Raw genomic sequence first — 72,089 nt, 5'->3', positions numbered from 1 at the left:
GCATTGGCAAGGTTTTTGATAATACACCATGGCTACAATCACGTGGTGCTTACAGTGCCCCATCGTCTCCATCTCTCTTGCATACCTCTTGTGACGGAAACTTGCGTAACTGTATTCCTAAACAAGCAACTCGTTTTCATACCTCTGTGGAAGAATTAAATCGACCTTGGTTGGATAAAGTCAATCCAGAATGCAATACTTGGAATACGGATTTATCAAATCCGATGCTTTGTTCAAACTCGATCCAACAGAATATGGATAATACTATCTTAAATGACAAAATTTTAACTCTTGAAAACACTCAACCAAACGAAGATCAGAGTTCTTCTCTTATAACTGCGCCGTGGTCTGCAGAACGTCTTCAAAATATACATTCTTTAAATGAGTTGTTAATTCATCTTTCTCTAGAAAAATATACGACAAAATTTGAGGTATGCAATTTTTCTACTTTAAATTTTAAATTTGGAAAAAAGTTTTATTAATATTTATAATTTTATTTCAATTTTTTAATTTGAAATTCAAATTTTTACTCAAGTCTCATGGCATCACATTTGAAACGCTTTTAACGCTATCTGAAAAAGAATTGGCAAATTTATCGGTACCAAAAGTGAGTTTTTAAAACATTTGAATTTTAAGTTTTCAATTATTCTTTTATGTATTTCAATATTATTTAATTATTTTTTATTTAGGGCCCAAGGTTGAAAATTCTAAAAGCTCGAAATGTGATACAAGGTTAGTTTTTAAAATTTGTTTTTTTTGATTATTTGTTTGTTGTTTATTTTAAACCAAGTTAAGTTCTGTGGATAAGGTAAGAAAGTTAAACATTAATGCTGTATCGACATTTACATATATATATATAACGTTTAAACATATTATAAGTTTATTATTAAACGAAATAAAATTGAAATTCTTTTTCTTGCTCTTTTTTTAAAAAATCATATCGTTTTTTTAAAAAAAGAACAAGAAAAAATGTCTTATCTTTATTGGTGCAGACCTAACGTGAACGGTCTATTATAAACACTATTATTTCTTCTTACATTTGTTGTCGAATTTCATAATTAGTTTTTATTTCATAGTTTAATTATACATTTATACATTCTTAAATGATTTTTTTTTTTTTTTTTAATAGATCAAAGGCGCTTGACTAGTGGTGTTTCCCCGATGATTACACCAAGTATCGCTTCGTTTCAGTCTTCTTATACCCCGAACACAATCGTGAAATCCCAATATAGCCAACAGCTTCCCGAGAAAAGTGACATGAAACCGTATCAACCAATTTATACGAATGGCAATTTTCAATACCCTGAGTTCTTACCTTACGGTCCAACCTTCCCGCCACAAATCCCACCAGGATATAATACAATGCTACCTTCAAATCAGCATTTTATGCACCCTACTCACACCCAAAATCTGCCGGTTTATACAGCTACAGGCGAAGAATTTTCACCACAAATAAGTTTAGAACACTCGCCACACCACAATATGCAATTCATTTCACAAGGTTATATGTATCCCAACCATGCTTTTTATTTTTATTCGCCGCAAACGTAACGCGCTCAAAACCTTCAATTTTTGAAGCTACGATGTGTGCAATGTATTTTTGATTTTCGTTCTAAAGAAATAATTTAAAACAAAGATTCTTATTCTCTATAATTTTACTTATTTTTCAGATTTTTTTTTTTTTTTTTTTTTTGTATTTAGCCGTTTTCTATTAACTCTCTAGGCGAAAGCCTGACTTTTAAACAAAAAGTTATCTTGATTATTATTTTATGAATAATCTTACCAAACTCCCAGTTTCCCAGTTAACCTGATCTTATGAACCTGAGTTTATCTGAAAGGATTTTTTGTTTCCAAGCCAAACATTTTGCATTATGCGTTAAGGTAAAACTTTGAAAGTTTTATGCTTTGGATTCTTTAATATATATATAGTTATTTTTTAAATAATACCAAAAATTTTACCTTCAGAGTTGCGCAGCATTCTCTACTTTATCAAATAGTTTTTTTTTTTAATTAAAATTTAGCTATAATTTGCAGAAACTTGTTTTTTTATATAAAACTTAAGTATATAGAGTAGGGATGTAAAAGAGGTGTAACGAAAGTTTTAAATTTACTTTGTCGGAATCGAATTATTATATGAAAAAATGCGTATATTAAAAAAATGCTGCGGAGCTTTTACTTCCTGCTTCGATAGGTCGAAAATTTCGATTAAGTTTTTTCATGTTCTGATAATTCAAATTGAAGGTTAATATAACGAAGATCAAACGTGAAAACGCAGCTAATTCTATCAAAGTTGAGAGTTCTTATTCAAGATAACTTTGTTTTGATAATAGTTAGTTAAACTAAAACATTAAAAGTTGTTTACAAACTGTGACTTGAAAGTCTTAATCTGACCTCTTAACCAAGCTCTGACTCTAGTAAGACTCCGACATCGGATACACCTAATATGGAGAGAAACAGCGTATAAAAATTATACGCTGTTTTTAAAAAAATGTTACCATTCTGATTTTTTTTTAGTAATTTCCGCGGGGAAAAGTTTTTCAAGCATGTCCAAACAGTGTTAAGGTGGCTCATAGGTTAAAAAATCAAAGTTTTGTTTTTATCTTATTTGAGAATACATACCTTTATATACATTTAAACTCAATATTTTAAGTAAAGTTTTTTGTTTTTTTAAAGGTACAGTCTTCTATAGAAACGGCAAATATCTGTCTTTATAGTAAATCATATTTCATTAGTACCTAATCCCTTTTGCAACCTGAAAATTTGATAGTGTAAAATACCTTTATGAGATTTTCAGCTTATATGTATATTGTTATGTTTTTTTAATGTGTTTTTTATAGAAATATTTATTAATAACGAAATAAATTTTTATAGAAAATTTATTTCGTTATTGCACAAAACTTAAAAAGGACTTTCTTAAAAACTCCTTAACAATTACTTGAAAGACTGTAGCAGAATTACATAAACCTCATAATAATATTTTAAGTTTTGAATAATTATCTAGAATAAAAAGTGGATTTTTATTTTGCTTCCATTGTTTTCATCCGCTATTTTTGATAGAAAAATTTTTATCATAATGTCTACTGCAATCCTTTTGTGTTGGCAACATAAAGATATTCTTTATGTTGCCAACATCAAAATTTAAATTTTTCATTGGAATTATATTTTAGGAGCTTCAGCATTTTTAAAAGTGTGTATATATTTTGCTTATCTTTTGGTGACTCAGCAAAAAAAAAATTGTAATTTTTTTTGAGTGTGTTTGCGGGTAAAAGCAATAATTCTTTTCTTTTAAAGTTATTTAGAAACATTTATCAATGAAAGAAGTGATTTTTTTAACCTATGAGCCACCTGAAATAAAAAACTAGCGGAAAAATATAAAAGCTCAACAATGTTCAAATTCTATACTTTTTTAATTTGCATTTTCGGCGTAATTATCGAAATTTTCAGCTGACTTTTTATTGATGTTTTCGCATGCTTGAATAAATTTTCACACTAAAACCTCCTAGCAAAATCATGAAAAGAGAGTCGGCTTTATTTTAACTTCTATAGCAACGCTTCTAGCAACGGCTTTATTGAGCTGGAACTTGGTACGCATATCTTTATAAGCACATTTTCCTAAAAGTATACAATAACTCTAACCACTGCGGCGCGGCTGCACTAAATTTAGAATTTATTAGAACTTGTAATAACAGATATCCTATAAATAAATCTAGTTTTTACTTTTTCAAATAGAAGATGAGGATTTTGATTCTCAATCAAAATTCTTTGCATTTCGACATTTACATCAAAATATAACAAGAGCTACTAATATACTATTTCTCAACATACTGAGTATATATTTCGTATATCTCTAAAATTTAAAAAACAAAATTTTAAATATGAGAAGACTATTTTTATAATTAAGAGAGTGCCTGTCAAACCAAAATCTCTAATTAATGTAAGTGGACTCATAATGTTTATATAGCTACACCACGCTGTACTCCGTGTGTACGTTCCGTTGTACTGTAAACTCCGTAAATAGAAATGTCATAAAATAATATTCGAAAATAAAAAAACTAACGGTTGAAAATAATTTTGATCTCATTAGAAAATCTGAAATTATTTCCATTATTTAGTCGATGATCTTATTTTAGATCATCTGTTTTTTAAAGCAACGTTTTAAAATAATGCTAAATTGGACGCTAGATCATCATAAAATAACGCCAGATTAGACTCGAGATCGTAAAATAACGCTAGACTAGACGAGATCATCATAAAATAACGCTAGACTAGACGAGATCATCATAAAATAACGCTAGATTAGACGAGATTATCGTAAAATAACGCTAGATTAGACGAAATCATCATAAAATAACGCTAGATTAGACGAGATTATCGTAAAATAACGCTAGACTAGACGAGATCATCATAAAATAACGCTAGATTAGACGAGATTATCGTAAAATAACGCTAGATTAGACAAGATCATCTTAAAATAACGCTAGATTAGACGAGATTATCGTAAAACAACGCTAGACTAGACGAGATCATCATAAAATAACGCTAGATTAGACGAGATTATCGTAAAATAAACAAACATAATAACTAGATCATCATAAATTAAAGCCTTAATAGTATTTTTAAAACAGTTTTATATTATTCATTAATAATTAACTTTTATTTTTTTTATTTTTTTTTATTGTATATACTTTATATACAACAATTATTCAAACAATTTTTTCTTTTATTTTAAAAAGGGTTTTAAACCAAACCCAATCCCTTTTACCTTCACCCAACTAAACTTCTTTTTTTATGTTTTTAATGCTTTTTATTTAAAAACGAAAATAATAATGAACTTAATTCTTTATTTTTATTATTATTATTTATTTTTTTTGAAAAAACGTGAATGACATCCTTTTATACAGAATTGAATGTTAAATAAAAAACCTACTCATCCGACTTTCTTAATTCAATATTGTCTTTATCTAAGGCTGGAACAAACTGCGGAGTTAAAAGCTGAATAGAAGACTTTGGTTTAACAACCATACCTTTAGCAGTGTTAAAAACATCAACGTGTTGTTGCCGTCCAGACGTCAATTGACGTGCAGACGGATTGCTAGGTTTTTCAGTTAGGTCATATGGTATTTGATCTTTAGCAATGAGATCAAAGTTTAACTGAAACCCATTTGGTGTATTTATAACGTTTGCTCCGGGTATTGTTTTTTTGTTTAGTTCGTTCTTGTTCTTTGAGTTAATTAATCTCTGAACAATTTCCTGCGGTGTTAAAGATAACATACCTCCTTTGTGTTTACCCTCATTGCATTTAATTGTTAGCCGAACCCCTCTTTTCTGTATATTTGAACAATTTACGGCATTGGTAATTTTTGAAAGATCTTCATTTGACTTAATTGTACCTTTGGCAGCTTCAGCACTTGCTTGTAATATTGTTTGCTTTGTATCGGCAGAGGATGTATCATTTTTATTAAGAGGCTTGATTGCTCCAGTCAAGGCTTTGATTATTTGATTTAAATCAAAGTTGCCTTGATTGTTTTCTTGAGATCCTAATGTTAAACCTTGTGAAGTCTGTCCAAGTGGCAACGATGAAGGAACAACATTAACTACTGGATCTGGAGTACTTTTATCCGCGACATGGTGCTCAATAAGTTTTTTGATTAATAAAGAAGGAGATATTGAAACAGTTTTCTTTTCCGTGTCTAACCCTTCTTTAAATGACGGTATACTATTTCCTTCGGTAACAATTTTACCAAATACACAAGGTATATCCGATCGTTTGCAAGGTAATACTAATTGTTGCATTGATATGAAATTTTGAGGCGATACTTTTGATGAATTGTTTAAGTCTTCATTTCCTGGCTGAATTAATTTATCTACACCAATTAATGTGCTATTTCCTTTAACATCTTTAACTAAAGTTGAATTTGCAGCTTCTGAATTTTTTCCTGGCAACGTAGCTGTAGAGTTAAATGGATCGTTTTTAGCTGATGTTTGATTATTATTAGTAAGCTCTGTAGTATGATTAGCGTTACTGTTATTACTTCTCTGGTTCTCTGACTTTAATTGCGAATCACTAAATGAAGCAATGCTTTTTTCTGATCTTTCTAGACCACTGGTATTCAATGCATTACGAAGTATATTAAGTAAATTAGTCGGCAAAGAAATTGGCACAAGCGCTATTTGGCTTTCGGGTACAGGGTTTGGTTTGACCTCTTGTGGAAACGCTGCAGCAATTGGGTTGGTCTTTTGTTTTTCTAAACCAGCAATAATAGGGTTATTTTTTTCCTCAGTAAGTGAAGTTGCAGTAAGTGGAAATGGAGCATCGGGTTTAATTTCTGCTGCCAAAGGTACTGTTTTATCTATACCCGCCATAGGTGCTGTTTTATCTATACCCGCCATAGGTGCTGTTTTATCTAGAGCCGCTATGGGTACTGTTTTATCTACGGCAGCTAACGGTACTGTTTTATCAACACTAGCGTTATTAAAAGCTTGTAAAGGTAGTTCAGTTTTTGAAGGAGCTTTAAAACCTGCTGATTCAGAATTTATATTTATTTCTTTGTTTTTTATTTCAGTGTTCCCCTCAGAGTTTATGGTATTCGTTTCCGATGATTTTATTGAAAATGACTTTCCTGAAGCAAGAAGCTTGCTGAGATCGAGTTGAAGATTGTTTTCAGTCACAGTTCTGCTTGGTGAGGAAGAAACTGAATCAACAGTAGTGGAGTTTTGAACTTTATTGTTGTTGTTTCCCATTAATTGTGCCAGAGAAAAAGCAGGAATATTGATTGAGAGTGAAACGTCACCACTATCTGTTTTTAAAATTCCTGACCGTTCTTGACCTAACTCATACTTTTTTGTTGTTTTTTGAAATACCTAGTGAAGCATGAGTAATAAAAATCTTTTAATTTTTGCATTTTTCGCACATAAATATTAAAAGAACGATTGTTACCTTGGTAAGTGGACTTCTTTTCCATTTAATATCGTATTTTTTTGTTTTGCGCTGCTTTTCCAGCCACGTATGCAGGGGTTTAAAATATTCAAGAATTGCATCAGGATTTAGCTCTTTTTCCCCTGTTGCTTCTTTTAAAACTTGAGGCCATGGTTTGCTTCTTCCTTTTTCTAACATTTTTCTATAAATGAAAATCAATGATTTATTTAATACAAACAGGTTTCTATTCAAAATAACTCTAAAAAATGTCTTTTACATTTAACAAATAAAGTTATTTGTTATTTTAGTATTTAGTGTTGTTTACTGAATATTGTTTTAGAAATTTGTATCAAAGAGATTTGAATATTTATTATTTTACATATGGTGCATAATGTGATTATTTTTTGCTGACCATATTTGATTACTTATTAACCTATGCAATTTATACGATTGTAACTATGAAATCAATGAACCCGCACGTTATAGTACTTATAATTAATACTTGTAATACCTGCAAATAATACCTTTAATACATTTTAGTCGATGATTGAACTTCTAATAAATACATGCATATATATGTTGTTTGTGCATAAACTAATTATATACTAGTGTTCCTCAAAATTCAATTTCAAATTTTATTTTTAAACAAAAATTTAAATTTGTATTTTGTAAAAATGTTTACAAAAACATTTACATGCTGGTATTTTACTAGATCCGTCCTTGCAAGTTTTACTTATAAAAATTAAAATTTGTATATGTTGGCAAAATGTAAGAATACTTATATGTATTACTTTAAAATGTTTCCTGCTTCTTTTTCGTTATAAATCGAACATAAGTAAAGTGGACCAGAAAATTTCGTGCTTCTGCATAGTTTTTTGTGCAATTGGAATTGAAGAATGTAGCTAAAGAAGTATCTGCAAAACAAAAAAGTACATTTTAACTCAGTAAATATTATATATATATATATATATATATATATGTATATATATATATATATATATATATATATATATATATATATATATATATATATATATATATATATATATATATATATATATATATATATATATATATATATATATATATATATATATATATATATATATAATGTTTTAGTGATAACTAACCATGTTCCGGGATAAAATGTATACATTTTATTTAGAAGTCAATGTTTTTAATAAGTTTTAAAATAATGTTTTTACTTAGACCGTAGTTTGATAGATTTGAGAAAGTTTATGCTAACACGGTTATTATATCACTAAACCTAAGAATTAACTCATAATAGCAGTGCATTACTTAAAATTGACTTGGTATTGTTAAATAAATATTAAAATTGATTTGTGGCTTGTAAAGTGAGTTATAAAAATCTTTCTTAATATGCTAAAATTACGCGCTAGTAGTTCTTGTTTTTGCACTAATTGTAATGAAAATTTATAAATGTTTATAAAGGTACAAGTTACAGTTTAGAGATTTTAAAACTAATAATGTTTTATTAATATCTTACGCTACATAAGGAACGTTTGCTCCTATATGAAACTTTGATGCTGGATCAAAAGCATTTGGTGGGCGTGAAACTGGTGGCTCTACACCTTGATACTCTACTCTAAAATCCCACCAGGCTTTGTTATAGTTGTTTTCGGTGATATTTCCTTCAAATACTCTCCATCTCCATTTATCAACAAGCAAGTTGTATGGAAGTGGAGCCAAACGTCTTAAAGCTTGGTTTAAAAGAAAACTTATTGTTTCGTCTAAACAACAAAATTAAGTTTTATTTAAAATTGAGATATTTTATTATTAAAAACATAAAAGATTTTATTCAAAATAACTTTGCAAGCTGCAAAATTTTGTTTTTACCTTTGTTCCATTTTTCTTTTTTAAGGAGGTTAACTTTTTTAAGATAAGTTAGTGTTTCTACGGAAAGTGAAATTGTATCACCAATAGCTTCGTGAAAACCAGGATTAGCACCTGCTCTGAATGTGTTCGGTTGATTTTTATATGCTAAAAAGTATTCTATGTGGCCCATTTCGTGATGGATTGTGGTTAGGTCATTTTGATTGACCTCTGCGCACATTTTAATTCTAAACATAATAAAAAGTTCAAGAAAGTTTTTAATAATTACATAATATTTGATTTTTGTCTGATCATAACTAAAATTATTAAACTGAAAATAACTTGTGATAATCTTTATCTATTTATTTATTTTTAGGTTATTTAGGTGCTCCCAGAAGTCCTTACGGTCTTATCACAGAGCACCGTGGGAGAGCATTTAACTCGAAGTTCACGCCTCCTTCCTTACCTTTTTCAATCAAATATGGCTCCAAGACCCTTGAAAAACTGTTAACAATGTTCGGAAAAGTAGACATCAATTTTAAACTTTAGATCATTAAAATCATTTTGATACCTTAGTAAATCATTTTGATACTTCAATTTTTTTTTAAACTTTTGTTGTTATAATATTTTTAGGGTTGGCATTTTTCAAAACAAATATTTTCTTTTAAAAATGAGTTTTTAATCTCATTTAAGGACACATCTCGGCTAGCACACATACGTTATAAAACGTTAAAACAATTTTTGAGCAGCAGTAGCGCAATGGTTAGTGCGCTTGCCTCAGACACTAGAGATCCGCGGTTTATGGCCAACTCTGGACGAGTTTTATAAATTGGTAAGGAAGAAGGCGTGAACTTTCTCTCAAATGCTCTTCCGCGGTGCTCTGTGATAAAACTTAAAGGACTTCTTGGAGCTCCTAAAATAAAATAAAAATGTTGCGAGTTACTTGGCACAACTTCAGTTGCCAACATTGTTTTTATATAATTTTGATTACAAATGCGACTTCACAAACAACAAAAACCCAACGTTAGCACAATGTTGTATTTTTAGTTGGTTCGACGTTGCAACTAGGATGAAGTTAGAATTTGCAAACACTGTTAAAACTTGCAATCACCCACATTTGTAAATCAAATTTAAAAATGTTTGTTTTGCTTGTACTTTGATAAATTGATATTTACGGAAATTTTTATATAAGATAATAATTTTGCACTCACAACATTAGGTTGTATACATTGTATTAACCTTGATTCATATACATTGAATCAATGTTGGGTTATATACTTTTGGTCAATCTAAATCCATATACATTAACTCAACGTTAGGTTATTTACATTGGATCAACGTTGGGTTTAAATCATAAAAACAACCAAGTTTTGCCGTCGTTTTACATATGTTGGTCTAAAGTATATTTGCTTTTTTTAGTTGCGTCGGTATTAATTCTTTTATCTATATTATTATTAAAAACATGACATTGGATCAACGTTGGATTTGTATCGGAAAAAACAGCCAACGTTTGCGATGGTTTTACATACGTTGGCTTAATGTAAGTGTGCTAGATGGGATGTGAGCTTCAACTACGGAAAACTAAAAATACTTTATAACAAACAAATTTATATTTTCAGGATTGTATTTGAAGTTAATGTTTGTAAACCTTATATACAATAAGTTTTACTTTTTATTTTCAAAATAATGCATAGAATATCTTTAAATGTCATTTAATTTTACTTATAAGTTACTTATAAATACCCAATAAAGTTTCCTAAGAATAAATATATTGCTCCAAAAATTTAAAGCAAATTTTTAAAATTTAAAGTTTAGTATCAAGAAATATTTAGTAAAGATTTTTTTTTAATGTAATATTTAATAAAAATTTTTAAAAAATTTTTTGCTCTGTACTTGATATTTAAATAAAAAAAAAGATTTTTAAATGTAAGTTTAAAAATAAGTTGTTTTAATGACACATAGAGCCACTCGTAAATTGAAATAGAGTGCTGTATGCGACATGTAGTGGCGTAAGATATAGTTGTATGTGATATGTAGAGTGCTGTATGCAACATGCATTGAAATGTAGAATGCTGTATGTGACATGCATGTGGCGTAAAATTTAGTTGAAATAGAGTGCTGTATGTGACTTGCTTGCCAACCTTAAAACTACGTCGTATCAACGAGCATGGCAACCTAGCGCTGCGTCGGACCAACAATATGCTAGTAATGGCTAAATGAAAAGTTAGCCTAATGAAAAATACATAATGCCAATGTTGAACCGATGACCAGCAATCCAAATACCAATTCGACGCTAACATACGGCTGATTATAACACTTTGTTGATCCAAAATTAACAAATGCGTTGTGACAACTTGTGCTTTTCAGGATTGATGTTTATTTTGTCATTGATAATATGTTGATGAGGATCAGATTTCGGTATTTGAAACAGTGGATTTGCTTTGCTTAACAAATTATTTTGTTTTATGTTAGAGCAGCCATGATGCCCCATCCTAAAATTTATTTAATTTAAAAAAATTAACATAAGCCGTTTGATAAAGAATTTCATCGAACCTAATGAATGCTATGAATGAATTTCATGAAACTCATAGGTAATGTCGTGATGCCTGTTATTCATTGCTAGGTTTTGATAACGTATTCAAAGAAAAACAAAATCTGCTACAACATGACTAAATAGTTTACACTACTAACTTGTTTATGTAAGTTTAATGATTGATTTGACCTAAAAATTATTGCACAACACCTTGACAAATTTATAAACATAGAAGAATAATAATACTATAATATATATTAATAAATATAATAATATGTAAAAAATGTTTATAAAAGCCTAATATAAAAAATGTAATATGAGTATAAATTTTTTTTTTTAAATAATAATAAATATATTACTTTTATATTGCACATTTGGCTTGATATGATTTAATAAAATGCTAGCCATATTCGGCCCAATATCAAAATAAAAAATATCATTTTGTTTCTTGAATTACTATTTTTTCAATTTAGAAAGTTGTTTTAAGAAAAGAAAAAGTTTAACATTTGAAAATAAGACTAAAAAGAAAAAATAGGATGATTAAGGTCTAAAGTAAAACCTATGAAATTTTTTATAAAACTTTTTTTTTTTTTTTTTAAAAAAAAAATAGTATTTGAACATTTTCTTTTTATTATTGGAAGCTTGTGTCGTTGGCCCTGGGTTCAAGCATTCTAATCAAGACCCATTTAAAAATAAATTGATAATTTTTATACGATATGTCAAATATTGAATAAAAAAATCATTTTTTAGTGTAATTTTTTTTGCTTCCTTCTTTTTAATTTTCAAAAAATCTTACCTAACATCTGTACTACTTATGTCCCACGCCGACGCATGACAAACCATGTCTTTATTTTTTGGTTTTGTAAATACTGAGTTGTTCCAAAAACTTGTTGGCATCTTATACAAGCCTAACGAAGTAAAGAAATCTTCGGCTAAAGTAAACATTTTTTGTACGGTGTAATTTTTTTCTTTTAAAGTTTTTGTTACATCAAACACTTTTGAAGTTTTACTAGGTTTTACGAGATCAAAAATGTTTTCCCAGTTCTGAGCAAACATATCTCCCAGGACGCTTGCTGGTATGCAACCGTCCTTTGCGACTTTTATTATTTTTTTCTTTGTCAACATATACCTTACGTAAGCATGTAGCTCTTCATAAAGAGGTTTTATTTTTGACCAAACCATATCAAGACTAATTTCAAAATCGTCACCCATCTCATAATCAGTTCTTAAGAAGTCGCCATAATCTATCCATCCATGCTCTCGAGCTCCAATATTTAGTAAGTCAATCATGTTAGTATATAAAGATTTAATTGGTGGACCAACCGTATCTCTCCAACTTCGCCAAGCCCAATCTAACTTTTTCTTGTTTCTTGAAGTTCGCATTATTTCAGTTAAGTTTTCTAATGAATACTCAACAGAATCTTTTTTGACTTTAGCTTTACTAAATATGCTAGTCATTTGTCCTATTGTTTCTTTAATTTCTCGTCTCATGTCTTCCGATGTCGGATCTGCGCTTCGTCTGATTAACATGATTTGACGTTGCATTTGTTGAGGCAGATCTAAAACTTTCAATTTACTTGCATTTTGACTGCTACTTAAGAAAAAATCACTCAGTTCTAAGCCAATATCAACTGTTTTTTGAAGATTGTCTTCCGTAAGGTCAGTTTCATATTGCCAGTTTGCAAGTCCATTTTTTGTTAACAGTTCATCAGCAACAACATCAAAATTTTTTAAAAATTTGCCTGCTTCAAAAATATCGTCAGTATATACACTGCCTTGATTTCCATTGCAGTAACTTATTGAAAGTGCAAATATAAATACATAGTTTGCGTATATTTTTCCGTAATATAATCCAAAAACATATAAAAAAGAAGGTAGGACCAATGACAACATAGTCAAATTGTTAGTTTCATATCATATCAATATATTAAAGTTGACTTCTATAGGTCATAGTTGAGAATACATTTATTTTCTTTTATATAATCATCTTTTTTTGTTGTATATATCTTTTTGCAACCCTCGTGAATTGATGAACTGATTTGGATTTTTTTGTTTAGATGCATGCTTGCTGAAGCATAAATGAAAAACAACTCACAAGAGCAAGTTTTACTCATACTCTGGAAATAAGCGAGTAAAATATACATGATTTCCAACAGAAAGTTTTATCGTCAGTAAAATAAAAAATGGACATCCACACTTAACTTACATTTGAATTTTATGTCCGTAATGCAATTTTTTTAATACATAAAAGCTTTTTAGTGAGGATGCATGTTTGTTTAAAATATTTTCCAAAACATTTTCATGCGTGAAGCAAACGTTAAATATTTAATAATTAAAATTCGAATGGTTTTACAAATCAATAGCTAATTTATATTTTAGTTTTTGTTTTTTGTATAAAAATTGACGATGAAATTTTAACAAATAATTAAAAATAAAAGAGTTCGAGTGAGTAACAATTACTAAAAATTCAAGTAGTTATAAACTAACCGGTTGTAAAAAAAAATTTGTTGGTTTTCTTGCAAAACTTTAAGTTTACAAATATTTAAAGGCTTTGTTTCAAACAATATATCTTCTATAAAGCTAAATACAAACATGGCTAACCTTACAAAGCGGAAAGATTCTAAGAGTATAGGGGACACCCCCTTATTCTATTGCCAAATATTCTATTTATAATAAACTTTTATTTGACTTTTAAAAGCCAAATAATGTGATTTTTTGTCATTTTTTCAAATTTTAAAAAATGACAAAAAATCACATAATAGATACGAGTCACACAAATAGAAAACACAGAATATATTTAGGGTATTTATAGGCCGTACGAGACACTTAAGGATTAAAATACAAAGGCCTGGAATAACGCAAAAAATTAAGCAAGAGTATCTTAAAGCATTTTTAGGGTTACTCTTTTCGAATAACTTGAGTAAATCATTTAAATCGTTTTTAATAGAATTTATGGAGGGTTTTAAAAATAATTTTAAAAATTAATTTTAAAAATAGTGTCATGTTTCCCACCTTTCAAGGCAAAACGAGACAGCAATGTTACGCAATTATAATAAAAAAAAAAGAGACTTAAAACAATTATTTTTAATTATAAAATATATTAAATATAATTTATAAAATATATTAAATATAATTATAAAATATATTAAATATAATTTATAAAATATATTAAATATAATTATAAAATATATTAAATATAATTTATAAAATATATTAAGTATAATTATAAAATATATTAAATATAATTTATAAAATATATTAAATATAATTATAAAATATATTAAATATAATTTATAAAATATATTAAATATAATTATAAAATATATTAAATATAATTTATAAAATATATTAAGTATAATTATAAAATATATTAAATATAATTTATAAGTAGCTTTAGCTTAATATATTTGGCTAACGCAAAGTTCAAACTTTATAAAAATTTATGTTGGTTTATAAATTTTATAAAAACTGAAAAAAGAGTTTTCTCATCTTTCCCACAAATTCATGTATTATAAAACAAAGTTTAAATTTAATAAATCAAACTAAGTTAATTTTTCTTTTTGATGAATGAATAAGAAAAAAAAAACTTTTTCAAAAAAAAAAATCATCAAAAAATTGGTACTTAAAAGTATTTATTAAGACTAAAACTTGCATCGATTATGTCTTTGCTAAGAAACGCGTTGAAAAATATAAAAGCTTCACTTCGTCACTATAAAACAAGCTATTTTGTCATCAAACAAATCAAACTTTCGAAAAAACATGTGTGCTTTCCAGTGGGCACGTGTCGTCAAGAGGACAGGAATCTATACAATTAGCGTAAATTCATTTGCAGTAATTAACGGTTATCATCTAATTAAAACGCTATTAAATATTTTGCGTTGTTAAAATAATATCATCACGCATGAATTAATCTGTGGCGCGAAATTTTGGTGCTAAAATAAAAAAAATAATTTTTTCATAAAGTAAAATATGTTAGCTAAATTACAATCCATTTTTGTTTGAAAAACAATGCATAGAAGCATTTAGTTTAGACTATATTTAGAGATGCCATTTTTGTGTAATATGAGCATGCTCAAATTACCCAGTGTTTTTCATTGAAATTACCGTGTTTAAAGTCCTAAAACAGCAGTGGTTTTAATTGCTTTCTGAATAAAAACAAAACATACTAAAAAATTTTAATATTTTAACATTACTAAATATTTTTCTGTAATTTAAATTCAAAAATTTGAGTTTTTATCGTTAAAATTTGATCTTTTAATGATAACATTTGTTAATAACTAATCATTATATTCTAAAAATTAGTCCATTATATTCTAAAAATTAATTGTCAGGTTGGTACTTGTTTACTTAAATAATGTTATTTTTTTGGAGCTATTTTAGTGTTCATATTACCAAGTGGTCTGGGTAATATGAGCACTTTTGCTACTTTTTTAAAACCTCTGTGTTTTTAAGATAAAATTTCGGGTGCCCAAATATCTAAGTGGATCACGAGTAGGGATCCCTAAAAATTGTTTATACGCAAAAATTTTGGATCCAGCATAATTATTTTTGAAAATATTCTAATTTTCGCTTAAGGTGCTAATATTACCTTAATCTACCCTATATATATATATATATATATATATATATATATATATATATATATATATATATATATATATATATATATATATATGGATATCCTCAATAATGTCATGCTACTCCATACCAATGAAGATATGCCAATAAAATAAGTCTTCCAACAAGACCTAATCACAAGGCAAAGAGTGGTTTTAGGTCAATGGATTTGAGGTTATGAAGTGACCTGCTCAGTCACTCGATTGAGCAAGTCACTCCATTATCCCCGTTATCCAAAACAACGGTTTCGTAGTTTACATAAACTCAGAGACACGTGAAAGAACAGATGGATCTTTAGGAGTTTTAGACATTAAAATGTCAAAGAAAAACTGTAAAGTACAGGTGTGTTACGTATTGCGATAAAACTTGGAACACAAGTGTAAAGAATATATAATTAGAAAGTAGAAGATATTAATAAGGGAGGTGTATGATTTTACTTTAAATATAAAAAAAGAGCTACCAAACACAGTTTGGTAGAGATAGACTGAGACGTGTCATGGAAAATTTATATTACCTAACTCGTAAAAATTATTAGATATCTGATGTTAAAATCAGTCAAACTGAGTAGGGTAAATAAACCAGCTTGATTTGATGTTTCGATTTATCAAAAATCATAAATAAAGTGATTTTAACAGTTTGCATTACTTTTAAACATGTAACACAGTATCACCTAAGAGACAATAAATTGTTTATATACCGAGAAAGTAAAAGAACTCTGAGAATAATTTAGAGTTTTCTATATTTTGCATCAGAGTGAATTATTTTTTTTTTTGCCGCATGCTTTCTTTATGAGGAGACGTGCTTTTGCGAGCGTGTTATTTTAAAGAAAATAAATTGTATTTTTTAAAATCAGAATTATTATAGAAAAAAAGAACACTGACAAAACAATATCAACAAAAATTTTTTTTTAATGGCAAACGCACGGAAAGGTGAATTCGATTAGTTTATCAAATGTTTTGAAGAGATGGAAAAGCAGCAAGTTGACAGAATAAAAGAATTTGAAGACAAAAAACTTGAAGATAAAAATCAGCAACTAAAACAACAAATTTAAACTTTGAAAAAAAGTCAACAAATGATTCGTTAAGATTATTTAGTAATTTATTCAAGATAAAAGACAGTCCAAATGTTCCAGCGATAGACGTTATAAATGCTGTATCGAACAAGAGGACATAAAAAGGAAAGAGAAAAATGTAGTAATCTTGGGTGTAGAAAAATCGAAAAAACAGACAGTAGCTGAAGAGCAAGTGGACGATAAACGTATTACAAATAAGATTTTAGTTTATTGACTACGTTATTAGAAAATTGGCTTCAACAAGTCAAGAATTTTGAAATTATTTAAACGTAAAGTAAACGTAACTCATTCTCAATCACCAAACTATTTAAACGTAATTCAATTCTCAATCATCCAGGTCCCATCTTAGTTGAATTACAACATAAGAATGACAGTTTTGCTGTAATTAAATCAGCAAAGAAACTAAGAAGCACGGAAAATTATAGAAATATTTATGTAAATTTCGATTTAACAATGAAATAACGAGAATTCTAAAAACAAATGATTGAATTAAGAAATTGACTCAACAAAGATCTAGAAATTAAGAAAATAAATGACTATCATCATTGGATTCGAAAAAAACAACATTTCGAAAGTTTTTTCTTAGCAATATTAAAAATTTAAAAACAAAAATTGAAAATAAATCAAAAACACTCAATTCAAAACACTTAATTCAAATGTCACATTAAATCGTTCACCGAAACAAAGATAAATCAAATTAGCAAATAAAAATTCAAATGGTTTAACAATTGGTAAACCAACTAATACTTCAAATGATACATCAAAAGACAGATCACACAGTTTGTAGGTTTGGGGTCCTAATATCAATGAAATACCCTATGGAAACCCTATGGATTTACATTAATGGATTACAGAGAAAAGGCATGTTCTGAAGAAAATTTTTTTTTCTAAAAAAAATTAAATTCTCTTGCTGTTGTAGTCAATGACACATTTTAAAAGATGACTGGCATAATCTGGGTGCAATGGATCTCTCTTAAATCTCTCCCAGTACGATTTGAAGTTAGAATGTAGAGCTTCTGTTGCCTGCTCACTTAAAAGGCCGAGTCCAATTTGTTTCATCTTGATGAACTGTGGCACGTGGTAAAACACGGCATGCACTTTGGGAGTCACAGAAATAGGAAGATTGGTGTAGCTAAGTTTGAACTGTTTAATCTTGGATTCATAGTCAGGGTCCAGGCTTTTTCCAAAGCACGAAGTGACCACTGTCTTGAATAGTATGAGTGTTTGAATGAAGCCAAGAGCTGGACTGAAACCTTCTTTTTCTGAAAGCTGTTGAAGCTTATCCAGACCTCTTAGAAGCTTCATGCAATCGTTCCCATTAAAATGCCCCCCATGGTAAGGCTGGATAGGAATGTGAAGTGATGGAGGCCATTCCTTGGCCCTTGGCCACAGGTCGCAAAGATTTTTAAAGATGTGGTTCACAACTCCAAGTAATAAGTGGAGCTCCATTGGTGGAATAGCCTCAAGGACAAACTTGTCATCTTGAAATTCAATCAAAGGTACATGAAGGACATTTTTGAATTCCTTCGACTTTCTTGAATCTCCTCCTGCATGGATGTATTCAGAATGCTGTCTTCTGATCTGGCCAAAAGTCCGAAGTTGTCCACAATTTTCAAGACCTGGAGATGCAGCATCACACCAACAACAAGGGTGTTTGCTACTGTGAGACTGAACGCCAAAAAGAATGTTGGCCAGCTTTAGGTCACAAGAGACAACCAAAGAACCTGTTTGGCATTTTTCTTTGAATTGAATGAGGTCGAAAATGGCCTTCACATTCTGGTAACTCTCAGGAGTGTTTTGTGACAGTGCTATCAGCATCTGCTGCTTAACACTCGTTTTTTTGGTTGATGCTGGTGCCATCAGCTTGATTGTCTTCTGTACTGAGCTGTGTGGAGGAGTCTCATCTTCTTCCAACACAATGTGAGTGAAGCTCACTTTCAGAAATGATCCACCACCATCAATCCCGAGTTTTAAAATGGAAGATTCTGATAGTTTTCATGATGCTCTGAAAACATCACTGAGATTGCTGAGGCTCTGGCAGTGCACAACTTTACAAGTTTGACCATTCTCTGCCAATCTGATGTTGCTGACCATGAACTGATCATTAAGTTTCTGGCCGGCTAGAGCAAACTTCAAAGGAAAACTTGGCTTCACCAATCTAATTGGGCTGATTTGATTTAGTGCTGAACCTAGTTTTCGCATGCCATTGTTTGAAAGTCCTGTATTTTGCTGAATTTGAACCATATTTTCTGTTGTGAGTGGTTCTTTGAATAGCTGCTGAGCCAATGACGTTACCTTTAAAAACAATAAAATAACATCCATTAGGAAAAAAAATATTTATTCCTGCAATGAGAATGATTTAAAGTAAAATTAGGTTGATGAAATAAAATTGAAGCAGGTTAATTAATTAAGAGATGAATTTTCAATAAAAGCAGTTGCAATTAGCATTTTAATTAATATAAAAGCATTCTTGTTTCTTTTTCTCATAATTATTACAGGTCATAAATTAAATGTTTGTGAATCAACATTTTAAGTGCCTTTAATTTAGCATAATGATACTATGATAATTAACTAGACAATAGCAGTAATTACCTCTCCTCAATGGCAAAAGTTTTCCACAAGGCTGACTGAGTCTAATAGTGCCATTTGGATGCGCTTTTGGATGCTAAGACTGCTGTAGCCACTTGCTCTGCACCTACGGGATCATCTGTGTCCATTCTTCTCAGGTTTTCATGGCGAGTTCCAATGGTGCAGTTGTGAAGAAGTCCTCGGCCAATAATTGACAAGCACTTTGTTCAGCGCTTTTCAGAACTCTGAGAAGTTTGCTTTGGAATTTTTTCCTCGGATTCTTTGACTTTGTCAAACGGATGCTTCTCCTTTCCTTTGATCTTGGCAGTTTGGCATAAAAGGCACTCACAAACTGACGAAACTGTGGTTGTAGGTTTGATAGAAATTGACTTGAAATCAAAAAGTTTAGGCACATGATTGATTTTTCCAGCACAAAGTTTTTCTATTTGAGATCTGCATGAAACGCAAGTAGCCAAAGGCACTCTTTCATCACTGAAATCTATGTCTGTTTGAATCAGTTGAAGAATTTTCAACTTATAGTTTTCAGTCAACTCTTGATCACCCTTTTTCATGCATATAACACAAACAAATTTTCTGCAATCTTCATGAGTTTTTGCAAATGTAGGCATTTTTAAATTTATTTAAAAAGTGCTCACTGTGTTTACATTTTGCTTTCTTCTTTGAATAATTACTGCCATTTCCCGAAAAAATTATTGGCCGGTAATTTTTTAACCGAGGGGCAAATTTCGAACTTGAGAATTTATCGGAACAGCAATAAGATGCATATTTGGATAAAAGCTTTTAAAATAATAAAGTTTTGTTTTTATGCATTACATTTTATATTATATATATTGTTTAAACAAAGCATGTCTTGTAGCATTTTAAGCACTTAAATAGATCGCATTATGGTATGCAAAAGCTTATAAACTTCTTGAATATTATGCATAATTATAATAATAGCCCAAAATAAAGGGTTTTGAAATCCCTCATTAACATCCAAAGCATAATTGAAAATTATGCTTTGGATGTTAATGAGGGATTTCAAAACCCTTTATTTTGGGTTCCTATAGGCATGCACTATCACCCCTTAAAAGGATTTTCATAGGGTATTTCATTGATATTAGGACCCCAAATCTACAAACCGTGATCAGATGAGTCCTTGGTTGTTGTTGATATGTGGGCATCTTAAATGGTATACCAGCTGATACATTAGGGAGTAAGTCTAGTGATTCGCTTCGGGAGCCACCAGTTAAATTGTCTAATGGTTTATCAATATGTTCAACGAATGACTTAATATATAATTTATCAAAATCGATACCTAGTCTCAAAAGAACACTAAAAAACGAATCACATCCAACTTTGGCACACTTAACAATAAAATACTGCAACTTAAAGCGCACTTATCCTGTGATAAACCAGATATTATATTGTGAGTGAAACGTGATTCAATGATAAATCTGTTATGAACATTGATTGGTCAGTTGCTACAACAAAAACAGAGCGTATGGTGAAAATGGTAATGGAGTAGTGACTTATGCAAAATCAAACTTAATCACAACAAGTGATTGTCATTTAACATTAAGTGACAATGAAATAGAGAAGATATGATGTAGTTTGACCACTTGACCAGAACATTCATTAATTGAATGTATTTACAGACCGCCAAGTAGTCCAGAAAGTCTAAACACTAAAATCAATTCAGTGCTTGGAACAGCCAAAAATCTAGTAGGCCAAGAAAAAGACAATGGATTAATTATAACTGTTGATTTTAATTATCCATACATAAAATGGGACGAAGACGGTGGAACAAAATTGAAACAAAATTGTGAAATTAGTATAAAATTTATTGATAATTTAAATGAAAACTATATTGAACAATGTATTTTTAAACTAACATTTCAATTAACCGACCATGAGCCAACAAACACACTTGGTTTACTTATGACAGATAACTGTAAAAAGATTAGAGAGGTTGAAATAGGCGCACCGCTTAGACCAATTGAAAAAGCACACAATGTAATTCAATTCAACTACGATATTTAAGGTTTTAACACAACAGTTACACAATTCAATAGTAAAGATATAAATTACCAAAGAGGAGACTATGAAAAAATAAATCTTGGTTTTAATTTAATTAATTGGTATGAATTGTTCAAGGATTTAAACGTGTACCATTGCTACATTGCTTTCGTAAAAATATATGAGTTAAGTGAACTAAGTATTCTAAAGAAAAAAGCAAGATACAATCTAAAAGTTAAAAAAGACCTATGCATAACAGTCGAAGTTAAAGCATTAATACGTAAAAAGAAAAATTTATGGAACCAATTAAGAGCTGGTAAATTCAAATATCTGAATATATTAAACGAATACAAAAAGGTAAAAAATTAGCCAAAAGCAAGTTAAAAGAATCCACTATTGATTATGAGAAAAAGCTTAAAAATAATGCAAAAAAATCCGAGATGATTCTACAAACATGCAAATAAGAACCAAAAAAATATCGGTAAAGTACAATCAATAAAAAACCGTGCAAAGGTACTCAAATCATAGAGCATGAAATTGTTAATGTATGAAACAAAAGTTTTCAATCGGTTTTTGTAAAAGAGCATGGTGAAATTCCGGAGTTTGAACCACGCATTAAAAATACTTTTGAATGGAATTGGATTAATGTTGTTACAAATGAGGCAGTTCAGCAAAAACAGGATTTTCTGGATGTCAACAAAGCATGCGGTAGTAATGGTATTAGTCCTTACGTACTTAAATATTGTTCAAGTAGTGTCGCAACTCCATTAGCTTTAATTTACCGAAAATCAATTGAAACAGGAGACATTCCTACCAAATGGATAGAAATAAATATCACGCCAATATTTAAGAATGGAAATACAACAGAACCGCTTAACTTTAGATCCGTATCATTAACAATTATAACATGCAAAGTTAATGAAGCATTTATAAGAGAAGCAATAATGACTTATCTCTTGGAAAATTAATTGTAGTCAAAAAATCAACATGGCTTCGTAAAAAATAAAAAAAGCTTGTGTAACAAATTTATTAGAAATATTAGACATTTTAAAAGCAAGCATGAGTGAAGGTTTAGCGGTAAATATGATTTATTTGGATTTTGCCAAAGCCTTTGATAAAATTCCACACAAACGACTGTTGAAAAAGTGCAAAGTTTATGGTATTAAGGGTGCACTACTTAACAGGATGATGCCTTTTTTAAACAAAAGAAAGCAAAGAGTTGTAATGGGTGAATACGGTTCACCGCGGCTAGAGACTTTTAATGGTGTGCCTTAGAGCTCTGTGCTTGGTCCCTTGTTTGATATTTGTAAACGATATTCCATTAATTGTTAATTTGAATTGCAAATTATGCGCAAATGACAGTAAGCTAATCAAAGTTGTAAAAAATGTTCAAGATCACAAGTCTTTACAGAATGATATCAATCAGTTTGTAAAATGGACGGATACCTGGTTGACCAAGCTGAACGTTAAAAAGCGCAAAGAGATGAATGTAGGTAAAAAGAATCCACAAACGAGTTATAGTATGACCCATGACAATGAAGAGCATAAATTAGATAGAACAGTAATTGAAAGAGATTTAGGCGTGATTATTTCATCCGATCTCAAATGGCATGATCAAGTGACTTCAGCGACGGCAAAAGCGCAGAGAACTTTGGGTCTAATTAAACGAATATTTATATACTTTGATGTGGAAAGGGTGAAATCACTATATACGACAATTTTGAGACCGCTTCTTGAGTTTGCTATACCAGCATGGAAGCCTTATTTACCACGGGATATTGATAAGTTAAAGAAAGTGCAAAAGAAGAATAACGAAGTTAGCTAGTTAAGTAGTCCCACAACTTAAAAGATTTCATATGAAAAAAGACTAAAAGCAATGGGTTTAACAACATTGGAGAAAAGAAGAGCAAGAGGAGATCTTTTGCAGTAACACAAATTTAAGCAAAATACTGACCAAATGAGTTGGTACAAAAATCCACAATCGGCATCATCCTTGACTCGTTCAGGCCAGGCTTCTTCGGTTCGGCATCAAATATAGGTTAGAAAGACCATCATGTTTAACAATTCCAACAACAACCAAGTTTGTAATAATTGGAATTTGTTACCAAGTGAAATCATAGAAGCAAGATTGAATGTTTTTAAAGCGCCGATAGATAAATATTTTTGATAACTCGTGTTTTAAATTGTGTGAGCTGTCTATAACACGATGCAAGCATCGTGTTTCACATTTTATTTTCACAATTTTGTTTAACAATTTATTTTACTTTTAAATACTTTATTATAAGTATAAAAAAAATGTAATTGTTACAGCAATAAATATTACTATTACTACTGCAGTTATTTGCGCAAGCCAATAACTGCAGTAAGTAATAGTAATAAAAAAAGTTCTAAAGCGAGAAAATTATAATTCTATATAACTTTCGTTAAGAATGTAACATTCTAAAAACAATAATGGAACTTTTCAAAATGCGGGAAGTAAAAAAATTTACATAAGGGGTCGTCCATACAGTACGTTCGCTCATAGGAGGGAGGGGGGAGATCTTCAAAAAGCCTACGAAAGCGTATGGGTAGGGGGAGGGTTCAATTCAAAAGTCCGTACTTCGATTTTCTAATTTATCACAATTAACCAGCTAATCGGTAGAAAAGTTACATTCTGACTAAAGGTTCTAGTTTGCCATCATAAAAAGATGTATGGTATATGGAGTAAAGGGTATAGTTTCCCTCTATGCACACACTGTATGAGCGCCCTCAGAATTTATTGATGTTCCAGATAGGACACTTTCACACATCGTGCAAACTCCTAACTTAAGTTTGTTTATACCTTCGCCAAATGACAAGGCCTTGCAAAATATTGCATCCCAAGATGGCGGAGGCCTGTGAACAAAAAGCCCTAAAACTCTTGCCCTCCTCTGCCCATACGTGAGGGCACTAAAAAAGGTCATAACTTTTGTAATTTACAATATTTTTCCACAAAAATTAAAATCTGTCGATAAATTTAAATAAAGTTTTAGATGCTATTTCCCTCACGTTTGGGCAGGGAAGGGGGGAGGCAAACTTTTTAGGGCTTTTTGTTCCCAGCCTCTGTCATCCTGAATTTTTGCAAGGCCACCTCATTTGGCATATAAACAAACTTAAATTTGGAGTTTGCACGATGTGTGAAGCTGTTCTATTTGGAACATCAAAAAATCCTGCGGGGGCCCATGCACACATGCCACCCCTTATATACTGGCCCTGAGTAAGGCCTATTTTTTGAGTCGACAAAAAACAGGTTTTAGCAGGGCCGTGGTTGATGGGTCGAAATCCCCCCCAAAAAACGTGTCATTGGCGTCTCAAAATCTTCCAAATTCGACCGCTAGGTTTTGCTAAATTAAAAAGCTTCTTAAATTAGCAAAAGAGCACAAAACTTGCTGTTTCCCCCTCCAATTAAGGGGTATATGTAGCCTACCCTCGGCACTGGGTTTTAGCCATTGTTTTCAATATTACTGATCTCGCGTAAGACTCGTTTTTTACTTACTAAAGAGGGGTGCATGAAAAAAAACGTTCGCCTTAAGTATAGTTAATTTTTATTTGATTCGTTATTAAAACAAAAAAAGAGTTCAGTAGGATTTCTACGGGATTCGAACTTGGGTCTCCGCCGACCGTTCCCTCCGCGTTAACCTCTCGACTAAACAAATTGTTTGGAGCTATTTCAAATTTATTAGAATTTAAATTTGCATATATATTTAAAGACGTTTAATGTATACGCGAACTTTGGGGTCGTATAAAGTATCTAAGGTACCCTCCACCATTTTTTTTTTAAATAAACTTTTTTACTGAGAAAAAAAAGTAAAGGAGGGGGGGGGGAGGGCATTTAAGAAACGTATGTACTTTTTAAGGGGGTAGGGGGTGGGGACATAAAAGTACGCATGGCAACAGGGAAGGCGGGGGGGGGGTCAAATTTCAAAATTTTTGGCGTACGTACTTTATGGACGACCCCTAACAAAAGATCCACTATAAATAATACGCATTAGATTTAAATAAATATGTTTTTTTAACCTTGTTTACAAATAATTTTTTACTTAATAAAAATATGAATATTCTTTAAAACAACTAAAAACTTTAACAATTTATATAAATATACAAATTAAATATAAAATTTAAATTAAAAGTATTTTACTTTAGATGAACTGCAACAAAACAAAAGAAAAAAAAAAGAAAAAAGAAAAAGAAGAATAGGTTTGCTTGATGCAGTTAACTTTTATTTTTATGAGAGTCTATTTTTAAGAACAAGCTATAATATATATATAAAAAAACCCAAACTAAACAAAAAAAAAAAAAAAAAAATACATCATATTATATTTGTAACAAATAAATCTATTCAGAATAAAATAATTGATCATTTTGGTTCAAACGCCGGCATTTGAAACAACTATTGCAAAGACCAAGTTAAACAGCATCTTGGAGGGATAGGTATCTTCTAATACATAAAGCTATCTTTCTTTGCACTATTTATATAACTTTATAGAATATATTTATACCACTTTACAGAAATTATTCCGTTCATAAATCAATTTCCAGAAGCTTCAAAATTATTTTCGTATAAGTGCAATTCTTTTTGCATCGCTAACATTGAATTTTCAACCTAGAAATAATAAATACATATTTGATTATAGTTAAACATGTTTAGAAGAACAAAAGACATTTTCATTTATGCAAATGAAGTTAAAGTTAAAAAGTTCAAAATCTGCACCTGTTGTACCAAACTCAATGTTTTATCGACAAAGTCGTGGAATCTAAAAAAAAAGCAAAAAACAAAACAATTAGACTAAAGTAATATGAGCTGAATACTATTATATGTATGACAGTTGTGACTATTTCGCACAATTTTCTTAAAAACTTGTAAAGATATAGGGCGTGTGTTAGGATATGAAATAAATAAAAGCATAAACAACAAGCAACAATTCCTGAAACTTGAACAAAAATAAATAAAGCTTATAAACAAAACCTTGATAACTGTGACGTCTGTAAGTTTTTTTGATATTGCAACAGTTTTTCCCAATCCTCCGGTGTAACAGGAGCTTTACTAAAAAAAAAACACATCAAAAAGCTGAAAATTAGACTAAAAGATTTTAAAGAATAAAAAAATCAGTGACCAGTCAAAACCATACAATGAAATAATTGAACAATTTGAAAAGCTGTTGGAATCTTCTATTTATTTAGAAAATTTTAAAGATATTGTTTTTTAAATCAAAAATTTCAGTTTTAAAAGTTTTGTTTATTAACTAATTGGTAAAATTAAAAAAAAAATGAAGATTTTTTTAACAAAATATTTAATAAATCTCCGGACAAGATCACCCTGCTACCAAAAAATATCCTATGAGGCCTTAGGATGTCCCAAAAAAACAACGTTTTTGAAAAATATATGATGCCACCCCTTTAATGTGTTCTATATGATAAAGAAAATACTGGATTTAAACATTTTTGAATAAAAAATATTTTTAAGGGTTCCCTCACGACCCTTGAACATTTATCGAGTTCCTAATATTATAAAAAAAAAGATTCTTCAAAAGTGTTTCAAAATGAGAATTGGAGTTCCAACTTTAAGTTTTGTAGTTCCAATTCTAATTTTTGTAGTTTAATACAAAAATTAGAATTGCAGTTACAACTTTTTGGTTATCTAATACCCTTTCATGTGTAAATACATAATTAACTGACATTTTTTTTTACTGATGGTTTATAAACTTAAACTAAGATTGTCTCTGCAAAATCATAATGATTTTAAATAAGAAATACATAGAGTGGAAAATTAGAATGTGTAAACTTATTAATAAAAACTTACCCGTCAGCAAATAGTGGTCTTTCAACAAGTATGAGATTTTCTAGACTTCGCATACGCACCAGTAAATAAATATTGAGACCAAGGATAAAAATAAAGCTAAATATCAATTTTAAAAAGCAATGATAAGGAAAAAATTTTTGTCAAAAAAAAAAAGCTTACTGTTTCTTCAGTAAAACGTTGTTTATTAACATTTAATAAACTTTTTATTTATATACATTAAAGACATTCAATGCTTACATAAATGAGTAGACAATAACGTGTCGAGGATTATTTCTAGAAATAAAAACAACAACAACACATATAGAAAATATAAATTTAAAAATTCATAAAACTCAATAGAAATATTTAAAAGCACATTATCTTCTGGAGCAATACTCTAACAGAATAAAATTTAATTGCGAGGGGAGGGAGAGATATGCTCATTATAACGCTTTATGACATATAACAAATACCTGTTGTTACTATATGTAATCAAATATATAATCATAATACTCACACAATAAGTTCTTTATGACTCAAATTAAAATCTGGTGCTTTTACCCTGGAACCTAGAGAAAGAAAAAGTATTAAGGAGTTAAATTCAAAATTATTATTTTAATTAATTTAATAAAATCAAACTTTAATAAATTTATTGAAACTAAAATTATTTTTTGAAACTAAATGTTACTTTCTTAATTGTTTATTGCTTTAAAATTTTAAAATAAAATTATAGTAAATAGACCGCCCAATATTTTCTAAAATAACACAAACCATGTTTTATATAAACACTAGGGTGACCTTAAAAAACAACTTTTCAAAAATTGTATACTGGGACCCACTAAATGAGTTTTATACAATAAAGTAACAATAAATTTAAAAAATTTTTAATTAAAAATTCTATTTAAGGGTGCTGCTAGACCATTTATTATTTAACGGGTGCCTAATATTTTGGGAAAAAAAGTCTATCAAAAGTAGTTCGACCTAGTATTTAAAAGAAGCAAAATTAAACAAAAAAATCATAAAATATGAGTATTATCAAAAAGTACATATAATTTGTGTTTTAATATTCTTGCCAATAATATTTTTTATAGATATTCTTAACATTAACTTATGTACATATATGCATAATAAAAGAAATATTTTTAATTTTAGATCATTTGAATAATTAAAGCTATAATTAGGGATTGCAATCCCGGGATCCCGTATCCCGGATGTTTTTGGGTCCCGAAAATCCCGGGATTCTAAACACAAAATCCCGGGATTTTCGGGATTATAGCAGGATTGAACTAATTAAATTATTTTGTAAAACAAAATGTTCAAAGTTGGTAACTATACTGAATTATAACGAGTTATATAATGCTGCTTTGCAGGTTTATCCTGTTTATGCTTTATCCTTACGATAAATGGAACAAATTTTTGAATAGACCATGGAGTTCGGGAGTTTATCATTGAAAAAAGTTTCAAAAACACAAATTAAGGCAGGTTTGTTTGACTATTGTATAAAAAACAATCGTTAAGTTTGTTGGCAAGACTTCTCGTGTTAAAAAGATAAATTGTAAAATTGTTGAGCGAATTTGTGGTTAAGTGATTGCTTGAGTTTATTAAGTCGCTTGAACGTTTTGAAATGATAACCTTTTTATTGCTTTCGTTGTTTACCGAAATAATGTTTACCGCAATATATGTTAATAATAATGTTTACTAATGCTTGAGGCATCATTTTTTTGCAATGACTTTGGAATAACTGAAGAAATTAATTTTAATATAATGCTGCTTTGCAGAAAGAATAAAGATGATGAAAAAGAAGTCGCTTGACCCAATAAAACAAAGAAGAAAGCTGCTTCGTGCACAACGAAAAGGTTTTACAGATATAGTAAATGAAAGTGAAGGTGCATCTTATGAAGCAGGAGTGTTTTAGATATTGGTTTTTTGTTATTTTTTAAATTAAATTTATGCTAAGGCTGTTATTGTATTTTGTAACATATGTTATTTAACGTAGTTTTGTAACGTAGTTTTGTAACATATGTTATTGTATATTACCTTTTTATATTTAAGCTTTTTTTCATTGATTGAATAATTCTATTTTGGTAAATGTTTTTCAAATATTAGAGTCTTCGCATTTTTCTTTTTTCTGTGTTTTCAATAATGCTCAAGTCGTTTTTTTCAATAATTTTTTTACCTTTTTATATACTAAAAAAAATTTTTTTTCATCAAAAATCTTTATTATTGTTTTTCTCAATATATGAGTTTTTTGCACGCTGTGATAAATATCTTGAGATTGGTTTGTCTGATTGTGTTGAAATTTTCAGGAGTTGTTTATTATATATATGCACATTCACCTTACCAAAAGAATTCATGTTAGTTAACTGGTTCTCATAATAAGGTCTAGGTTCTAAGCCTTTTCGGGGCATTTTTTTTAGGCCTTAAACCGGTTTTCTTACAAAAGCTTCAACATTTTTTTAAATTATTTGATTTTGGCAGGCTGAGTGAAATCATCTGATATTAAAAAGCTGTGAAAATATCATGATCATACCATTATTAGTTTACAGGCTGCGTAGTTCATTTTTAGTGTCCATGGACCCAAAATTTTGACCAAAAAAAAAATTAATTTTTTTTTTTTCCTTTGCTGTGCTTTAAGTATAAAATACTATTTCTTATATGAAAATCATAAAATATGAGTATATTTTAAAATTTTGATTTTATTAGTATAGGACCACCTTAAAAAAAATATCCTTCTAAACATGAATGAAAACAGTGAAAAGGGAACATCATTTTTTCTACACAAAAAAGATAAAGACCCAACTTCAGTGTGGTCACATTATTTGAAGTCTGCGGATAATTTGGCAGCAAAATGTAAGAAATGTGGTGTTATTTTGAAAACATTGGGTGGTTCTACAAAAGGCCTTCATACGCACTTATCAACTAAGCATAATTTGAAAGTAACTTCAGCCGACAAAAATTTACCTAGTTCGAGTCAACAGTTGAATGATGCCAGAACCGACGAGAAGCCTCCTACGAAACGAAGAATAACGAGTTACTTTGCATCCAAAAAAAAAAAACCTTAGACGAAACACTGGCTCGAATGACAGCTTTAGATGGGCTAACATTTAATGTATTTATAACATCAAAAGATTTAAGGCAATTACTGATTACCAGTGGTTTCAAAAATTTGCCCAAGTCAGCAAACTCAATTAAAAGGATAGTGGTGAGTTACAGCTTAAAAATTAGACAGTAAATTCCCAAAGAAATTTATCAATATAAAGCTTTGGGAACACAATTTTCTCTGAGCTTTGATGAACGGACCTCTACAACAAATAAAAGATACATGAATATTAACGTACATATCCCAAATAAGCACTGGAATTTGGGTCTTATTCGTGTATATGGGTCTATGAATGCTGAAAAATGTATTGATGTTTTAAAAACACGTCTAAAGGAGCATAATGTTAATATTGATACAGACATTGTTGCTATTGTTACGCATGGTCCAAATGTAATGGTTCGTGTGGGAAAAATTATTGAGGCTGAACACCAGTTGTGTTTAGTCCATGGAATTCACCTTGCAGTTTGTGATGTTCTTTATAAAAAAAGTTCTACGCCAATGTCCGACACCGAAGCACCATTGAAGGAAACTCAAGATATTGCTGATGAAACAGATGATCACGAAGAAGAAGAAAATATCGACGAGGAAATGGGATTAGGCTTTCTTCCCCCAACAAATGATGGGATAGCAAATATGGATTTACTCACCAAAGAACAAAATATCAATGAACTAGTGAAAAAAGCCCGTAAGGTAGTTGTTCTTTGTAAACGATCCCCAACAAAAAATGATGCAGTCTTGCAAAAATATGTCAAAGAAGAGAAAGGCAGCGAGCTTTCGCTCATTTTGGATTGCAAAACAAGATGGAACTCTCTTCTATCCATGCTAGAGCGTTTCCTTGCTTTAAAAAAATGTATACAGAAAGCTTTAACTGACTTAAACCACCCAGTTTCCTTAAACAAAAGTGATTTCGTGGTTCTTTCGGAAATAATAGAAGTACTTGCACCTGTCAAATTAGCAGTAGATGCGTTATGCAGAAGAGATGCTAATCTATGCACTGCAGATGCAGTACTTATATTTTTATTTCAGCAGATTGCTCAAAAACAATCTCCCTTTGCTAATAAAATGTTCCAAGCTATAAAACAAGAATGGAAAAAATTCGATGTGAAGAAATTTCTGGTGTTTTAAAATACCTTCAAAATCCAAAATATGATGCTGTGAATGATGAAACAAATGTCTGCAAAATTTTTGGAGTTCCTCCTAAAACCCTTATTAGGAAGCAGATAAAAAAACTTATTGAGAGACTAGCTGCTTTTAAAAATGATAATTTAGAAAAATCAAGTATTGATGTTGATGAAAATATAATGGCTGTCGTTAGAAATGAAGAATCACAAGTTCGAGCCTCCCTGTCTTTAAAAGAAAAGTTACAAGAACAAATTGCACAAAGCATGAAAGCCATTCAACCAGAAACACAAACTTGCATCTGAAATGCATCTGTTTGAAAATGGTGGAAACCGGGGGCATAATTTGGAATTAGTATACCAATATTTGTTATCTATTCCACCAACGAGCATCGAACCTGAGCGGGCATTTTCTGCAGCTGGGTATTTGGGAAGTAAAATAAGGAGTAGGCTAAATGACCAAACCTTAAATGCTCTACTATTCCTCCGGGCATATTTTCAGACAAAAAAAGAAAGTTTGTAAATAAAATATGCATTTAATATGAATTGTTTTTTTGTTTTACATTTATTATTTAGCTACCATTTATTTATAAATATAAAATAAAGATTTTCTTTAATTTTTGTCTCTCAATATTAACAAACAACTTATTATGTTATTTTTTACAAAGTAGCTTGTTGCTACAGCAGCTACATTGGTAGCCAAATTTAAGAAAATTTTTGTTTACAAATTTATTTTGAAATTTTGATTGTTTAGTTACTTTAGTCAAATACACTTTAAATGTTCAAATGTTATTTACATATCCAATTATTTAATGAAGGTTATTCTGTAAAGTCTGTAATCTTAAAACATAATATGGTACCGTATATATATTTCTGCATTATTTTAAGATCTTTATATACACCTACTGCCTGTTACACAATTAAAACAATTTAAGGCGCCATAGAAAATTAATTTAAGTCATTAAGGCATAATGAAATTAAATAAAAAACTGATAACATCAAAAAGTATATTCGTATATGCAGTATTAAGTTCTGTTTTTTAGCAAATATCTCACATTATATAAAATCCCGGGATCCAGGGATTTTATTTACTTCAATCCCGAAATCCCGGGATCGTAATTCATGCCCGGGATTGCAATCCCTAGCTATAATGCAAATTGACAAAGTTGGTATTAGATTATTAATTGAGACTTGTCATCGTAATCAGAAGTCTCCACCTGATGCTCACAAATTCATAACTACTGCCTCGGGTGAGGATGCAACTTCCATTCAAACAGTATACAAGTACTACCAAAAGTATTCTACATCAAACATAAGTGATTATAGTCATATCACTTATGTTTGATGTAGAATATTCATACAGATGAATTGAGGTCAGGTAGACCCAGTACATCAACAACTATAGACAACATTGAGATCGTTCAACAACTGCTTGATGAAGACAAATCTTTAACAATAGAGCAAATTTGTGATGTTTTAAACATTTCTTTTGGTTCAGATTATTCAATTATCACCGAAAAATTGATGAAAAGATCAATTTGTTCACATTGGATCCCATATGGCCTCACCCCAGCAAATCAACAAAATCAGGTTGAACTTGCGCATAAATTTCTGACCATCCTACAAGATGAATTGAATGTCGAACGACATCTAATTGTTGTGGATGAGAAGTGGATTTACCGCAGATCGATCGGGTGCAAACGCAGCAATCGCGCTTGGATTTCAAAGGGTAAAGAAGCTCCGAAACGGATCAGGAGATCATAACTTGATGCAAAAAGTATGGTGATTTGCGGTATCTCATTTGATGGCAAGGCCTATGTTGAGGTACTTCCATTTGGACAATCGGTCAATTCAACAGTGTACATGCTTTTCCTATCAAATATCCATTTTAATTTTGTCAACAAAGGCTTGAAAAGAGTAACATGGAACACAATGCTTCTTCAGCATGATAATGCCAGGCCACATGTGTCTGCCGCAGTCAGAGACTTTCTTGCTGAGAAAAAAGTCACCCTTGTCATTCAACCTCCATATAGCCTCCAACTTTAACTTGTTGGACAGACATTTCTCTTCATTTGAACTTTATCACAAGGATTTGGATTTTCAGACAAAAGAAGAGGTTCAAGAAGCCATGTAGACAAATTTAAGGTCACATTCACATGATAATATGCAACGGCAACTGGAAAAACTGAAAACACATTTAAATGAGATTATTTTGAAGCAAGGTGCCTACTTTAGATCCACTCCTAATTTAATTGTTCTATGCTTATTCTTTGTTATAAAAAAATTGATTATATAAACTTTTTGATTGACCCTAGTAATAAGCTTTTTATATATAAATTTTTATTTTAGAATTAGTGCTTAAAAACTATGGTTTTTCTACTAAAAATTCAAAATTTTAATAAGCACTTTGGCAATTTTTTATATAATAAAAATTGTTTTATAAAACAATTATCATTTTTGTATAGTTTCGCTTTTTTTAAGTACTAGTTTAACCTCTTAAAACCTCAAAGAGTTTAAATGTTAATCTTTCAAAAGTTCTTGAATCTGTGGATCAGTTAACATATCTTTGTTTTGGCTTAGCTCAGCTGTAGAAAATTTTCTTTGAGGTATTTAAAACCCTGAAAAACTTGGTTCAGTGTCTTTACAAAACTCTTTATAAGCCCCAAATTTATATGTAATGATGGTAACAAAACCTTTTTGGAGTCCACTAGTCAGATGTGTGCAGCATCATTCTACTAGTGGGTATATATTTTTTCCTGGATCTAAAAACTTCTGGAAAGGCAAAACTTTTGCTTTATAGTGTTCTGTGCTCTAGTATCCCACCCGCAGAGATAGCAATAAAATTTGTATTCCAGTTACATTCCTAGCAAGAAGGCAATTATTTTTAGATCCCTACAGATCAGACACTGGTGGTTACTGTTTGCTTTATTCCTAAATTTTACCTCACAATAAGTATCGCAGAAATCAGATTAAAAATTATTAAAGTTTACTTTATCTAAAGTTGCCATCCCCTCACAAATTTGCCATCCCCTCACAAATTTACCATCCCCTCACAAATTTACTTAAATATTATATTCTAATTTGTAACATCTAATGTTACAAATTAAAATATGCAGGTAACTTTGCATTTATATTATTAAACTGATTATAACTATCTTTTTATTTAAATGTGAATTTTATGAAAATTGTTGTAAATTTTTGGTTAAATCTTGTTTTTTTATAACATTTTAAAAATGGAATTTTTCATTCCATGGCTTTTAGCTAAACACACTGGTCAACAGCCAAAGTGTATTGGTAATTAAATCAGCCAATTATAACTAATTTTGCTGTGCTGAAAATATAACATTAAAAATGTGTCTGTATCTGATTTTTTAATGTGAGATAAAGTTTAGAAAATTTGTATTTCTTATGCTGTGCAGTAGATTCATATAGTTGTAATGTTTATAACACAAGAACATAATGAAATAAAGAAAAAAAAATTACTTACTTTGTTTCTGCAGGACAATGTTAGCATGTTTACTAAACTTTTCTGTAGATTGATTAGATTTAAAAGATTCTTTTCTTAATTTACTTATTGAAACCTTGTTTCCTTTATTTGGAGAAATTCTGGATTCACTTCTTAAGGATTGCACTATAAACATATGACACACTAATAAATGATCATAAATTTAATAGACGAAGGTGCTAAAGTATTTTAACAACTTTAATAAAAAAAAAATAATAATAAAACAACAAAAAATACTTAATTCTAATAAAATTAGAATAAATTAAATTTTGAATAAATTAATAAGCAAAATTTATTCATTAGCATAGCATTTACCTACATTATTTTTTAAGTATCAAATACGCGTTAACTATTTGTTAAAATAAAAAAATAGATATAAAAAAAAAAGTGCATAAAAAAGGATTAAATAAGTATTAATCCTTTTTTATGCGCTTTTTATTGTTACAATCTGTTATTCGGCCAAATTGTTTGCAATATTCGGTCGAATACCTAATATATATATATATATATTTATATATATATATATATATATATATATATATATATATATATATATATATATATATATATATATATATATATATATATATATATATATATATTCTTCCATAACACTTTAGCAAAAATTAATAGCATTTTAACTTAAACAAAAACAAAAGTAAAAAAGAAGAAAGAATAGAAAAACTTACAAAGACACAGATAATAATCTTTTAATGCATCTTCAGTCGTACGAGTAATCATATCTAACAAAATACATTTTAAGTGTTCCATCAATTTTGCACACTAATTTATTCATTAACTTACTCTTCTTATTCTTAAATATTTTTCAATAACACCATGTAACAACATTTTTGTTTATGTTAATTTTTTAATGTTTCTTACATAATTTTTGTATGCTGATTTCAGTGGTACCATTGGTTTTTCTCTATCATCAAGATTTCCTGAGAAAAAGCATAAAGTATATTTCGGAGTTTTCGTATATGTGTAATGCAATTAAAACATTATATATATATGCTGATTTTAACTATATTTGTGTGTTTATTTTCAGTTTAACTAATTACAACTGTTACATGAAGTGGTGAATATGTCTAGTAGATCCTGCAAGCTTTGTCCTGACTCATTCTGTTATGTTTGTGGTTACTATATTAGTCCAACACAAGCTAAACATAAGATTGTCAGTGGTACAAAATTCTTTACTGCATATCATGCTTATTTTGGCATGGCTATGGGAGATCAGGACAAATCGTGGGCACCACACTACAGTTGTGGTAGCTGCAGATCAACTCTGGAAGGATGGCTGCGTGGAATCCGAAAGTCAATGCCCTTTGCGATTCCGAGAATATGGAGAGAACCGACGAACCATCATGATGACTGCTTTTTCTGCATTGTTGACATTTCAAAGTATAAAAAACCGAAAGATAGGCTGACTCTAGTTTATCCAAGTACACCATCTTCTATTGGACCAGTTCCACACAGTGATGAATTGCCTGTTCCTACTCCACCTCAATCCGAAGAAGCAGCTGCATATCATTCTGAAGTAGACTCACCGGATGAACTCAATGATGACTGTGATTTCAGGGAACCGAATGATTCACCTCATTTCCCTATCCAACAAGAACTTGATGACTTAGTACGAGATTTAGGTCTCACTAAATCAAATGCAGAACTTCTGACATCACGTTTGAAAGAATGGAATTTATTAGATCCAAGCTGCAGAACCTCGAAATACCGAAAAAGACATGAAACATTCGCATACTTTTATGTAGTATCAGAATCACTGTGCTATTGTCATGACGTTCGTGGTCTTTTCAATGACATTGGCATTGTTCACAATCCTGAAGAGTGGAGATTATTCATTGACAGCTCAACAAGAAGTCTAAAGGCAGTTTTGCTCCATAACGGAAACCGATTTCCTTCGATTCCAGTAGCTCATTCCGTTCATCTAAAGGAAGACTATAAGAACGTGAAGTTGTTGCTTGAGAAAATCAACTACGACAGTTACAAGTGGGATGTATGTGGAGACTTTAAGATGCTAGCATTTCTTCTCGGTCTGCAAGGAGGATACACAAAGTACTCGTGTTTTCTTTGTTTATGGGATAGCAGGGCTGCAAACCAGCACTTCACAAGACGTGAGTGGCCAGTGAGAGAACATTTACAGCCTGGTTTGCACAATGTTATTAATCAATCTCTGATACCTGTTGAAAAGATCTTACTACCACCCCTTCACATTAAACTTGGTCTTATCAAACAATTTGTCAAAGCATTAAACCCAGATAGTGCAGCATTCCAGCATATTCGGCAGATGTTTCCAAAGGTGTCAGATGCAAAAATTTCAGCAGGTATATTCGTTGGTCCACAGATTAAAGTTATGTTGGCATGTAAGGAGCTTGAGGACAAAATGTCTGCTGTTGAAAAAGAAGCATGGACTGCATTTAGACATGTTGTTCATAGCTTTTTAGGCAACAATAAGAGTGATAACTACAAAGAGATAGTGGAAAACTTAATTGTACGGTACGCAGATATGAAATGCAGAATGTCAATAAAGCTGCATTACCTGCATTCACACTTGGAATTTTTCAGACCAAATTTGGGTGATGTGAGTGAAGAGCACGGGGAACGTTTCCATCAGGATATTCTTGCAATGGAGAAAAGATACCAGGGCAGATGGGATGCAGCTATGATGGGTGACTACATCTGGTGTTTGATACGCGATGACGAGAAACTTCATAAAAGAAAACCTCGTTCTACTGTTCACTTTTAGTGTTTTTTGAGATTGTGAGAGACTGTTACAATACAATATAATGTAACATTATGTAATATATGTAAGAAACATGATGTAACATGAAGTTTTGTAACATAACATAACACTTTTGAATTAGTAAATGTTTTATATTGACTAAAGTAGAATCTAATGCAAAACGATTTATATTAATTATATGTTTAATTGATTTTTTTTTTTTTTACGACCAAACGATTGATGCAATAAAAAATCCAATGTCATATTCAGACTCAGCATACTCAAATTAATTAAGAAACATCAAAAAACTTTGATAAACAGAAATTTTTTTTTTTTTTGTTACATTGTGTAATGGAAATCTTAAAATTCTAATCTATACAGTTGGAATTGTAAGTGAATATATATATATATATATATATATATATATATATATATATATATATATATATATATGTGTGTGTATATATGTATATACACACATATATATATGTGTATATATGTATATATACACATATATGTATATATATACACACACACATATATATATATGCTATTACTAATAAGTTTTATAATTTGCAAAATATTTGATTTAATTATTTAATGGCTAAATGAACAATTTGGTTAGAGCAAAAGAGATTTATCTGCAGTGAATATGGTTAGTGGACCAACAGAACTGATAATCTCTCAAGAAGTGAAATCAAATACTTAGAGGATTTAGTTAGACTAGAGGTTCTTCTGGTGTTTTAGCTGAAATGCTGAAAGCTTTAGGGGCTATAGGGGATCTTAGCTATGTAATGGTACCAAAATAAAATACCAAAGATAAAAAGATGATAAAAATTTATAAAGGATGCAGAGATGCAGAATGTGGCTCATATCAAGAAATTACCAGATAAGTAGTGAGACGATGAGCAAGAGATACACTAGCAGTAGTGACACGATGAGCAAGAAATACACTAGCAGTAGTGACATGATGAGCAAGAGATACACTTGCAGTAGTGACACGATGAGCAAGAGATTTTAATTAACCAGATAACGAAAATAAAATAATTTTTGAATCACTAACAAAATAAAAAGCAGCAAATTTAACAATTTAACAAAATTTAACAATAACAAAACAGTTTGGTTTTAGACATGGAAAAAGATTAACAGATGCAATATTAACTACTATAAAGCAGTATTTATTATTTCAAAGTTTTTCAAGTTCAAAAATAACTTTTGGAAAAGAAAAAAGATTTGTTGACGGCATTTGAAGACCGTAAAAAAGCTTTTGACAGAGGGCCAAGAGAAATAGTATAGTGGGCTTTGAGGAGTTTTGGTGTTAATTCAATGCTTTTTGTTATTGTTTTAGAGGCTTTTTTTAAAGCGTTGATTTATGCTTGAGACAGAAGAATTATTACTAAAATTTTAGTATTACACAGTGGGACAGAGTTTTCCACTACCCAAAAATGATTGTCAACATTACATGCTAAAAAATTGTAAAATGATAAAGACAGGCTTCATTAAGAAGCATTAGGCAGCTCACATTTTATGTAAGAAATGGTAATTTATTATTTTGGAATATTTAAACTTTTAATCTTTCAATATAGTTTATGTGACATCTATTCAGAAAATATTAGGTTGTAAAAAAAAAAGAATTTAACTGCAACTGTGATTATTTTAAAGAATTTTTTTTTAGAAGACTTTGAACTAAATATGATTTTTAAAGTTTTACAATAGTTTTAAAGGAAATAGTAAAACAAAGAATGTAAAGTTTAATTTTGAAGGATTGTAAAATTGTTTTGCAATCTTTATTAAATTAAGAAATTAAATCTTTTCATCGTAGATTAAAATATATGAAAAGAAATAAAAAACTTTTTTAAATTTAAAAAAAGAAGTGTTTTTGTTTAAAAGAACTCTTTTCACAAATGTATTTAAAATTTTTTGTTTCTTATTAATTCAATATTGTGTAAAGTTCTTTTGACGTAATTTATTTATGAACATAGATTTTATTTACGAATATCTTATTGGTAACTAAAATCTCTCTATAAATTGTTTATAATCAATTAAAAATATTAAATTAAATATGTAAAATAAAAATAAAAATAAAAAATAAGTTGTGATAAGGGACCGTCCATAAAGAACGTATGCTTGGAGAGGAAGAGGGTGTTTGTAAATGGCCTATATGAGTTGGGGGGCAGTAGGTCAATTATAAAAGTATGGAGACACTAAATTTAAAAAAATATCATAAAATGTTGGGTTTGTAGGTTAAAAGCATAGGTACTTTTAGGGAGGTAGAGGGTACTCAAAAATGAGGGGATGAGGGAATTGGTGAATTGGGATGAGGAAATGTCTATGGCAAAATGAGGGGATGAGGGAATTGGTGAGAAAAAAGCGTACGTACTTTATGGACAACCTCTAAAGAAACAAAAGATTATGCTAAGAATAAGATTGTTTTAGGTAAGGAAATATAATCTTATTCAAACACCGAACTTAGATTTCATCAGTAATTTTTGTTATATTATTATTATTATTATTATTATATTTTAGTTGGCAATGGAACAAAAAAAAATATTCTTGGCAATTGAATACTGATGGAGCATTACAAGATCTCAGCTTTGCATCACCATTAACATAAGACTGGCTAGATTCAAAACAAAAAAAACACTCAATATTAAAAGTGTTTAATTTGCATTTTTTAATTATTAATTTTCTTACGCTACTACTGTTTAAATTAATTTTACTGAGAAGTATTTTAAATTATATTGCTTAAATTAATAGTTTGTTTTTTTTGACTCTAGCCAGTCTTATGTTAATGATGATGCAAAGCTGAGATCTTGTAATGCTCCATCAGTATTCAATTGCCAAGACTATTTTTTATTGTTCCATTGCCAACCAAAACATAATAATATAATAATAGCAATAATAATAATAATAATAATAATATTAGGAAGAAGAAGAAGAAGAAGAAGAAGAAGAAGAAGAAGAAGAAGAAGAAGAAGAAGAAGAAGAAGAAGAAGAAGAATTAAGTGCTATTGATAAAAAAATGCTCAGATAATTCTGTACAAATATTCATCAAGAAAGCAAAAACCACTTTAAATCAATTTATCAGTGTCAAACAAATTAACAAGTCAGGGAGATTTCACAAAGGACACTCGTCAAATGCTTTATTCGCTCACTATCTTAAGAGAGTTAAAAAATCTCTGGATAAAGAAGCTTAAATAAAAGCAGTTATAACCAAATGTGCAAATCAAAAATAAATATATTACAAACGGAGATGAAAGTAATTTCACTTCAGTATCAATAGCAATGATAATTACTATTCAAGCAACAAAAATCTAATGTTACTTCAGTGTAGTAAATCTAAAAAAACAATTACAAGTTGTATAGCTTGCTATATTTCCTTGTAGAATATTGGTACCATACATTGTCAAAAATATAAAATGCAATCAATCAGAAAATATTGAGATGAGTGTTTGGCTGCAAGGTTTATTTCTTTTATTCAAAAGCATTACTAAGGTACCATTATGATTTAGACTACACTATTAACAACTCCATTGAGCATGCCGATAAACAAAACAACCCTGGCAATTTGTCAGAGGATTGACCCATTGAGGACTTTTGGTCTATACTGAGATGTATATGAGCATGGTTGGAAAAAAAAATTAAAAGTATATGAGCATAGCTGGGAAGCTAAATTATTCTATCAACTTTGTCTAAGAATAGAAAAATGCCTCTCTGAACATAATAAAACAATAGTATTGAAGATGTTAGAAAAAGGATTGATTTTATAAGACATTATAACATTGAAAATAGAAATAAACAGTATTTATTCTGAATTTAACATTTTTTAAAGCTCTTTACTGAATTAAATTTTCTTGAAAAATAAAATTGTAAAACCCAATAGTTACTTTTTTTTCCGTTGAAAAAAGTAACCATACACTGCACGAAGTTGTTTTTAAAAATAGAAAAAAGTATGTGAATATAGAAAAAATGTGTTAAATAATATTATTTCAGTCAATTTGGTCAAAAATAGAGTTTTTATCAATTTGGTCAAAAATAGAGTTTTTAAATATGAAAACAAATGAAATGTTATTGAAAGTTTAACTACTCTCTAATATTTATCAAGATTGTTGACAGATGATTTTTTAAACTACAATCCAAAATACAGAGTTTTCATAATATACCTAAAAAACCTATAACTAAGCTTTAATTTTTCAAAAATATGTTAATATCCCTGTGTAGTATTTATATGTTCAAAATTTTTATAAAACAGAGAGCTTAAAAAAGAGCCTAAAGTTATCAAAAATGATTGTATACTCAATTGTAATTTAAAAGTTTTCAAAATAAGAAATATAATATATTAAAAAAACTTCTCGCATTATACATTAATAAAACTTTACAACATTTATTCTTAAATATATAGTTACTCACTTTTTACTAATCCAAACACTTTTTTTGAGTACAGAATTTCACCATAAATTCTAGTAAAAAAAGTAAAACAAAAAAAAATTATAAAAAAGTAAAAAAAAAATAAAAAAACATATAAATAATAGTCTTTATCAAATATTAATTTCAAAAAAAAATTATTGTCTAAATATTATCAAAGTAATGTTTGAGTAAATGCCTGACATATTTGTCTGCGATGTCTAAGCAGTATGTTTTTGAACTCCATCTAAGGTATGTGCATTAAAACAAAACAGAATGTTTTAATGCATATACCTATGATGGAATTAAAAAAACAAAAAAACATTTTTACTGAAGACGAGATCTATTTCCTATTGCTCTAGTTAAACAATATCTTGTGACAATGTTGAAGCTATCAGAATAAGGAACCCCAAAGCTGGTGCTCTAAAGAAAACTAAGAATGTAAGCACATTTTCTAAATTTGATTTATAAAACACTTATGAATTTTGTATGCTAAAAAGTAATAATAATTTAAAAAAATATTTGTATATTGAAAAACAATTTAATAAATATTTTTATAAGAACTCTGTAAAAAACCAACTGCTTTTATAATAAAAAATAATAAATTTCTTTAGATTAAAAACAAACAAACCAAGACATCAACCACATAAAAAGATCCACTTTTGTTTTCTTTAGAAAAAGTCTATCAAAAAATAAAATTTTACTGTTATAAAATTAAAACATATACAAAAAGAGAAAACAAATGGCATTTAGTATGTGTTACCTGTTTGGATTCTGTCATAGATTGTTTTGGTCCAATACTGTAATTTAATGGAACTGTATAGGTTAAAGTTTGCGTTTTTATGCCATTTTCCTCTGTTAATGGAGTGTATTTCCAGTCTAAAATTATAATTAAAGTTATTTAACTTAATGAGAAATCCCAAACTAAATACTTTTTAGAGACTTTTTAACAAATGTTATAAATCATCTGTAATTTAAATTTGAAACATATAATTACACAACCATCAACTAAAAAGAATTTTTCATAAATCAAACAAATACCTCAGGGTCTTACTTGTCTGACTTAATGTGTAGAGGAAATGTATGTGGTGAGTTTTTTTACAAATATTATTTGAATCAGGAGAAATCGAATTAAATTGATTATTGCACTTTTTAAATATTTTTGATCAACATTTTTACATTCTTAACTTGGAGGAACAAAGGTAAAAAAAAACTATACTAATTTAATAGAAGAAAAAAAACATTGTATAAATAAAACCTTGAAAATTTCTTTGTTCAAAAATTTCTTTCATTGTGTCAGAATCTTGAGAAAACAAATGATCAAAGAGAGCGTCCACGTCAAAATCAAATTCCTGAAAAATATGAGTAAGATTTTGGTAGAAAAAAAATTCTAATAAAAATATACAATTTTTTTTTCCTTATAAAAAAAAAAATACTTCATTTGCAAACTCTTTTCCAACATGAGAATTATGACAAGGACATGGTACATCTAAAAAGTTAATAGATTAAAAATATAAATAAAAAAATGTTTAAATTCTATTTTTACGTTAAAAAAAGATAAAAGCTTTTCTTTACTTAAGTCTTCTATCTTTGCATCTTCATCAGTTTCATCCCCAAAATCAGTTGAAGAAACCTCTCCTTGGTCTAGAATAGGAGACTTTATACTATAAGACGGTAGACTGTTACGATGTTTTTTCTTTTTCTTTTTATTAAAATTTAGAAAGTCATGTGTTTTATTCTTTGCAAAACCATTTTGAACACTTTCCTCTTTGTCTAATAGTTTATCACTATTATTGCTTAATATTGAGTTATTTAAATGAGGCAAAGAAGAATTATGCAATACTGGATGGAATTCTGGTCTTGGCATTTCAACAACACCATTTTTAATGTAGCTATCTGGTATTTTAGAAGTTTTACCATGTTTTAAACCATCCTAAAAAATTTTGTTTATACTTAAAATAGTGTTTAAAATAAAAAAAATAAAAATTATTTTTATGAATTTAAAAATACAAAAATTATTTTCTTTATGTTTAATGTTTTTAGACTTCAATGATTTTAATCAATAGTTAAAAAAAAAATTTAAAATGATTGTATCAAAATTAGTCACCAATACAATGTAAAATTTACTTCAACAATTTGCAAACCTACATATAAAAAAATTCATGCACACTTAAAAATAACAAACTTTTATGTTTAACATAGCACAGCTTTTAAAAATTATTGCTCCCTTTGTTAAACTTCTATTTTTAACTACTTTCGTTTGTTTTTATTGAATTTAACTTTTATTTTAGTTTTTGTGTAAATGTTAACCTCTTTTCTAACCACAAATGTTAACCTCTTTTCTAACCACAAATGTTAACCTCTTTTCTAACAACAAATGTTAACCTCTTTTCTAACCACAAATGTTAACCTCTTTTCTAACCACAAATGTTAACCTCTTTTCTAACCACAAATGTTAACCTCTTTTCTAACCACAAATGTTAACCTCTTTTCTAACCACAAATGTTAACCTCTTTTCTAACCACAAATGTTAACCTCTTTTCTAACCACAAATGTTAACCTCTTTTCTAACCACAAATGTTGTAAAAGAAACAAAAGCAAGCATAAATATCAAAACCTCTAAATCTTCATCAAAAAATCTTTGTACCTTTTAACTTTGCAATGGGGTAAACAATTTTAAAAAAAAACTCAGAAAGCAACATTCAGGGAGTGGAATTTTTAAATAAGAGAATACCACTACCCCCCAGATATATTTAAATATGTGAAATGTAAGTTTTTATTTTTTCATAAAATTTCTAAAAATATCAAAACTTTGATTAAGGGTATTCCTAAAATTATTCTTTTAAACTATAATATTTATAGATAAAAAGTCAAAAATTATTTATATTATAAACAAATTTCTCAATTTATAGTTATTGTAACTTATAATAAATATCAACAATTTACTTCACCATCAACTGCTGTAAACATCATCATTCCTAATATGTTATTGAACCAAAACGAGAGTACATTTTAAAACTTAAATATTAATGCAAATCTACTCAAAAATAGGAAGGTATATCATAGGAACTATGACACACTATATTCAACGTTACTTCCTTGCCAATTCTTGAAATCTTTATCAAATTAAAAACTGTAAAAACTTAGAAAGTAATAATTCTATCATATTTTAAAATAATCTTTTAAACTTAGACTTTGGTAATTACCTTTGTATAATGTGAACGAGATTTTAATGCAACATTGTTTAAACGATCACTTCGCTTATATAATTTATGCCCTTTTCAAATTGTTGTTTAATAATTTAGCGGCTTTGTTTTGTTTGTTTAATTCAGTTTTAACAAGTTTTATTGTTATTGTAACGCGTCAAAAGAATTTTTATTCATTCAATTTAAAATAAATTTAATATTTTTTTTGCATAAAAAAACTTCCAAGATAATATATTACCATGGCAGAAATCAGCAAAAATGGCTTTAAAGATCTGTTTCTTCTTTAAAGATTAAATAAAGAAAGAAATTTTTAAAAGTAAATTTATTATCAAGTTATAATAAAAATGGAAGCAGTTTTTTGGAATAAAATTTTTTTTTTTTGGTATAAACAATATTTAATATCATTTGTAACATTTAAAACTAATACGATTAAAAACTTTTTGAACCGGCAATTTTTAGCGATAAAATCTTAAATGAAATGTAAAGTTATTAGAATAGAAGATTAGTAGCATTAAATGTAAGAAACTATAAAAAAATTAGAAGCATTAAATGTAAGAAACTATAAAAAAAACTATAGAAAATGTAGGAAACTATAAATTTTTTTTTAATCAAAATTTGTTTATTTTTTTTTTCAAACAAAATTTATTCGGAAAAAACTAATCAAAAATTTTGATTAACCGTCGTTTCCCGGAAAGAATTTAACAAAAAATTTAAAGTAAAATTCTTTTAAAAAAAAACAATTTAAAAAACCAAAATAAATTTGCGTAGGGGTGCAGGTATGCTAGATGTCCGGTTTCAAGAATTGCCAGATGTCCGGCTTTAACGTTAGAGAATGCAGTGCCGAAGCTATAAAAATTAAATTTTTTACTGTGTTCTTTAAAGATCCTCCTGTCAACATTAGGTATGAATGGCCTCTAACTCCAGTAGATTTTATTATCACAGTAATAACATTTTTTAAATGCACAGGTGTTTTTTAAAACAATTTGTTAATAGAAAACAAAGAAACATTAAACAATATTAATTATACTTGCTTTACGAAAAAAAAAAAAAAACATTGCCTTTTGTTTTAGCATTGAAGGACAGGTTAATAATAATTTTTATATGAAAACAAAATAAAACGTTTTCCAATGTTGTTTTTTTGTAATAAAAAATACAATAAATTTCAAATAGAAAATAATAATAAATAAAGCGATTATAACGCTTTATCTTTATTTTGAACTAATTTTTTAAACTGTTAACTAATGCTTTATTTCTAAAGAACTTAAAAAAAAAAAAAATTTTTTTTTGCATTTCACATAAACATTTTTGTGAAATTTTTTTTTAGTAATTTAGTTACAAGATAGTTTTAATTTTAGCTATTTAGATACAAGAAGAAACTTGCAAAAAACCTAACGGATCTAACGGTAACCTTTTTTTTTTACATTAAGGTAACACAGACGCGCACGAACCGAGAACTTTCAAAACTTTAACCTCCCCCCCCCCCCTCTCTGAATATCTTGGTTAATATTTGTAAGTTTGCAAAATCAGATCTAATGTTATATTATTAAAAAAAAATTGTGAAACGGTTTTGAATTTTAAACTTATCAATTTATGAAAAAAGTTTGCAAAATCAGATCTAATGTTATATTACTAAAAAAAATTTGTGAAACGGTTTTGAATTGAAAACTTATCAATTTATGAAAAAATAGATTTTAATTAGATAAAAACATTGAAACATTGGTTTGTTCCGACCCCGATTATTTAATAAGATCATAACAAATAAATAGTTTCGGAAAATTATTATTTGATCGTTTTTAATTTGAAAAAAAAAACAACTAAAGCAAATCATTAAAGTATAGAAATGTTTAAAATATAACTTGAATTGTTTTAAGCGGAAAGCAATTAAATTAAACGAATGCATCGATTTTTATTCAAACTAAAGCTTTGCGGTAACTAGCATTCAGTTAACTCTAAGTTACCTGTGATTAATAAAAAACTTTAAAATTTCTTAACCCTCTCCAGACAGAATGAAAATCGATTTGAACTCGAATCAACAAGTTTTGATCAATTGAATGACTTTAAAATAGAAGTACTCGTCAGAATTAGTAAAATGAGTGTTCTAGTTTTTTTACATAAAAAGATAATAGGTTTTGAAAAAATATATTTATATATTTTTTCACCAGAATGCTCCCATATTAAAAAAACTCAGAACTAAAAATATATAACTATAAATTACAGATAGAAAATTCAGTTAATTGCCAGTTTTTTTTACCTGCATAAGGTAAGACACATATTTGTGATCAAGCAAACAAAAATGTTTGTTTAACCATAAAATTAAAAAATTAAAATTTAATTCTAATTTAAAAATTTTTAAAAATACAAAAAAAAGTTCGTTGTCATTCACATAGTTAAAACTAGTCATTGGAGTGACACCTTAATAAACATAATTTAATTTAAAATAATAAAGATGGAAACAGAAATAATAGAGATAGATTAATAATAATAGAGATAATAGATAAAAAAAAAAAAAAAAAAAAAGACAGAAACAACATTATTCAAAAACAAGAACTAACAAAAAAAGAGAGAACGAATAAAATGACACGAGAAAAAATGGATGTATGTGATAACACAACGTATAGTGAGTTAAACTCAGAAGCACGAGAGTAAGAGAAAGCAATAATGTAAACAAACATAAATTAGCAAAATAAATGCAAACATGCATAAACAGATAAAAAAATATAAACTCGACACTTATTAAACAACAGAGAAAACAACGTATATTTAAAAAAAAAACACAAATAACAAACATAATGCGAACAAAACGGCAAGTTTTGTTCGCAATTAATCGACAAAGTTAATTGACAAAGAAAAATGCAAAAAAATAATTTATTTATAAACAAATATGCACGATAATGTAAACTATGTACTAAATTATTAAAAATTAAAAAACAGGTCTTTTCTTTTCATAACATTAATTTTTGCTGGTAGAAAAATCTGTAGTTCTTTTTTATTATTTTCTACTTTCGAACATTTTTTTCTTTTAATTTTGCTTTTATTTGTTTCGTTTTTTTTAAATTTGTTTACATTCTTTAATTTTGTCTTTAATTTTTCTTTCTTTAAACTTATATATTTTAAATGGTTTTTTTTTCATCGTTAAATAAACACCTCCAACATTTGCGATGTCATTGACGAGGCAAATCCGAATTCAAAAAAATATCCAAGTTTCAGTATAGAGAATCGTAATTCAACAGCTAAAATTTCATTTTCATAATAATTTAATCAATACCCGGGTCTTCTATCCACCACTGTTAAGCAAATTATCTAGAATCTCGATCATTTCTAAAAAGTAACTATTTTTGCAAGCCATTTTTATAATTCAAATTTTATTTTGATTTGTAAACAGTTTAAAAACTGAACTTACATGCGGTTTGAAGTCCCACAAAATTTACAGCTAATGAGATCTATTAACTTTACACTTTAAACTGAATAAAAAAGATAGTAAATTAAGAAAATACTAATGAACCGCCAGGCGTATCATTCGTCATATAGAAACGGTTTTCATGACACGCGGGACGCAGCCATCGCAAAAGTTAAAGCAGTTTTGCGATATTTTTAAGCGGTTTTTTATAGTTATTTATGTTTTGTTTGATTTTGTTACTTTTTAAAACTGTTAATTTTTAAACTGCTAAAGGTTTATTAAGCTGCTATCCTCTAATACAGTTTTTTTATTTTCCTAATTTTTCTCAAATCTAAATGCAATTTACCAGCAACAAAACATTTTCTACAGCAAATACTAAAATTTCTTTTACAAAAAATACATATACTTTTTTTATTGCAAAAAACCGTGACTGCGAAGTTAACAAATAAAAAAAATGACTTCATAAATTTTATATTTTTTCAGTAGAAATGTTTACGCCTGGGAAACTTATTTCAAACGCTTTCTAATAAAATCTAACACTTATTATTTAAGCAATTAAACTTTATGCCACATACCTGGTTTGACTCACATAAAAAATTATAATACATACATCAAGCAATTCTTTAAGATGGTTTGATTTGGCATCAGTAGAAATATCGACATCATTCTCAACAAAACCTGCTTCTCCATCCAATAAATCAGTAGAACTCATTTGTTTTTGTTGATACTTTCGACATAAAAATTTAAGCTGTGAAGTCCCTAAAGGCTTTAATTTAAAATGTAGTTTGCAATTATTTCTGCTTAACATTAAAAAAAAAGAAAAGTCTTTTAACTACCTGTCCCAATAAAGCATTCTGCCAAATACGAAAAAGTGCTGTGTAAGCCTTTTCTCGCGAAACGAAAGTGGTGAAGAAATACTAAATACAAGTAAAATTAAAATAACATAATCTCGTTGCGTTGTAATGACATCGCTTTAGGTTTATAGAACATTCGCAATTTGACTATTTAACATAGGTAATATATAAATTGAAATTACATCTAAAAATCTAAAAATTATACATCGGAGAACAGGACACCTTAACAATGACAGTGATAAAAATAATTATTAAATAGTCGATAGAAACTTTTTCTGCTAGACAGATATAAATATAGTGAATTTTTTTAAAAAAGAAAATTTAAAAAAAAAAAAAAGCAAAGAAATTGAAGTTCTTTAGTTAAACTAAATGCAAAAATAGCTGATAATACTCAAACAGATTTTTTAGTAAATAATTTAAAGATTGTGACGTTGGTGAATAGTTATGAATGCTTACGTACCAATGTTTAAGCATGTTTTAAAAAGTGATTGAGAAACCATAAACTAAATTTATTGAAGAAGCGTTTTCTGGAACTTTTATTTCTAAAAAAAAGCACCTAGAAATTTCAACAACTAATTTATACTTTTCTTTATTTATCTATTTCTTTACACTTTAAAATTAATTTAGTAACAATTAGTTTTAAAGTTTATAGAAATCATGGAGTTAAAGTTTGCGGATGGTCACTGAAAAAAACTAAAAAAAGAAGAACATTTTGTTCCATGATTAATCTTTTATCTAGCGACACCTACGATTTTCAACAAAACAATTTTGACAACCGTAAGATTATGAAAAATTCAATTGATGCATAATATAATTACGAAGCATTATGGTTCAATTTGTCATAAAGCAAAACTAAATGAAAAAAAATCTAAATTAAATGTTTTTTAAAAGGGCGGATTCATTCAAAATTTCATAAACAAATCGGCCCTTTTGAGAAATACTTATTTAATTATAGTTAATAAAATTCATCTACAAACAACTTCAAATTGTATTTAACAAATGTTTGGTTGTCACTTGTAAATTTCACTGATTTATTAGTAGTAATCAAAAATTAGACGAAATATATAAAAGATTCTAAATTAGAAAAAATAATTGGGCTAATGTTTCCCTATATGTTTATTTGCGTTTTTATCACCATTATTGTGGTTTTAAAAAAATCTAAAAAAAAATTATATACCATAAAATCGCCTAAGTTCGGTCACCTTTATATCGTAGGCATGAATGAACGTTTTTTAATTTTTTTTCTGAATTATGGATACAACTATATCATTAATTTATATTGTAAAAATTAAGTAATAAAAATAAAAACTAGCATTCGATATTTTGTGTTTCAAATGAGACATTTTTTGTTTCAAATGAGACATTTTGACCGAACACCATATCATAAGTTCGGTCTCCAATCAAAACATCGCGATACTTTAAATTTAACATCCGAATGACACATCGCAATAACATACCGCCATAGCATCGCAATAACATACCGCCATAGGTTGTCCATATAAAGTACGTACGCTTTTTTTCGTCTAACTCCCCCCCCCCCCCGAATTTTGCAATACGCTTTTTTGAGTACCCTCCATCTCCCTAAAAGTACCTACGCTTTTAACCTTTTTATCAAACGTTTTATGATATTTTTTTAATTCAAGGTCTCCTTTCTTTTATAATTGACCAACTACCCTCCCATCTGATATACACCATTTGCAGACCCCCTCTTCCCCTTTTAGTTTTAAGAATACGCACAATTTTGCACAATAGAATACGCACAATAGAAGTTTTAAGAATACGCACAATTTTGAATTTTTTATATGCAGACGAACTATTTCAGCGCGACGGAATTAAATATATTTTTTTGTAATTCTCATAAACTAGTCACATTTTTCACAATCAACGTTCCCACTATTTGTTGTTTTTATCGTGACACCCTGCGCGTATTTTATTAGTGACCGAAGTTATAAAAAAAGTACTTAATATTTAAAAATCAAAAAAAAAATTAATATTGGTAATTTGGTGACTCATAATAATATTAGCACTAACTTTATTCATTTTATTCGATACTTTGCTTATTTTTACATTTAAACAGTTTGCATAACTTCAAAATTCTTGTTTTACAAACAAATTATTTCAGTAGATTTTAAATAAACATAATTTTTTCATGATTCCTATGCACAAAGTATTATCAGATAATAAAAAAAGTTAAAAATTAAAAATAAAAATTGAAAATTAAAAAGGTTGAAAATTAAAGATAAATAAAAATTATTAAAATACGCACGCATTTTTGTTATTTATGGAGGTTTGACCTTTTAATTCATATACTCCTAAATGTTGAATTGATTTTTTCCTATAAGAATGTATTAATCAAGCAATAATCTAAAAAATAAAAATATTATGTAGTGTTAAAAGCTACCTTTTAAAGCTACCCCAAATGTTCAAAAGCTACCTTTTAAAGCTACCCAAAATGTTTAATCTCACTGTTTCTCTAGAAAATTTTGAAAAATAAAAGTTTTTATTTCATAGTGCAGGTCAAGAGTGAAACTTCGACAAAACTTTTTTTTTTATTGCTTATAAATGATTTTCTGATTGGCATTACTTTTCTAAAATTTTAAACCTGTTTATGAGATTGAGAAACTTGCTCAGAATATATAAAAACATTTATTTTTAAGACTTAAAACTTATTTTTTAGATTTTATTAAAATTAAAATAAGGAATCGTTATGAGTAACACTGCTTTCAAATGAAAATGTTTTGAAAAAAAAAAACTCATTAAAGCCTGAGATCAAAAAACTTTTATATTTTACTCTCATATTCCAAAAAAATTATTTTTCCATTATTAAAAAAAATAAATTGTATTCGTAAACCATAACTTCAAGATTTTGAATTTTATTTGAAATTTTTGAGCATTCAAAAGATATAACTAGGTTGTAAGGAAATTTTCTCCCATTCCCCTCGTCTTGTTTGTTTAGAGGAAGGAAGTTAAATTTTGTAAGAACAATTCAAAGGTGCTGAACTAAAGCTTTAATTCCTTGATATCAATCGATAACATGATTAACAGGATTTTTATTAAGCAACTTTAGTAGGTAACAGACTATCATTTAGTAGGTAATAGACTATCATTTAGTAGGTAATAGACTATCATTTAGTCGGTAATAGACTATCATTTAGTCGGTAATAGACTATCATTTAGTAGGTAATAAACTATCATTAAATTATTTAATAAAACCTAGTACCTCGTTTGTAAAAAGTCACACTACTGTATGAAATAAAATATTTTATGAGATACAATGAGTTAAAAGTACTTACTTTGTCACTACCAGTATAAATTTGTATTGCATTCGGAATTAGTTTAGCAGTTTTTTCTTTTGTTATAGATGTTACATCACTCCATCGCACAGTCACCTGGTACAAAAGAAAAAAGTTTATTTATCTATGCAAATTTTTAGAGTATTTAAACTTTTATTGTTCCAACTTAATTTAAAATTAAAAAAATTAGTTATTTTTATCAGTTTCTGCTTGTTGACAACAAGTAATGATTAAAAAATCGGGAAAACAAGGGGGGTGTATTGGAGAAAGTTAAACTTTTACATTTTTTATGCATTAAATAATTTACTTGATCTGTAAAATACTTAATTGATTTGCTTAAATGATTTTAAATAAATCTTGTAATATACTTGTATAAATGCTCAAAACAAAAAAAATAGTGAAAATTATAATCAAATTACCAAAGCAACAACTTTGACTACAAATAAACTCTGAGTTAAAAATTTGATTTAAATAAAAAAATAAAAAAAATTAATAGTAGGTAATAAATTAATTACTTCAAACATTTTTTTTTAATATAGAACATTAAATAATAGATAAAGCAATAATAGAAAAAGCAATAAGCCCAAATGAGTCCCTAATTATATATATATTTATATATATATATATATATATATATATATATATATATATATATATATATATATATATATATATATATATATATATATATATATATATATATATATATATATATATAATGATATTACAACATATTTTTTCACATGACATGACAAAAAATGTCACAATGTCAAAATAGTTGAAATGAGTCATAAAATAAGTCATATGTATTATAACAAGGTTTTCATAGAACAAGTCATATGTATTATAACAAGGTTTTCATAGAACAAGTCATGCATTATGACAAGGTTTTCTATTCTTAAGTAAAATCATTTTACAAAAGGTCAAAAGGTGAAAAAATTTGTAAATTAATTTTAAATTAGACAGCACCATAACCATAGCAAACATTTTCTTGATAAAAGAATTGCACTATAGCAGTAAATATATTCAATATTGGATGCAACACATAACTTTGAAATAATGCATAAAGTATTCTGAGGTTGATAAAGATTCTTGTACGAGAAACGTTTTATTCTAGAAAACTATGCACCTATGTCTTTTGCTTGTTTAGATTTGGAGATTGATTTTTAGATTTGAATTTTTTTACATTTAATATGAAGAAAATTTAACATTAATTACTCAGTACATAGAGGAAGACAAAATCAATTAAGATGGTTAAAGATAATGAAAAGGTAAAAATAAACAAACTAATAACACAAACTTTTATTTAAAATTTCCTTTTTTAAGTTAAAAGAAGTTCTGATTGTGGTTATAACAAAGTTACTCGATAATGATGTGACTAAAGAGTCATAGGGTCTATCTATTTAAACAAAGAGCTTTATTGCAATTAAAAACTCCAAAAATCTGTGAAATTGAGAATTTTCACATAATTAGGTATTAAGAAATAAGAGACTCCAAGTATCTAAATATCTTTTTTCTCCAGATCTTGAGTACATAAAACTTGCGACTCTGAACCCGGGAACTCTATTTTGGGATTTCTCATGACTAAGAGAGTGAAAGCATATACAATATAATTATTATAATTATTAGTTTAATATAATTATTACAATATAATTATTAGTTTCAACACTTTAAAAATTATTACCAATGTTTCCCATCCAATTATGTTTGCATGAAAACACAACCAAGTTCGTGACAGATAAAGACGTCCATGTATGAGAATATCTCGATAAAATGCACAAGAATAATCTAAAAAAATGTAGAGTATAATTAGATGCTCAGTAGAGTACTAATATATTGTGCTATTCCTAAATTCTATAATCTTAACCATCTCAACCTTAAAATGTGTTGACAGTCAATGGTGGTGGTAAAGTGTTGCTTTGTAGTTAAGTAATTTCGTTAATTTTAACCAATAGAAAAACTTTCATTCAATTTTCATTCTCATTTTATGACAATAAGTAATAAATTTATGCTAATGGAAGATATTTTAGCAGATTTAATTTTTTAAATTTGGGATTCAAATAGCAATATTAAATGTTTTGAAAATCAGTAAGTAAATATTATGTATATTCACAAGACGTGCATTTTTTAAATACTTTAAAAATAACTTTTTATCACATAAAATATATTTTTAATATTGGAAATTAAATATTAACATTAAAGGAAGATTTTTTCATAATCTAAAATTAAAATTGATGCGAATGATTAAAATTTTTGTCTGTAAAAATTTGGAAGTAAAATGGATTTGGGGGAATTAATAAAAAAACAAATGATAAATTTTTTGATTAAAACAAGCTGGAACTTTTTTTAAAAAAATCATAAAAAGAGGTTATAAAAAGTCACAAGACTTCATCAAATTATTGATAGCTACAAGATAAAAAAACTCCATTACTTCATCAATCATTACTTTATCAATTATTGATAGTCACAAGATAGTCAAACTATTGATGGTTACAAGATAAAAAACTCCATTACTTCATCAATCATTATTTCATCAATTATTGATAGTCAAAAGATAAAAAAAAACTCCATTACTTCATCAAATTATTGATAAAGTAAGGGAATTAAGATAAATTTCTTAAATATTCAAAAATAGCAATTTAGTAAATAAAAGCTTTTCTAAACATTAACATAATTGTAGAATTAAATTAAAAAAAAAAAAACTTGTAAAGAAATATTCACAAACATAAATATGACTCAATAAAGTTGAAAAGAAATATTCAAAAAAAACTTGTAAAGAAATATTCATAAACATATTGTACACCCAGATCAAGGGTGCCACAAGTCAAAAATTATGGATATTGAGTTATGAATGTCATTTGATAGTATGTTATGTGTTGTACATGGTGACAAATACTAGGTGACAAGTCTAAAACAAATGTTTACAAAATGACAGATACAAATGGCACTCTTAGTTGAAAAAAATATTAAAAACTTAAAACTTCAACCCTGATTATCTCATTTTGACAATTTTTGACTTGTGGCACTCTTGATCTGGGTGTACGATATATTTATCATTCTATCAATTGATAACAATTACTACATATTTATTTATATACTTTAATCTAATGGGGCACACAAAACCATTATGTTCACCAGCAAGAGGAGGACATAGAGTTATTTTGTAAGAGAACTAATAGAAAAGCTATTGCAAATATACAATTTCATTATAACAAAATTGCAAACAAACAGAACTGTATACCACATGAAGTAGTCAACTCAAAATCTGTAAATGAGTTTAAGGCAAAACTAGACAAACATACTACAGTTAGCCATCTAACCAAAATAAAACAGTTAGCCATAATACTAATGATTTTTATAAACTAGCAGTCATTTATAACTACTATTTTATTAATTGATAACTTTTGTTCCATCAATCTAGAAACTAACTATTTTCTAGTCTAGAAAAATCCTTTCATCTATTGATAACTATTATCCATCTATTATCTAACTCTTCACTTTATCTATTAGTAACTCTTATTTTATCTATTAGTAACTCTCCTTCTGTCTGTAAATATCTATCCTGACATCCATTAATAACTTTCCATCAATTAATTAATATTCTTCTATTGATTGATAACAACCATATCCTCTATTGATGACAACCATATCCTCTATTTATAACTAATAAACAATATGTCTTTTTATAACAAGGATAATAAATTATACAAACTTTTCAAACTTAGATTTAATTCTAGGAACGTATAAGAGGTATTTAAAAAAAACAAAAATACTCTAAACTTTACAAACTTCCTAAAAGTTGAAATGATTCTATATTTATTACTAACCACTAACAAGGCCTTCTTCTGCAGACATGTCTTTGAGTATCTTCTGAAACAAAGCAGCCTTTGATTTTTGATCCCCAGATATAATCTTAAATTCAAAATGAAAATTTATCAACAAAATAAAAAAATAAAATAAAAAGTTGTTAAATTAAGCAAATTTTATAAACAAACATTTATACCTAAAAAGGTATTTACAACATAATTCTAAATCACAGAAAAAAAAATACATAATTGCACAAAAATGTCAAAATTTTTTTGTAGCTTCAAAAGGATTTTTTTTGTATTTAAAAGCATTTTTAATTTCTTTTATTTAAAAATTTATTTATATGTTCAAAAGTGTTTTTTGAGAAATACTTAAATACTTCTCAAATAGATTATCAAAACTTATGATCACATTGCTCTTTGAGTTTTAACAATTTTACAAAAAATGTTAGAAGGTGGCCAAACTTGTTGTTCAACTAAGAAAAATCTCTATGAAGTAGAAATATAAAAGACAAAGTGAAAAGATTTTTTAAAATCAAAAATTCTTGAAATTAAAAAAAAAAAAATTTTCTTTAATTTTTTAATCTAACTGATTTTTTTTAAACCAAACAGAAACTTATAAATTTTTAACTTTAAAAGTTACACATACTTCTAAAGCACAGCCAACTGCTTTTCTATGCAAAATATAGAGAATGACTGTTGTTTTGTAAAGTGATCACTTTATCTTAAAAAAAAAAGTCATTATTTGAGTAAGCCAATATGCTTTTGTTTGTTTTTCTTTTTCTTTTTTTTTCTTGATAAGTTGCTGTTTATTATTTATTTATATTTTATTCATTATTTTTCTTCTGAAAACATTTTTCGAATCTTTTAGAAACTCATTAATGTTTCATTTGCATCTTATATATCAGCCATATTCTTAGCAACACATTTATCATGTAATAAAAATCATCTTAAAAAGCATCTTATATATCAGCCATATTCTTAGCAACACATTTATCATGTAATAAAAATCCATTTCTACAAGTTGCCATTCACATTGCAATAGATTGTAAATGGCAACTTTTATAACAGTAGGAATGTATTTTAGATATTTCACATTTACTGTGTGTAAACTTATTTTAATTTTCATTTGACATGATTTCCAAAGAAAGGATGGACAATGAAATTATCAATGTTTTGACCAATAATAATATTAAAATTACCAATGTTAAAACTACATCTTTTATGTAAAAATATCAATTTGTGCTGAATGAACTTTTTTAAAGCAAAGTTAACTTAATCTTAAAAATAAATTTTATGATATCCACATTGAAAAGTAAACAAAAAAAATCCATAGATATGAACATGTCTATCATGTTATATGGCTACATACCTGAGAAATTCTTTTTTTTTTTTTGTATTTTTTCACTTTTGACTCAGGTAATCCATTTTGAAAAGAGCTAAAAATAAATTATGACACTTATAACTTTTTTTTTAAATCTATTTTAGATTATTACTTTTAACAATTAAATAGTATCCAAAGTAACAACATCTTGTTTTCACTAATAACCATATGAATCACAATCATTTATCAAATAATATAATTAAGCAGTTAAAACAACCCGTTAAAAGTGAAAATATTTTCTATAAATGATTTAAAGTAAGAATTATTTCATTTTTGTTTTCTAATAAAAATTAGATATTATATTTAAAATACATATTGTTAATGAAATTTAAAAGAATTAATTTATAAAAAATGTGCACAGTAAAAATACTCCCAAAATAAAATGCAAATCTATTGAAATAAAACAGTTGATTATAAGCATTTATTATCTATATTTATGAATCTATTGTTTGGTTCAAAACAATAGACTTCAGGTTGATCTATTAAATTGATTAATTACCTATAGTTAATCAATTATAATCTATCTATCAATTAAAAACATATTAAAATTAAATTAAACAACCTAATACTACAATTATGGTAAGTACTTAAAATACCAATATACAAAATGCAAATAATATTGTATATTATTTGCATTTTGCAATATTGTAGACTGATTTATTCATGTGATCTATTTAATGATGTATATAAAACACATCAACCATTACATAATAAATACATTATGCCCAAATCATATAAAAATTAGATTCAAAATATATAAAACCATATAAAAAAACAAAATCATTATAAATAAGACAAAAACATAATGCTAAAACATACATCCTTTTCTAAAAAAATATTATATATATATATGTATATCTTTTTCTAAAAAAAACCATATTGATTTAAGTCAGCAAAATGTATATCTATATAAACTACTATATACATAAATATATATACACACATATACATACATATACACTAGGGTTATATACAAGGTTTCTTCAACTCCATGCTCCTGTACAGTAGTTGATGAACTTTTACCTAAAAAGCACAAAATGAACTATTATTTGCATATCTTTTGAAAAAAGTTCACCCGACCATTGAAAAATCGATTTTGACATAAGTAATACTATGTATTCAAATGTATTTAGAATGTCATAGTTGTGTAATACAATAAATTTTCAATCCAACAATGACTCAGACCGTTGACTTTGCTCTTGCTTGTTGCATAGAAGGAATAGAAGGTGCAATTTGTCTTTATCTTTGCAGGACGAATACATTTCCTTCATTACTTTGATTGCGCACTCTGCGCATTGACTACTTCTGGGGATCTATGTGTGAATGGTTCTCGCTTCCAGTGATTTTTCAAAGAGCCTAAAGCCTTTTTGTATGGATTCAGTACTCCAGCCAAGTTATAAAGCCATTTCCGTTGTACAGTTGGTCTGTAAACCAACGGTCTGCCCAAGCCATACAATATAAATCAACATACTCTCTTTTCAGAACTGTCCTTGTTGAAGGAATTAAAATAAAGGCCAGGATCACTAGTATAGCTCTGGAATTCCACCTCGCATTGCTGATGTTGGGTAATTTCTGAAACCTAGATCAATGGAAAATGACTCTTTTCATCAAAAAAAAAACCGGAACACTCTAGTGAGATGAAATAAAAATTTCTATATATCTCCAGCCTGATGTTTCGAGAATTACTTCTATTCTGTTATCAAACTATGTTTTCAGTTGTTCATACTCCAACAGTTGAGATACAAATGGATATTCCATGTTTAGCTATTGTGTTTTACTTCCAAGTTCTTCATCCATCACCAAACGGAGGATTCTATCTAATACATGGTGTTGACAACTGATAAATTGAGGTTTGTTGATGCATTTCTCTGTGAACATTTGTTGCAATATTACAACACCATTCTTTTTTCCAGTGTTAACGCTGGTGTCATCTACAACAACCATCTGTATTGAATTCCATAGGTAAAATTCATCAATAACTTTAGAAATTCCTTGAGCAATAGTTTTTCCCTGCCATCTACCAAGCCCAGGACATCTAATTTGATTTCTCCTTCATTTTTAAGGACAACAACTTGATAATCGATTCTGTTGATGTGCTTGCCATCAAAGTGTAAGAACCAACTTTCCATACGCAACTTTTCAATCATTTCTTTTTTTCAGTTTGATTGCCTCTTTGATTGTTGACTTGTAAATAGCTGATTGACATATATTTGGGATGTCAATGCCTTCACAAGCCAATTGCTTGCATATGTTAGCAGCTTTGTTTGTTTGTTGATACTCTTGTGCAGGTCACTAAGTTGACTGCAATTTTGCTTTTATGATATTTTCTGCTTGGTATAGTTGGTCTAGTGATCTTCTTCTTTATCGTTTTCATATTCATTGTCGTCAGCCTCAGTCAGAATCACTAACCAGGATAGTAAGATGACGAGTTGAATGACCTATTAGAAAGTTTTTTTCTTTTAGAGAGATGGATTGTTTCTTTACTTTCCACTTGGAGATGGTACAATTGCTTGTCCTCGGATAACCTTGTTCCATCCACTTTAATAATGTCAAAAATTTCATCAAGGGGTTCATAGCTTCCCCGCTTGACACATTCATCATAACATTTCAGTATTTTATCAAGCTTTGCTCGTATAACTTGATCAGATACATGAGGAAATTTCAGTTTATTCTTCCACAATTTGGTGACTTTTTTGGAAATTTCCACTATTCACTCTTTCCTTCTTTTGATTTTTGGTCCAAGGAAATGGTAGTGTCCGATAATTTGCTTTTGGAGAGGCATTCTGCACTTTTCTTCCAGTGAATATTCTTCCAAAGGAACCATTCTTCTTCTTTTATGAGAGTCTTCAAATTTTACCAGATTACTAGTCTAGACACCCTTGTTCTTCTGAATGCTACTATCGCTAGGCTTATACATTGCTATGTGTTGCTTCTGTAATAACTATAGAATTTGATAAGCAGCTATATATATACAGTCTAAATTGTTCTAGAATATTCTTAATTGTTTTAAAATGTTCTAAATTGTTCCAGAATGTTCTAAAGTCATCTAAAATATTCTGGAATTTTCCAAAATGTTCTAAAGTTCTAAACACTTCTAATCTATACAAGTTTTTAAATGATTTTCAGCAAAGCCACATGGTTTATATATAGAAGATTTTATGTATGGTGGAAATAAGTTTACTATTTTCTCATTACTATGTTTTTCTATCTCTGTTTAAGGCATGGGTATTTACTATCTAAATTCTGTGAATCCTCCATTATTCCATTAGTGAAGTGCCAAGTGGCCAACCTAACAGATAAATTACAGGGTTTGGAGTATCTCTTGATTATGAGTTTCTGTTTTGCAACCTATTAGATCAACGAATATCTAGATTTTCAAATATGCATATTAGATCTAGTAAAGGTTGGATTTTTTAAATATTCTTGCTTATGCTGATGACATTATAGACAGATGAATTTATAGCTTCACCTTGGTTCTCTCTTCAGAAATTATTGAACCCCATTAATGACAGTTTGTATGGTTTTTAACCCAAAACAAAAATCAAAAATTATGTTGCCTTCTTTTCCAAAATTGAACATAACAAGTTGCATCATCGAATTTGATGACAATTTTAAATACCTTAAAAATTTGAAAAATTTATATGCTCAAATGAATATGTTGATATGACGTTTTTACAGATGTTTGAGCTTATTTAATGTAAAGCTATTCCTATAAAATTGCATATGCTTATACAATGCTTCCCTATGTAACAGTTTTAACATTAGATACTGCTATGACAAATGCATAAAAATGTTTTTTGGATATGAAAACTATTGTAGTCTGGGTTGTTTTTATTAACTTTTGATACTATTAACTATTAACTTTTGATACTATTATGTCTAGTAGGATCAGTTCAAAGAATCATTTTGTTGCGTGTGGCAAAATCAGTTTGTTGCATATGGTAAAAGAAACAACTGATTCTATTAACAGAATATTAAAACTATCTGAATAATAAGTTGATATAAACTGCTCTTTTTTTACTTTTAAGAGAACTGTTTTTACTTTTAGGTTATTTAATTTATTTATACCTTGTGCCAATTTATATGTACATGTTATAAAAACAAAATCATTTTTAAAAGATAACAAAAAAAAATTTGATTTTTTAAAAATAATAAATGATTTACTATACAAATAAAATCAATAAAAATCTTATAAACAGTAATTTTACAATAAAAAACCTACAAGTATATGATGAAGTATAAAGGCTCTCATTTGCTTTTATAATCCTGTTATATCAAAAAGTTTAATGATATGTATTTTAATATTTGGGACAGACATCTTTAATATATCGTAAGCAGATCAAAGTATATTTTATAGCTAAACTCATAACATCTATAAAACATACACATAACTCAAACAGCTCATTATATGAAGAGAACATAATTTTTAACTGAACAACTTGGCAAAATGCACAATACTGCATTTAAAGCTGTTTAACTATTACTACAAATAATAAATAATTTATCATTGTGTTTAATGTAAAATATTGATAAAAAATTCATATTTTATAATAAATGAAGTAAAGATTTAATTTATTAATTTAAAATACATTAAAAAAAATATATACATATAAAAAAAAAAGATTACTAAAATTAATTTCAAGCATTAAACTTTAAAAAAATTACCCTGCAATACCATTATCAAACTGATTTAAATTGGATGCTGGGAATTTGTTATCTTCCAATAGCAAATCTGCTTCTACTTGTTTGCTAGTTGTAACATACGCATTTGAAGCATTTGATAATTTCCTTTTGACTTTATTTTCTATGCTACTAGAGTATTCTGAATCAAATGATTTACTACTTGAATTTGAAACTGATCTTTTGTTGGAAGAATTTATTGGGTCTAAAAATTCACTGGTTGCTTCAACCATCTCAAAAATTACATCTTATAATACTTTAAATTATTTTCATTTGTATTAGTATTCCTGCTAAAATTAAAAAACAAAAATCAAAACATAATAAAATTAAAAACATAATATCAATGCATGAAAATAAGATATATATTACATGTAATATTCCTCAGTTCTCCTCTAATTCCTCCGACCTATGCAAATGTGAAATTAAGAACCCTAAAACAATTCCAATGCTGCTGCTGATGATGACGATGATGTTGATGATGATGATGATGATGATGATGATGATGATGATGATGATGATGATGATGATGATGATGATGATGATGATGATGATGATGATGATGATGATGATGATGATGATGATGATGATGATGATGATGATGATGATGATGATGATGATGATGATGATGATGATGATATTAAGACGACAAGAATGTTTCCTGAAGACAAAACAAGAGTTAAAGATTTTTGTATGAACTATGAGAGTTATTTAATTAAAACAAAAGATATAACAGCTCTATTTATTAAAAACATTGAAAAAGATTCAATTAAATATATATATATGTATATATAATGTATATACATATATATGTATGTATATATACATATATGTATATATATATATATATATATATATATATATATATATATATATATATATATATATATAGATAAATATATACATATATACATATATATATATATATATATATATATACATATATAGATATATACATGTCAAATCATTATGTCAAATCATTATATTTCAATCAATTTGAAGAAAACTTTGTGGGTCACCATCTCTGATTTTCCTAATTTTTACATATTGTTATGTACATTATGTTGATAGGTTAAATTTGAAATTTCAGACATCCAAGTACATTGGTTCAGAAATTATAGCCTTAGATACTTGACACAGTGGCCCCCCTTGATTAACAAATGGTCAAAACTGATTACTTTAGAGACAGAGACTAGACTACTCGAGGAGTAGGAGTAATAATTTATATTAAAAACATGTATATAAGTAATGAAGTCAATGTTTTATGTTGAGTAATGATGTTTAGTTTTCAATAATAATAAAGAATTTTTCAATTAGTATTAGTAGTAGTAGTATTTAGTAGGCTGCATTTATAAAGTATTAATAGTTGACTTAAAGCAAAGAATATAGTTCAAGGTTTGTATAAAGAATTTGAAAACATTAGGCATAAGCTACATATGAAAGAGTTTAATGGTGTCATGATTACAGTGAATTTCAATTATCCAAATATAGTGTTGGACATAAACAACTTTGGTTATACAAAAGAAAGTATTAAATCAAAGATTATAGATTTTTCGAATAATGATTTGTTATTTCAATCAATTTGGGAACTTACTGCTTTGTATAGGTTATCAATTAATGCTTTGTATTCAGTAATATCCAATGAAACATCTCAAATTTTTTGTATACAAAATTAACTATCACTTGGAAAAAATTATGTATAATGTATAATATAACCATCATGAGGAAAAGGTAATGTATAATAATGCTCTTTATGCTTTAACTTAGGTTTTATATGTAGGAATGCAGTTTAATGTAGATGACACCATTGTATTCTTTTTGAAAGTTATAACATAACTTTCAAAAAGAATGCAATGAATCATTATATGTGTAAGTGTATTCTATCAAAAGAGTGCTCAATGTTCTAAAAGAACAGACCAGACTGATCTGTTCTTTTAAAACATTGAGCAATTTTTTGGTAGAATACACTTACACATTTAATATATATATATATATATATATATATATATATATATATATATAATATATATATATATATATATATATATATATATATATATATATATATATATATATATATATATATATATATAAATAATCACCAGTTAGTATTAATAAAAAAAACACTTATCTAACTTTATCTTCTACTGCCAGTTTTTCTTTCTACAAAATCATCAGAAAGCTTCCAGGAAAATAAGTGTATTTTTAAGTGTATATATATATATATATATGTATGTAAATATATATATATATATATATATATATATATATATATATATATATATATATATATATATATATACATATATATATGTATATATATATATATATATATATATATATATATATATATATATATATATATATATATATATATATATATATATATATATATATATATATATATATATATATATATATATATATATATATAAAGATGTTTCTCAAAATAAGTGTAACAAACTAGTTAAAAACAACAGCATAACTTATATAACACTACAGTATTAACATTATAATAAACTAGTATAAACAATATACACACTATATTAAATAATATAATAAACAGTTTATTATTGCACTAATCCATCCGGTCTTTATTAAAACGTTTGATTTAAAAAAAAAAAAAATTTAACCTATTCAAATGCAAATAATTTTAATTTTTTTAATTATTAATATAGCTACAATTTTATTACTGAAAAAGTCTTTCTCTCTCACGATGAGAGAACTTTTTTCAATGAAACTCATTGAAAAAATTAGGCCAAGTTCATAAGGTTTTTTTATTTATAGGATTTGGGTAATTTTATACATCCGTCGTCTTGAATTACCAATAAACTTTGGAAGACTAACCGAAGAGTGACATTTCTTTGAATAGTATCAACAAAATTTATTATGCGATTGGTACGGCCGACCTCAATTACTTCATATTAAAACGAGCTTAGTGGGCGGGGTGATATAAATAATACGCGATAGTTAATGATCGTGGCCCCCACAAAGGGGGGGGGGGACGGCGGTACTGCAACACAGGGGTCCAGAGGTAAAGAGGGCTGTGGTAGTAAAAGGAAAAATAAATAAGAAAAAATCCGAGCAATATATGATTGTTTTGAATTAAAAATAAATGTGAAAAGAAAAGAAAAACTTTTGAACCAAAAATATTGTCTAAAATTAAAAAGTAGAAAACAGACATCAACAATTCAGGTAACCGTTTTGTTTTTTTACTTATTTCATAAATATAGCCGTTTTTTACACTGATTCCTGAATCCTCTTTGAGCGATTCCTGAAGCTAAACTCATCTTCTTTATGAAATATAAGTTATTATTCGTTAACTTTAACTTAAGTAACGTTAACTTAAGAAAGTAAACTTAACATTAAATGTTATACATAACATAATATATAAAAATACTTAACATAAAATGTAAAGTGCTAATATAAATTTTATATTTGCACTTCATTTGGACCGTTATGTAAACTAATTCCCGCATTTTTCTTTTATAATTGCTTTTTACTTCGTTAATGAATTGGTTAGCATAATTTGGTCCATAATCTTTCAGGTTAATCATTTCACACTAGTTGAACTTTGTTATCAAATCAATAAACTAAAAAATGAAAATAATTCATTCTGAAATTATTTGAGTTCAGACATATATGTCGTTTGAAAATATTATGATTCTGATTTTCCAAAACTAAACTTTTACTTTTTTTAAAGATACATTTGTTGTTTAGGATTTAAATGTCTCAAAAAAAAAATTATTTTTTTAGATTGTCAAATTATTCAAACACCATGTCAAACTCAAATTACATAATCTAGAGCTCAAAAGAGAAAACTTAAAAATGATATAAGACCAAAAGAACCTCTTGGAAGTCAATCAATAACGAAATTTTTTCGATATGGAAACGAAGATTCTTCTAATGGTAAAATTGAGGATTGCAGAAAACATAACTGTAGCATTGATGTCAGAGCTGAAGATCATTTTGAAATAGATTCAATAGTTGAAAAATCAGGCAAAGGAAATGCGCATGGATCCACTGCTTCTGATGACAAGTCGCAAGAGATAAGTCTAATGATAGTGTGGCAGAAAAAGATGTTTTATTTTATATTAAATGCAGTTATTTAAATGCAGTTAATTTAATTAATAATAAAAAAATAAAATAAATGCAGTATTTAAATGCAGTTAATTAAATGCAGATGATACTTTCGATACTAATGAAATCAAAAACACTGAGTTTCTGATGACCCTGGTACATGGCCCAAATTGATTTCAGATGGACAGCGCTAATGTATAGTAACATCCTACAGCTTTAGGGAAGTTAGGTAGATATATGAAAAATTACTAAAAGATCTAAAAGGAAGAATGTTTTATGAACTTTTGTCGTTTACAAAAATAAAAGACGAACGAACACGAGATCACTTTCCAAGAGAATGGTTAGAATGGAGTTTAAAAAATATTTCGCAAAAATATTTTGCAAAGAAAAAATATTTTGCAGGAAAAAAAATTTTTTTCCCGCAGACGGGCCCAGCATAGAGCACTGTTTTAGAATGTGGGGACCATGGTTGAGATAGAGGTATGAACTTTCTTGCTAAATGCTCTTCCGCGGTGCTCTGTGATGAGACTGTAAGGGCTTTTGGGAGCACCTTAATAATCACATTAAAAAAAAAAAGAGAGAGACCATGACATTTTTTGATAGTTCATATAGTTAAATGTGAGTATCAAGAAGCTTTAAATTTTCTAAATACTCAGCATGCAGCTCAATGTTTTATAGCAAGTTTGTTCACCGGTATTAAAATAAAAAATTGCATTTTTTTCAAGGTTGATTATAGAATTATGGTCGTAAAAGATCTTAGTCTAACAATATCCATTAATTAGGTCTTTAGATGTTTTGAACATTTTTGCTTTAACGGCAAGAGAAAACTGTGAGCAAGTTAAAAAAGCTCAAAATCATTACAGTTGGGTAAGTTATTAACAAAAGTGGTTATGAGTTTTGGACTGAAGCTAAAATACTTTTGAAAGCTGTATTGTTGATTACGAACTATTTTAAAGGTATTACAGTAGTTGACTAGTTGATTTGTTTCCCGCTTTTTCAAAGCATCCTGCTTGTATTTAAATGATTGGTGTATATGGATAGTTTAAAAGGATCCTCACGTGAATCTTAATTTTTGCATAAATACATAACGCTAGATTTTTCCACATTTTTGAAATAATACGGTTAATCAAACTGATACCAAGCCAACCAAGACATTTGGGTGTCGTATGGGATTTGTCTGATTATCTAATATTGGATTTATGAAAGATTAATTTGGAAGGGGTCAGACTCGGACCCGTAAGGGGAAACAATAATCTCAAGAATTAATGGCCAAGAATATTAATATTGAAGCACCATCTACTTCTAACAATGAGTTAGTAATAATTTTTTATCAAAGTGTTTTGAAATTTTTTTTTTTTTAAGTATTTTTTGTATTTTATATTATATAGTTCTGGTTCAAGGTTAATATTGATTATTTTCAAATATAATTAATTTTTATATTTCCTTTTATTTATTTGCTATAGCAACCGTTTTCCGGTTTGTTTAAAAATTTATCTTCCTTGGAATATTTCTAATATTCTTCAACCAGTTAAAAAAGTATTGTAGTACTTCTATAGGTGGCTTAATACGAGTTTGATTTATAACATTTTATTTAACACACGGTTGTTATTTTAAAATAAAAAACGCCGCGGCGCAGTGGCTCAGAACCAAAAGATTCGTTGTTCGATTCCAGCTCTAGCCCAATAAACGATATTGGTTAGGGAGAGAACTTCCTAGTTAAATGCTCTTTTACGGTGTTCTGTGGTAAGACCATAATGACTTCTAGAAGCACCTTAATAAAGATAAGTTTTCACCTTAAAACAAGATAGCTTACGTAATTGTTTAGTTAAGCACTTTAATTTATGATAAACACGCTTACTGAATTAAAAGTCTTATTCAAACGCTATATTGCATAAAAAAGTTTTCTTTTTTAATTTTTTTTATTTAAAACGTTCTTTAAAAATTTACAAAGAGAGGTTAATAAAAACTTTTTAAGTCAAAATAAAAATCTACTTTAGCCAATTATTTGCCTTAGTAGCTATTTTAGTTAAAAGCTCAACACTGATTGCATCAAAGAAATGCTGAGTACTGATTGATTATTGACAAAAGTAATTTTTTTTAATTTAATCAGCTTAGAAATATATTTACGTTGGATAAAATTTGATTTATCTAATCACTTTGTGATTTTCTTCTTTTCGGTTCTTATTAAGTTTTGTTTAAAAACTGGTGTTAAAATAACAATCCCGCAAGAAAATTTGGTGCGTGCATCATTTACCAACGCTCTTTAATGGGATGACGTAAATGTGAGCTATTTATGGTTACTTTATATGTAATACTTAAGTGGTTAATGAATATAATACTTGCTGCTTCTCGGTCTAATGGCTAAGATCAAGTTTAATATGTGTTCTTATGTTGTTCTTATATTATATTACTTTATTATGTGTTCTTATGCTTCTAACTGCGCTTTGGTTAGTTAAATTACTCCTATAAAACAGATATAGGATAAGAACAAAACGGTTAAAATTGATATAAGCTCTTGGCGTAGTCGCTTACTCATTACCTCCATCTTCGTCCGGAAACCTTAAAGTAATTCATTCGGATGTTAAATGAAGATAAACCATTAAGTTGGCACGGCTGGGCTTTGCCCTAATGACATTTAATAAATCTATAGGTGGGTCATAATCGGAGTTTCAGCTCCCATATACACCGCCTTTTAGGACCTTGTGAAACTCTGGTTTCAGTTGCAAATGTCTCTAGTCAAATATTATAAAAGCTCTTGCTCCCATGGAGCTACATCTTCTCCGTGAAAACACTAACAGGCTTTTTAATTGTTTTCATAATTATACAAAATCAAAGGAACTTTATTTTAAAGCAGAGAAGTTGAATGTAAAATTAGGCTTTAAAAAACCATAACTTCAAGGGAGAAGAGTGTTTGAAACTACATGATGACACAAATACTTTGAAATATTTAATCAAGTTTTTTTCACTAGATAATATTAAATATCTTTCTTTCATTTTACAAGTACTTAGGTGTTTGAGAGAAGTAAAAGTTAGTTTTTTAAGAATGACTTTAAAACAATGAAATATAAATCAAAAAGTTTCAAAAAGTCTACCGTAAACTTGGATTAAGAGTATCAACTAAATTACACGCTTTATCAAAACATACAGAGGAATTTTCAAAAAAGATATCAATTAATTATCCAAATAAAGGGCTTGGTTATTGTAGCAAATAAGCCTCTTGATGTTCATCATAATTAAAGTCAATTCTTGGAAAACGTTTACAAGGCCCCCAGCTGTCACAAAAATTATTCAAAAATCTTCTGAAAGCTAAAGTTGCATACAACTCTCTTCATACTTTGTTTTCAAAAAATCTCGTTTAATGAATTTATATATTCATTCATTTTATTTATTGTATTTATATTGAACTTATTTTTGTATGTATATATATGTATATATATATGTATATATATATACATATATATATATATATATATATATATATATATATATATATATATATATATATATATATATATATATATATATATATATATATATATATATATATATATAGATAGATAGATAGATAGATAGATAGATAGATAGATAGATAGATAGATGGATAGATAGATAGATTATTTTCTTAAGAAATTTATTCTTAAAAGCACAGAAGTCTTAAAAAAGTAGCTAAAATGCTCAAATTACCCAGACAACTATATATAACTATATAACTATATATATAAGCACTTTAAATTAGCTCAAAAAAAAATAACATTAACTAAGTAAAAAAATACTAACATGACAATTAGAACTAATTTGTAAAAAAAAATCAAAAAACTCGATTTTTTTTCTTTTTCTTTTTCCTAAGTAACTCTTCCTAGTGTAACACCTCGTTATATATACATTCTTTGAATTTTATACCAACATAAAATAATAACAGATTTGAAATGTCTATAACTTTTTAAGAAGAAATGATTTATTGATGAATTTTTTAATCCTACGATTAAAGTGGCACACTACCAAAAAAAAGTAAGTTTTTTGAAAAAAATTAATTTTAGGATTTTTTGGATTCTATTATTATTCATCCAACATTTAGTAAAAAATTATTCTCAAAAATAATATAAAAGTTGATCTAATACATTTTAGTAGATGACAGTTTTAAAAAGTTTCCTAACAATGCCTTAGCAACCACCAAACATTTGAGTTTTTATGAATTCAAAACAGAAAAATACCATCACGAATTTGATTTTAATGTGTTATATGCTCTTGTTAGTTTTTCGTTTTAAAAGTCATACTTCAAAACTTAATTGAAGAACAATTGTGCTTCTTGATCGGAAATGTTAGTCTCTAATGTTGAAACTTTTTCCTTATTTTGTATCAAGTTATATTAAAATTGATTTTAATTTAGTTGAAATAAAAAAAATGGTGTTGTTGTAAATAAAAAATCTAGCATTCATTATCTTGTACAAATCAAGCAGAAAGTAGCTGTTCTAGTGAAAGAAAAATCAAATTAAACTGTTCGAATACATTTGACTTTGAAAAAGATAATTATTTTTTTTTATTGACTTTTCTGTAATTAGTGTAAATAACTGTATTATATATAAACTATGGTTGTGTTGCGACAGAAGGAACGTTATGTGTGTGTCATTTATTATATTTATAACGTTTATAATGTTTATTATACCCTCGGGGGTATTTGCAAATGTATATATATTGAGTAAAAATATTTACAAATCGTGTGAGAAAAACAAATATAGAATTAATATTACAAGCTTTTTCGGCAAAGAGTATCGTGATAAAGTTTGCAGATTTGGTGTCGCAATACGATGGTTCGGGTGAATATTCAGAATGGATACAGAAATTGGAACTGGTAGCAAAACTTCAAAAAGTTGACGAGTTGCATGTGGTGCTCCCCTTATTTCGATTTGTTCGATTGACTCCAAAGTGATGAAGATTATGAAACGACTTCACATCAGAAAAACAAATATAGAATTAATATTACATTTTCAATTCTCAAAGAACTGATAGCTGAAACTGCATGCAATAACTGTTTTCAGCCATTAACTTGATCAGATCTTGATTCCAGTAGAAAAAGATTTGCACATTTGTTGCAGTTAAAATGTGAGCAATGCGGTTATATTAAAAGATTTATTTGATCAACCAAATCAGTAAATGCTAAATTGGATAAAGTAAA

The 72,089-nt window shown here is 28.0% G+C and overlaps 3 protein-coding genes across 4 annotated transcripts in view; 1 reads left to right on the top strand and 2 right to left on the bottom strand.

The window, feature by feature from the left end:
• Nucleotides 1–1,635, top strand: part of LOC100212841 (ankyrin repeat domain-containing protein 17) — a 59,029-nt gene extending 57,394 nt beyond the window's left edge. Inside the window, exons 20-23 of the mRNA XM_065788055.1 lie at nucleotides 1–431; nucleotides 536–607; nucleotides 690–732; nucleotides 1,130–1,635. The exon at nucleotides 1–431 is cut by the window's left edge and continues 292 nt beyond it. Coding sequence (XP_065644127.1) covers nucleotides 1–431; nucleotides 536–607; nucleotides 690–732; nucleotides 1,130–1,551 — 968 coding nt within the window. The 3' untranslated portion in view covers nucleotides 1,552–1,635. The remainder of the gene's footprint in view (nucleotides 432–535; nucleotides 608–689; nucleotides 733–1,129) is intronic.
• A 3,204-nt stretch (nucleotides 1,636–4,839) lies between these two features.
• LOC100206770 (uncharacterized) lies at nucleotides 4,840–13,598 on the bottom strand. Its single transcript, XM_065788054.1, has 6 exons — nucleotides 12,079–13,598; nucleotides 8,774–8,997; nucleotides 8,424–8,667; nucleotides 7,708–7,830; nucleotides 6,938–7,118; nucleotides 4,840–6,861 (listed from the first exon to the last, which is right to left on the bottom strand). Exons 1-6 carry the CDS (start codon nucleotides 13,173–13,175, stop codon nucleotides 4,924–4,926), a joined length of 3,807 nt encoding a protein of 1,268 aa, XP_065644126.1. The 5' UTR covers nucleotides 13,176–13,598; the 3' UTR covers nucleotides 4,840–4,923.
• An 11,966-nt stretch (nucleotides 13,599–25,564) lies between these two features.
• Nucleotides 25,565–63,128, bottom strand: LOC100212544 (protein Aster-B). 2 transcript variants are annotated; one of them, XM_065788053.1, is made up of 22 exons: nucleotides 62,382–62,595; nucleotides 58,148–58,214; nucleotides 56,797–56,881; nucleotides 54,654–54,757; nucleotides 52,970–53,065; nucleotides 49,659–49,739; nucleotides 49,433–49,588; nucleotides 43,795–44,152; nucleotides 43,656–43,708; nucleotides 43,478–43,571; nucleotides 42,983–43,098; nucleotides 42,851–42,901; nucleotides 42,551–42,642; nucleotides 42,226–42,275; nucleotides 35,768–35,821; nucleotides 35,061–35,204; nucleotides 27,873–27,924; nucleotides 27,614–27,649; nucleotides 27,377–27,472; nucleotides 26,543–26,620; nucleotides 26,288–26,330; nucleotides 25,565–26,179 (listed from the first exon to the last, which is right to left on the bottom strand). In XM_065788053.1, exons 3-22 carry the CDS (start codon nucleotides 56,822–56,824, stop codon nucleotides 26,105–26,107), a joined length of 1,857 nt encoding a protein of 618 aa, XP_065644125.1. In that variant the 5' UTR covers nucleotides 56,825–56,881; nucleotides 58,148–58,214; nucleotides 62,382–62,595; the 3' UTR covers nucleotides 25,565–26,104. The 2 variants fall into 2 exon arrangements, with proteins under 2 accessions (XP_065644125.1, XP_065644124.1); XM_065788052.1 differs by lacking the exon at nucleotides 62,382–62,595 and adding an exon at nucleotides 62,825–63,128 and having other exon boundaries at nucleotides 25,891–26,179.
• Nucleotides 63,129–72,089: the final 8,961 nt, after the last annotated feature.

Source organism: Hydra vulgaris, chromosome 01, assembly GCF_038396675.1.
Source record: "Hydra vulgaris chromosome 01, alternate assembly HydraT2T_AEP".
Lineage (NCBI taxonomy): Eukaryota > Metazoa > Cnidaria > Hydrozoa > Anthoathecata > Hydridae > Hydra > Hydra vulgaris.
This window is presented reverse-complemented; position numbering and strand designations above follow the sequence as displayed.

Bases quoted from the DNA above. Each gene is read 5' to 3' on its own strand.
- LOC100206770 (XM_065788054.1), bottom strand. From the start codon at position 13,175: ATGTTGTCATTGGTCCTACCTTCTTTTTTATATGTTTTTGGATTATAT. The intron at 8,668-8,773 runs GTAAAAACAAAA...TTTGTTGTTTAG, and splicing joins AAAAGAAAAATGGAACAAAG to ACGAAACAATAAGTTTTCTT. The intron at 6,862-6,937 runs GTAACAATCGTT...ATGCTTCACTAG, and splicing joins AAAGAAGTCCACTTACCAAG to GTATTTCAAAAAACAACAAA.
- LOC100212544 (XM_065788052.1), bottom strand. From the start codon at position 63,072: ATGGTTGAAGCAACCAGTGAATTTTTAGACCCAATAAATTCTTCCAAC. The intron at 54,758-56,796 runs GTTAGTAATAAA...ACATTTTTTTAG, and splicing joins AGAAGAAGGCCTTGTTAGTG to ATTATTCTTGTGCATTTTAT. The intron at 49,589-49,658 runs GTAGTTAAAAGA...TTTAAATTAAAG, and splicing joins AGAATGCTTTATTGGGACAG to CCTTTAGGGACTTCACAGCT.